Source organism: Microcebus murinus, chromosome 11 (assembly GCF_040939455.1).
Source record: "Microcebus murinus isolate Inina chromosome 11, M.murinus_Inina_mat1.0, whole genome shotgun sequence".
In the NCBI taxonomy this organism is placed as follows: Eukaryota; Metazoa; Chordata; class Mammalia; order Primates; family Cheirogaleidae; genus Microcebus; species Microcebus murinus.
In genome coordinates, this window is record NC_134114.1 from 83,433,459 (window position 1) to 83,505,547 (window position 72,089).

Sequence of the window (72,089 nt, forward strand, 5' to 3'; positions counted from 1 at the left end):
TGGTTATGATGATGACCACGTGCCTAAGAAAAAGTGGCTTCTTTAATGAATTAGTATGTAGTAGAACTTGTTATAGTCTGTGCTGTGTCCTGGCTGTTTGGAAGCTCAGAACTTGCTTTTGAACTCAATTGTCTTAATTCTCCAATTCTTAATAATGCTCTTCTATGGGCTTCCCTATACCTGATCCTGACCTCCTTTATTCTTGGATTTCATTCTTTGGTCTTATCTTAAATGGTTTTTTATATTATTATAGTAAATGCTTTGGTGCCAAATGCTTTTGGAAAAAATAAATAGATATTAAACAAATTATTATAAAACATTACCTGCTTTTGAAGGACTCACAATCTAATAAAAAGATAAGGTTGAAAAACACTATTGAAATATTATGTAATCTATGGAAGCCATAAGAGGGAAGCCAAAAATAAATATGGCTTACAGAATAGTGAGGTCATATCCAGGTAGGAGACCACTTTTGGAGATATCAAATTAGATGAACATTGAATGACATGAGAATCCAACACCTGAGGGTGTGAGGTTGGGAGAAGTAAAGCTCAGAGCACGATTAGAGCATGTTACCCTCAGATACTGTTTGGCAGAAGCCTAAGGGAATGAAGGAAATAAGGCTGGAAAGACAGCTTGCAGTCAATAAAGGAGGGATAATTGTAAATCTCAGAGCAATATCAAGTCTACCAAAAGTTTGTGAGCAGAAAAGTAATATAATCAAGGTGGCCTAAGAGGTCACATATTTACAGATAAAGAAACTGGGGGCCATAGGGACAAGTGTCCAGCAATGTGTTGAACAGACAAAGAGATGCCTTTCGGGATGCCCGAGGAGCAGGCATCCTGCCTGTCGCATCTCTACCGTGACAGACACTGACTATAGACACAGTGTTTTAAAGGAAGACACCAAGAAATGGAGGCAGCCTTGGTTACATCTCCAGAAGAATGCAAGTGGCAGTGGCTGCCTTCTCCCATCCCTGTGCCCATCAGTAATTAAGAGATGTAGCTGGCATTACTAGTGGGGGGACTCACGCTTCGGGGCCCTATAGCAAGCAACGACAAAGGAAGGTATGTGAGGTGAGGAAGACAGATGCCGCCCCATGCCTTTGCCTTTGTCCCTTGGAGATATCCCAACCCAGTGAAGAAATCTGGATCTCTAGCTCCTGTCTGCCTATCCAATGTCCAGCTGCTAACCAGAATCATCTCTGATGTCACAGCAGATGAGTCAGGCTTTGGCACCATCCCACAGCACCCTGAGAAGTTGGTAATAGAATGGAGGGGACTTCTTTTTCAAAGGATGATGAAATGACTTAAGTCCCAGACTTGGAGGGTTCCAAAAAAGCCCATCTCCGAAGTCAGCAGTGAATCAGAGGCTTTCTAACACTCCTGTTATCACAACTTTTATCCTCAGACCTAACATCAGCAAACTGGGTCCAGCTGTACTGGCACAGCTGTTGAATGCCTTCTATGAGAGAGAGAGAGGAAAAAAAGGCCACCTCGTGCTGGAGTTTGCCCCTAATACTTTATTTGCCCCCCGCAATCCTAGCCATTCCCTGGTGTCCTTCCCAGGCACGACGGGACCTGTGACATTTGCTGGGACTCACGTGGAGCGCCCAACCTCGCCATTTCTCCGAGGTGATTCCTAGGAACTTCCCCAAGGACAGGGCGATTCAGGCTCTGACACGCAAGGGGGGGAGTGGAGTTGGGGGGATGACAGAGAGGATCTGGGCGTCAAGAGGGCCCGGAGCTCCGTGGACCAAGCTCGGGGGGAGTAGAGTTCATCCCAGCAGCCGAGTCCATGCCAGCCTTCCCTCTTTTCCATCCTCCGTTGGCACTGCTCGAGCTGGGAAGGCTGCTAGACATGCTTTCGGGAGCTCTCCCTGACTCGCGTAGCTGCGCTTAATCTCCTTTTTCTGGATTAACAGGGGTTTGCGAGTGCAAATCCGAGCCCACCAGTTTGCCACTTCTGGGGTCCCTAAACCAGTGCCCAGGCTCAGAACCCAAACGACCGAAGTCGTCCAGGCTGAGCTGCACGGGGCTAAGCGCAAGGGAGGCAGGGCGCACGGAAGCGTGCGCTGCCTGGGCGACAGCTGCGCTCTGGCCAGCGTCTCCGTGCGCTCCCGGCTGCGCACCAGTTTGGCGCGATCTGGCCGGGATTCTCCGCTCGCGTCTTCAGTCTTACGCTGACCTTCAGAAGGGGGCGACAGGGCGCTGGCCTTTGTGGTTTTAAAAGGTCTTGACACCTATGAGGACGTGCTAGAGGAGATCTCTGCCCCTGAGGCGCCCCCACTAACCAAGAGTAGGCGCTTTTCCTGAAATTGATATGAGAGCATTGGAAAGTAGGGTTTTTGAGAACGAGGCCCATCAGAAGTTGTGCCTCCATTTATTTCAAGCCATTATCGTTCCTTCCCCTAAGGATCTGGTCATGATTGCAAATTTAATGCTCTCCCGTGAAAGCACTGTCCAGGCCTGAAGCTTCGCTCACCCTACAAAGCATCCCGTAAGGAAGCACATGCGTTTCTCAGTAGCCAAAGAGGAGGTAAGACACCAGTCCAAAGTGGCCAAAGGAAATGCCCAGAGGTGTTCAGGAGGCACAGGCAGAGGTACCAACTCCTTAGAGAGCTGCTGGTTTCTTAAGGTGTTTTTTTCTTAGGAGAAAAGGTTGGTTGTGGAAACCACCCTGTAGCAGAAAGATGCTGGTATCCATTTCTTAAAGCACATTCAAGCACATATTAAGGGTTTAGGGCAAAGAAAAAAAGGAGGAAGGTGAGGGAAATTCCTGATAATTTTACTAATGTTAAAATTCCATAGATTTGGCTAGTCCTAATTTTTTTCTTTTACATCATCAATTCAGAATTCTATAAAGGAAGAGAATGACATGGAAGAAAATCATTGGCCTAGGAGAAAAGAGCCCGTAGGCGTTTAGGTGTTATATATGTGGAGCCAGAGAGCTCTGGAGCATCAGGGAGACTCCAACTTAAGGCAACAGCATGGGTGAATACGGGCCTCCTGTGTGCTGGGCATGAGAGGCAAAGACTGGTGCCTGAGCGCTGGCCCCTAAGGCAGGCCGTGCAAATCCAGACACAATTCAGTGTTGGTGGGATGAGTTTAGTGTGAAACCGGGGTGGAATTCGCTTTCCAAATACATTCTCTGATGTTTTACTATTTGTTCTGTCAGATTTTTTCAGGAAGATCTTCATCTTGCAACTGGCAGGGCTGGTGCTAACTTACAACTTCACTGACTGTGACTTTGAGAAGATTAAACAGAAATATCAGAAAACTATTTATAATGACCTGAAGGAATACATGAATGGGGTAAGTGGAGAAACATTTTTTTCATACAAATGTATTCTCATCAGAAGGGTGGGCATCCATGCACTTAAACCACCATTTAACTTTCTAGAAAAGAAAAGTCACTCGGAAAAAAAAAATCATGGTCCAGCATTTTGTTAGGAATATTTACAAGTGATACTCAAATATACTGGTATTTAAAATGACTATCTGGAAATTGGCACCTTGTAAGTGTGCAGATGCTGATGAGGAGCGGGTACCAATAGGTAGCACGTCATGCAACGAGGGTGTCTACCTTCTGCTAAACTGCCGCTCTGACTATGCAGTAAGAAGACAGTGGGGATGAGGGCTTGAGAAAGAAAGGATAAGAAGGAGGAATTCTTGTGAGCTAAGCCCGTAAGGAGTGAGGACAGCTAAGGAGTGAAGCTGTGCTTCAGGTCTCCCTAGTGTTCTAGATGTTTCAGGTTGCTATTACAGGACATGGTGTACGTCGGACTTCTTAATATACAGTAGAAATCATTTTCCTGATCATCCTAATTTCCAGATAGAGTCTGTATGCATAAGTGGCTACAGGGCACATGTTGGCACTCAGAGAGTGGCCTTATTGCTCGCATGCCTAGTGCTGTGTATGCAGGTGTCCCTGCTTGAGGGAGGGAAGAAGGAAGAGCTCCCTCTGAGACCTTTGGAGGTCCAGTTTCAAACACCAGCCAGCACCACATAAAGACTAACTATTTCACTGCCTTGTCCATGACATAGGAAACAGGTACCTAACTAGAAACTGCTAACTGAGCACCTTTAAACCCTCTGAGCAAGGGCGGAGGAGTAATCTTACACGTGGACTTAAGAGGTTTTCATCCTTGCTGCATTTCTTTTCTCTCTCTCTCTCTCTTTCTTTCTTTTAGGCCAAAAGTACCCAGTTCAACAGCACTGTCTCCTGCAACAACAAGGTGAGTAGAGTGGTCAGTGCCGCTGGCCTTCTGCAGAAAGCAGGGCAGAGGGGATGCCCCGGTGTGCAGAACCCGGGGCAAGTGGCCAGGCTCTGGGACGACGCCGGCAGGGGGAAGGGGACATCTGGGCTGCCGGCGCGAGGCTGCACCCAGCTTGGGACGCCACCGTTGTTCCAATTTAGGGGGCAGAAAGTCTGTCTCCGCAGCGAACAGGGTTCCGGGAGAGGCTTCCTCCCTTTCCCCCCAGAAGGAAAGGCAAATCGAGAACCCGGGATCAGGGAAGGACGTCAGGGGCACCACCTGCCTGCCGGGGTCCCGAGCCTCAGCGCAGGGCGCAGGCTTTTAGCAGCCTGCGGGGCGGGGAGCCTGGGCGGGGCGAGCGCGGTGACGATCCCGCCGCGTCCAGCGCTCCCGGCTGCTCCCTCCTCCCCCTCCTCCACCCCCTCCTCCTCCTCCTCCACCTCCTCCTCCTCCTCCTCCTCCTCCTCCTCCGCGCTCACCGCAGCCGTGACCTCCGCTCCAGACGTCCTCGCGGTGCCTCCCCATCTCCCTCGCTGCGCTCCTCACTCAAACCCCTCTCTCTCTCTCTTATTTTTCTTTCCGGTGTTTTCTCCTTTCCTCGTGAACTCTGCGGCCTGCGAGCAGTCCGATTGCCTCGCAGAAATCGAGCGCTTGACCTTCAGTGCCCCCCGGGGCTGCGCGCCCCTCGCCAGGGAAGCCTTTGCCCTGCGGACTCGCGCTACCTTCGCCCTGCAGTGCCCGGGCTACTCCAGGACGCAGGTGAGCCCGGCGCCCCCGGCGCTCGCTTCGTGATGCCTTGAAGCTAATTCTTGAATTAAACCGGGGCTTTGGTGCAGAAGTCGTTCTCTGATTTTTTTTTTTTAATTCAGGTTTTATCTTTTGAAGAGCCGTTGAGCCAGATAAAAGCTGTAGGTTGTCAACTAGTCCCGTGTTGACATCTGGGCCCCAACTCACCTTTTCCTAGGGGTCTGCTTCTGTTTGGGCTGAATTCTGGTTCTAAAGCTTAGGTCAGTGGAGCAGGGTATGAGCAGGGAGCCTTCTGCATCGGAATGTCCTCACTGCTGGAGTATGGGAGGGTGACCGTCCAAAAATGCCACATCGGAGGGTTCCAACCCAGACCTTCAAAAGCGAAATCTCAGAGGATAAGCCTCCTTAAGAGGTTCTTGTCCATTCCGAAGTCTGAACGACACTGCTTGGGCTTATCACTTAATGATCGTATGCTTCTTTCCTAAAACGTTGAATTATGTGTAAAGTCTCCACCTTATGTTTGCTTAATGGCCTGTATGGGAGCTATTGCTGTCTCTTTATATAATATATTTTTTGCACATGAAATTATATTTGAATGAATGTGTAACTTTACATATGGAGATACGTAGTGTAGTAGAGAGGAGAAACTCTGGAGACAGCCCGCCTGACTTTGCATGCTAGCCTATAACTTCTAACTGTAAAGACTCGGATAAATGACTTACATTTGTGTGTCTTGGCTTCATGGGAAAAAGAAGTATCATATTAGTAAGTCTTATAGCGGTTGTTTATGAGGATTAAATGAGTCAATACATGTAAAAGCAGCTGTAACAGTAAGTAGCTGGCACATATCCAGTGCTTCATAAATATTTGTTTTATTGGCAAGTGAAGCAGAGAATTTATCTTCATGATGACAAGTTTAAGAAAGATAAATAGAAACAAGTGTGGATATGTATAATCGCTGCTTATTAACCAGGTGGACTTTTTATTAGTATGCAACTGAGCGTCTAGGCGGCCAAGATTGTCACTTTTTAGGAGTCAGAAACTGAAGCCATAGGGCTGATCTGGGTTGAGCTTGAGTTAGAAACTCAATACCAGGTAGCCAAGGAGAAACCTGTTTGGCTCTATGCCTTCTTGTCAAGGAGACCCTGCCAAATCTACAGATGGTCAGGATAAAAGTCATTCACATGATAAAAGCACAGAGGATAGGCTAAATCAAGTTCTTGGACAGCATGTGAGAAAAGGGGAATCTGGAGAAATTTATTTCAGTCCTCTCTCAAGCCCAAAAGAGGAGGCTAAGCCCTATAATAATTATGAGTTAGCAGATTTTAGAATGTATTTTTGCTAAGTAACCTAGTGACTTTGTCAACCTGAATACTGTTTGTCTAGGAGGCCTAGTCTGTCACTACTCAAAGATAATTCAAGTTAAAGAATATACCAGAACCCTCTGTAGAATATGTCTGTGGGTGTCTGTGGGACATCTTCATGGTGAGCATCTAGATCAGGGGTCCTCAAACTTTTTAAACAGGGGGCCAGTTCACTGTCCCTCAGACTGTTGGAGGGCCAGACTATAGTTTAAAAAAAAAACTATGAACAAATTCCTATGCACACTGCATAAATCTTATTTCGAAGTAAAAAAACAACACGGGAACAAATTGTCCTCAGTGGGCCACAGTTTGAGGACCCCTGATCTAGATGGTGAGCATAGGGACAGGAGCACTTTGGGTCCAAATAATAGACTAGGTTTACTGAGCTTTGTCTATAAAGAGGTCTAAGATAGGTCCTGCCCATGAGGAACTGATGATCTTGTCAGAGAGATCATGAAATCAGCAAGTTTGTTCATTTATTTCATCACTCAATAAATAACCAGTGCTTCCTATATACAAGACACTGTGCTCAGCACTGTGGGGAATACCCATGATGCAATATTAAGAACAACATGTGAGAGCCAAGTTAAATGACACACACACTCCGAAGAGTCACTGAAAGAAAAGGTCTGAGCAATTAGCAGAGGCTTTGGGAAGGAGGTGGTGTTTGACCTTCGGGCAAGAGTAGGTGGGTAGAAAGAAGAAGAGCACTCCTCTGGAAAAAGCACATAGTAGCATATAGTAAGCAGGTGCTTTGGGACAGACTGAGAGATGGATTTGCATAGAGCAGGCAACGTAACCTGTGCTCAACTGTTGTTAAAGATAGCGAAAATTAATTTTGGCTATTGATTCTCCTCTTCCACAGACAAATAACACCCAGGCAGCGAAGAAAACAAAGGAAAGAGAAATCACAACAAAGAAATGCCTGGAACAAGTCTCGCAATTACTAGGATTGTGGGGTCGTTTTTGTCGAACTCTTTGGAAACGAAGTAAACGATCTTTATTACAGTCATATCTCTCAGCATGAAAATAAATCATCTTTGTTAAGCAGATGGAACATTAACTCTAACTGTGACATTTAAAACACCACCAATGGTTGTGTCTTTAACTACAGAAGCGTTTCTTAACTTATTTTTGTAAGCTTTTATTTTTTAATGTAAGTTTATAATGCAGGAGAAGTACTACCCCTCAAATATTGGGGAAACTTCTATAACATTGATGAATGTTACATTGTATGATGAATGAATGTAACATTGATGGCTACCAGTGGTAATTCTCAGCTGGAATTGTATAAACATTACTCCAGGGAAAAATCTAAAAGTGTAGTAGAAGGAGAGCTTTCTCCCTTGAAGAAGAAAAAAATGCTGAACTCAATGATAGCATCTAAAACTCTGTTTAAAAGGCAGGCATTTCTTCTACATGTAGTGACATTTGTTCTGTCATACTAAAAAGCTACAAAAAAAGAAAATAAAAGCAAAGGAGGGTACAGAAATGTTATAAATATAATGAAGCAATTTGAAATAATTTTCAAGCAAGACATTGTGAAAGTATTTTAAGGCAAGTATTTTAAGACAAGTGGTATATGCAAGTAGATCCTGAAGAAGTACCTTTGTTATAGCTACAATATATATTTTTTTACATTTATAAAATGTATTTTTAATTTATTTTGTGAGCACTTTTGAAAATGTACATGTTCCTTTGTCATTGACACTATATATTTCTTAATAAAATAATTCTCAAATTATTAATAGTTTCTTTTGAATGGTGTTTTAAACTTAGTTGACAATATTCACACATTATTTTCTAAGGGACACCACATTTCTTCAGGTTTTTAACTCTGTTCATTCTTGGAGCCTGTTGACCACTCCCTCCTTGCATTGTACTTGTTGGCCTTGCCAGTCGGAGAGAATACTTGGAGATAGGTAGCTTTGGGATGCATTCCAATCATCCTTTTCTGAAATGATGACACTAGTTCTTCCCTCTTTTCCCTGTTGAACTGTTATCACGCTCAGAAGAAACAAAGGTTACAAAAGTGAACAGGGGATATCAAATCCATTCTTTATTTATTTATTTATTTTTTTGAGACAGAGTCTCACTCTGTTGCCTGGGCTAGAGTGCCATGGCATCAGCCTAGCTCACAGCAACCTCAAACTCCTGGGCTCAAGCAATCCTTTTGCCACAGCCTCCCACGTAGCTGAAACTACAGGCATGTGCCACCATGCCTGGATAATTTTTTCTATATGTTTTTAGTAGGCCAATTAACTCCTTTTTTATTTTTTTTTTAGTAGAGACGGGGGTCTCACACTTGCTCAGGCTGGTTTCGAACCCCTGACCTTAAGCGATCCACCCACCTCAGCCTCCTAGAGTGCTAGGATTACAGGCGTGATCCACCACGCCTGGCCTGTCAAATCCATTCTTGAATTCTTGCTGCAAGCTAAAGCCACAGGCACCCTCCCACTTATCTTCCACTCAGAATCCTCTGGACACCAGTGAGAAGGGCAACCCTAGCTATACAGCATAAGCCAAAATACAGCACATGAGAATACATTGATTTTTTTTTCCTTAGGAGTGAAAAAGTTCCCCTAACTAGTGCCCTGAAGGTTGGTTGTGGCTGAGCCACGATAGAACAGGAAAAGTGCAATGTCCTTAAATCCATGTTACTTGCCAACAGGTAAGAGGATTTTATTCTATGTATCCAATAAGCATTTAAAGAGCACCTACTATGGGCCAAGCCTTCAGCCAAACACTAGGGATATAAAAGCATGTAAAACATAGTCTTTACCCAGAGAAGCTCAGAGTGTAGCTGACTGGGCAGTTTCTTTTGCCCGGAGGAAAATCAGGACATATATGCTTTCTAAAAATCTTCCTCTAAAAACCTGGCCCAGGGCTTTATATGCTATTATAAGAGAAATTCCTTTGGTTCTAGAATAGGCCAGTATTCATTAATTTCCTTTGTGAAAGTTGGAGAGGGGAAAACACTTTAAGTCTATTAACTCCACCTTAGTAGAGATACACTGACTAAATTTCACTCAACCGTGAAAAGAAATACTCTCAAATTTTCCCAAAGTTTTGGGCCTAATACCCCTAAAAGCAGAGAGAAATAAAGGATTAGATAGAAAGGAGATAGCTCCATGTCATCACATCAAAATTTTCTTTATCTTTAAAAAGTTGTAACTTATATGTTTTATTCTATGTATCCATACACATTTTAATATAAAAATAATCATTTAAATTACTTATACTATCAAGTGTCGCGCCCGCCTTGCCAGCAAGGAAGACTCGGCAACCGGAGTTCTTCTGACAGCGCTTTAATGGGGATTGCTTAACTGGTTACATGCGGAAGACGCCGAGGAGCTCTCGGAGCGGGCTTATATAGGCACTAAGTTCATTAGGCAGAATCTGATTGGCTCACGCAAGAGCCCTCATTAGCATACTTGATGAGAGACAGGAAAAAGCCCCTACACCTGCGCGGTTCACCCTGTTTATCAGTCTTGTAGTATGGGTGTGACCAGGAAGCCGGCGCCATCTTGCAATGGCGTTAACACCGCGCCCCACAATCAAGTAATATGCAAAATGATACATCATATTAATCTAGTAAGAACTTTCCCAAATGTTGTAAAAGTATGTATTATACATTTCTAATTTTTGAAATGTATTGAAGTTTTCTTGGTAAACTGGTGTCAATTTTATCAGTACTTCATGGTCAATGAAAACAAAGTTGCAAATTTTGATTTAAGCATATAAGTTGGATATATACCAGAGGGTCAGAAGGTCATAGATGAAGATGAAGAGAACTAGGTGTAAGTCTACTGCTATTATAGTTTATTTCTCCCTGCATCCCAAAAGTTTTAGTCTTGCTTTCTTATTGATTTTTTTAAATCTATTTTAATCTAATCTCTAAAAAACTATGAGAGTTTTTTTTGTTGTGTGTGTGTGTGTGTGTGTGTGTGTGTGTGTGTGTGTGTGTTTGGGGGGGTCGACAGAGTCTCACTCTGTTGCCTGGGCTAAAGTGCTATGGCATCAGCCTAGCTCACAGCAACCTCAAACTCCTGGGCTCAAGTGATCCTCCTGCCTCAGCCTCCTGAATAGCTGGGACTACAGGCATGCACCACCATGCCTGGCTAAATTTTTTTGTTGTTAGTAGAGAAAGGGATTTTACTCTTGTTCAGGCCGGTCTTTAACACCTGAGCTCAAGCAATCATCCTGCCTCAGCCTCCCAGAGTGCTAGGATTACAGGTGTGAGCCACCGCACCTGGCCCATGAAAGCTCTTTGTTGAAAATAGTACCCATTGCTATTATAAACTTGCAATGTAATAATATGTGCTCACTATTTCATTCATTCTGAATCCCTTTTTTTTAGATGTCTCTTGTACACAGGACATTACTTTACTGTGTGCAGAGTTGAGGGAGAAATTTGGAGGGGGAATTCCAAATTGAAATATGTTTGCTTTTAGTGCATCACTGCATTGTTATATTTTCTGTTTTCTACATTTTTTGTATAATTTTAACCTAAAAACAGGTCTTTACATTTATTACTGTTAATCATTTCTTACTGATTTTTGTCCTATCATTCCAGCCTATAGAGATCTTGAAACTTTGAATCTTGATTATGTTATTTATTATGTAATTCTCCCTTATAGACTTCCTATGGCTTAATTCAAATTATTGGAAAAATGTTGATCAAGGCAGGACCAAGCTTTGTTCACCTTCAAAGGAGGCAACTCTATGGGCTAAAAAAGTCATTTGTCCTGATCTTTCTTAAAAAGAAAAAAAAAGGGGGGGTTTCTTTAACTTTACAGAATCTCATCGTTATTTCCTCATTCTATCCATATCAAAATAAAGGTCAGGGGGAAAATTTATCAACTGCTTTACAGAAGTCAAAAATATTGAACCTATATCATCCCCCAAGCCTACAAAACAAATAAGTTTATCCAAAAATATAAGTGGAATTTTTAAATAACTCCATTGCATTCCTTTCTTAATTGTAAAAACCAATCCTCTGTGAATTATACCAGGGAATAACATTAAACTAATCTGGATTTTTTAGTGTTTCCTCCTTTTCATTATTCAAAAGTATTAATTTTTTCAAATGTTTTTGTTCTAGCTATAACTTTGAGAATATCTTTTGGAATTCTTTTGATGCACATATTGTTTGGGATAAGCATATGGCCACATTTGGTGATGAACAATAAGTTTCTTTTTTATAAACTCAAAAAAAATGTTTCTTCACTTTTAAAAAAGGCAATAGGATGATACATTTGCCCTCTTATGGCCTGTGAACAAAGAAGCATGCAGTGACAATTGCAATTGGCAATTATCCAAAGACAAGCATTGAGGTGAAGCTATGAATGGCAGAGAAATTAGATGCAAAGAACCTGTGGTTTTAATTATATAATCAGACAAGTGACTCAATCAACCTTGAACTCACCCTACCTCTTGATTTCCCATTCTGTGAGCTAGTTAAGTAAAGATTTTGTTTTGGCTTTGCTTTTGTTTTTCCTGTGTGTGGCTATTGTTTCTTACTGTTGACTGCTGCAATTTATGTGAATGCCAAGAAAAGATAAATTCAGCTCAATTCAAGGAATAGTTTGAAGTGGAGATGGGAATGAGCACGACAAAGGCAGGTGCTAATATCATGAGGAGCAATCCTGAAACTGTGACCTGGCGTGGCAGAGGTACAGGGAATGTAAGCATGTAGAACATGCCATCCTTTGGCATATTTCACTTTGTTTCCTGTATGGCTTGGATGTTTGTCCCCTCCAAAATTCATGTTAAACCTTAAATTCCCATTGAGATGGACATTTGGGGAAGTGATTAAGTCCTAGGACTCCACCCTCATGAATGGATTAGTGCCCTAAAAAAAGGGCTAGAGGGAACTAGCCTGAGCCCTTTTGCTCTTCTCTTCTGCCTTGTAAGGATACTTAGTGCCATATATGAGGAACAGGTCTTCACCAGACACCAAGCCTGCTGGCATGTTGGTCTTGGACTTCACAGCCTTCAGAACCATGAGAAATAAGTTTCTGTTGTTTATAAATTTCCCAGTCTCAGGTATTTTGTTATAGCAGCACAAACATATGAAGACACCTCCTATAAACAACTCTAATGTCAATAGATTGTGGCCTTGACAATTACAGTTGGGGATGCCACTTTTCAAGACTGTGTTCATGGATGCACTATTTTATACCCCTTGCACCCTCCCCATCTCCTCTCCCTTCTGCTAGCTATTCTTCTTATGGGGAAGAGGGTGGCAGGGGATTTCAAATTGTATCAAGGATTAATTTAGATTGTGTTTGAAGCAGATGTCTTGGATATAAGAATTTGTGGAATAATTTGGAGTAAATCAAAGGGATGTGGAATTTGAGGACGAGTTGGTGATATCTTATGAGTGCAGCCAATTTCTTATCCTGGTACAATGTCTAACACATAGTGAATTCTTAATAAATATGCTGAGCAAATGAATTAATTAATTCAAATGAAACTGAAGGTCAAATATCTGTTTTCCAAGAATAAACTCTTCCTTAAATGGCATAATGAGTCAGAAACTGAATTGGCAGCAGCAACTATCAGATAAACTGTCTGATGTCTGCCACCTGCTTTCTCCCCTTGTTACTTCTGGAGGTATGCAAAAGAAAAATTATCATATGCCAAAATTAATCAGTGTTGTTGCAGTCTGTCACTATTCCCCACAGTCTTTTTTTCTCACACCATTCTTCCTCCTCCCCTCCCCCCCAAAAATGCAAAATAAAAATTAAACTTGCATTTATTCAAGCATCAAACATCCAGTGAGCCTTTATTCTGTATCATTCCTGGGCACACAGCTGAGCACATGAATAATTTGGAAATCTTCAATTCATACCAGAGGACATTTACCACTTGTGAGCCTTGTCGTCCAGTACTCACTTTCTGTAATCCAGTCAGTTTTAATACTTCCATGAAAAAAAAAAAACTAGGTTTTTAAAATGCATTTTTATACACCAACTTTCACACCTTTCTCCAGAATTCACATAGACTTTTGCTAGATTATGATGAGATGAAAAACAAGTACCAGGTCCCATTGGCTTGCAACAACAGTTAATTCTCACTCACATTACAAATCGGCATCTCTAGGTCAGTTCTAGGGCTTGTCTACAGACCTCATTCCAGGACCCAGGTTGAAAAAGTGGCCCCTATCTGATATATGCCTTTCTCTTGTGGCAGAAGAAAAGAGCAAGAGAGTTGGCAGAAACATGCAATAACTGCTCAAGCTTTTCCGGGGACATTGTGAACTGATGTTTTCTCACATGCACTAACCAAAGCAAGTCAGATGCTTCCTACTCCTGCCTCATCATGAAGGACTTACTACAAGTCTTGGGCAAAGGACAGAGATATAAATCTTCTTATAGGAGGGAGCATAAATATCATGAATGCTACAGTAAACAACGGATTACTCTGGGAGGGAACATTACTGATATTAAAAAGAGAGCATTTCCCATTTGTAGTGTTTTATTACTTAAATGTAGCTTTTTTGTTAAACATCTATTGAGCACTTCTTTTCTTCTAGGTACTGTTCTGGGTACTCATTATGTATTAATGAACAAAACACAAAATAATCTCTATCTTCATGGGGCTTACCCACTAAAATATTGAAATAAAATAAACCTAATAAATTAACTTAATAGTATGATGAGATTTTTTTCTTCTCTCTTTTTGAACTTGAACAAATATTTACAAATAATTAGAATCTTGTTTATTTTCAAGTCATACCTCAAATAGGGTTAGAAATGTGCACTGCTATTAGAAACCTGGGATGAAAATGAAAGTACAAGTACAATATGTAAAACACCAAATAAGCTATCACTCTGTTAGCATCTGCTCCTTAATTATCTGAGCATCCCAAGTGTTCAGGACTCTTTTTTGTGCCAAGTATCACAAAATAAATCATTGGGATGCCAAAAAAGTTTTCATAAATGAAAACCATATGGAAATAAAACACTAAGAGCTTATTCTGTATGTTGAACTTCAGTTCTGGTGAGGTCACCATTGTTTTAGTTCACATTCACACACTCAGAGATTGTTCCCAAACCTTCATCATGGTAGGGCAGCTGGCGGCTACCCTAGGGGGTGGAGCTTCCAACTCCCACTGTACCAGAATCAGTCTTCTTCAGCATTCCAAAGCACTTAGCTCTAATCAACTGTCCAGATTCCCCTTTCTACTTGTATGAGCTTCTCTTTTGAGCTCTTAACTATCTGCTTTTGACAGCACATCTCAAGAAGTATTTACGTAATCCAAGGGTCCAAATAACATTTAATATGTATCTCTTTTTTCCCCAGGAGGCATCTGCATCCATCCAAGTTGCCAAAGTAACCTCTTCCCTCCCCCAAGTAATCAGTTCTACTCCACAGGGAGTCTATGTGTGTTCCCCTCTGTCACTTTTAAAATGTCCCATTGTAGTGACAAGAACAGTTGTCCAAAGCAGTCAAGATCACACTGGCCTTTCCACTGCATTACTGAACTAGTCCAATCAGCTTTTTTTTAAAATCATAATAATAAAATCCTGCTCCAAAGGATACCAGTTGTCTTCTGTACAGATCCACACCATAATCACCAGTTACAGAGAAAACACTGGCCTAGACAAATTAAGTGATACGTCCTAGGTCAAATGGTAGATAAAGGACAATATCTAGTTTGGTACGATTTTCTTTCTATTACACTACACTGTCTTTTTCATTTGATTCAAATGCCTATTTCTTATAACTACATCTGTGTTTCTGAGGATCTCCCATTTGGCAGGATATGAGGCAAAGCCAGTCCCTAAAGTTCTCCCTGGCTGATCTCATAATCACCACCATATATATCCTCTGGCACCCACTTGGGCCATGCTGATGTGCTGGTGTGGCACACCACAGAAGTGCAGTCTGCTACCCAGTCATCTATCAATTTATTTACTTTGTTCTGAGACTGGCAATCGCCTACAAGGAAGATCATTCCTCTACCCTATCCTCTGCCCTCTGAGAAGTCTATTTGCTAATGTAAGGATCTTTACTTACCAGGATATTCCCTGCATATATCCTACATTCATAAGACGGTCAGTAAGAATCACAACATGACACAGTTGTCTACATTTCTGTTAATGGGAGTGTCTGCAAATGCAAACATAATGCAGATTTTTGCATCTTATGTACTCTCTTTCCTACTAAAAATGACTCAGAATTTTTTAATATATTTCAAAGAATATATGGAAATATATTAATCATTCTTTGAGATGAGTGTTCTGAAGTAGCCAAGTATTCCCTAACTCAGAACAGTGGCTTTGATAAATATAAAATATCTTCTTATTTGTTTTGCTATTTATTTCCTTAAATTTCAATTTGGGTTTTCCTATGGTCTTGGTATACAGTCTGTCTATAGTAAATTGTAAATAGTTGGAATTTGGCTCTTGATCCAAAGTAAGTCTATCATTATTGTTCTATTGTTTTTAACTGCAGAGTTTGAAATAGTTGCAATAACTGTCATAAAACCATCTTTGGTCTGTTAATATCTTCCTATATGTTTATTCATGCTCAATCCTGTTCCAAAGAAGAAGGTAACTAGAATAATAATATATCTCATTTCTTTATATTTTGCTGAGAAACTCTCCTAAAATATCTTTGAACTGAGAACCAAAGCATTTTGTTGAACCTACTTATTAGGTCAAAGGTTAGAACGGGTGTGCCATTCTAATTATTCAAAATAGCAAGTGCCAAATTTGACTGATTAATTATCATTTGACACAATCAATTTTCCTCAATTCTTTGCAAGGTGCAATATCCACTTACAGCTTTTCAAGTATGGTAATAATGAAAAGACTGTCACCATAAATACAATAATGTAAATCGACATTAAGTATTTCAATTTCATGATACATCACAAGCTCCAATAAATTAAAACACAGAAAAATGAGCAATTTAGAATTGAAATATTATGATAATCCAAATTCTAATTTAATTACTTTAAGTGATAATTATAATTACCACCCTGATTGGGACTATACCTTACCCCCAATTTTAGACATTATATTATTATTATTCAATATGTCTTTCTCTCAAAACTGGCAGAAAGAAAAACAAGCAGAAGGTTGTTTAGGTGGTCATTGTGGAAGAACCTTAAAAATGCAATATTCTATTCCAATAGAGATGCATTTTTATTTAGATTAAAATATATAGCTAACAATGCTTGATATTTTCCCTGTAGTTTCTCTAAGCCTACAGTTTAAATTTATTTAATAACCAATTAATTGCCAGCAAATGAAGGCTAACATTGCAAGTAAAATTTGGGAGATATGCATATTTTTGCAATAATAGGTAGTGATGTTTGCTGGTACTATGAGTCAGAATTCAACATCACATATGCAAAATAAAATAATGTCCCATTCTCAACTATGTGTTTGGTGTGACAAAGAATCCCAACTGCAGAGTTCCTTGCTATGTGAACCACACCATAAGACTGCTTGAGTATCCTCACAACACGGCAGTTGACCTTCCTGAAAACAAGTAACCCAACAGGGAGCAAGTCAGAATCTTCAGTGTCTTTTCTAATCTAGCCTGCTTACATAGGTCAACTCTATTCAGTGTGAAAGAAGACTACACAAAGGCATGAGTACCAGGAGGCAAGAATCACTAAGGGCTATCACAGTACACAAAGTCAGTAACAAAAAAGAAATTGTATTACATAAAGTACTCAGAAACAGTCATATTTAACCCTTTTTTAAAAAAAAAGTTCAAAATCACAACATGATATAACTATATATTTTATTTATCTAAATATTGTGAAGTCCTAATTTATTGAACTGAATTGAAAATGATCATTTGTCAATAATGTACTATATCTACCACAGCATCCTAGACCCTAGTCCTCCACTTTTAAAATTCTAACTTGATACTAATGTCGTTGGGGGTATCTCTAATTAAAAGGGTAATAGCTATTTCCCTTCCTCCTATCACGTATTTACACACTTTGCTGGCAGCTGAATAGTCAGTAACTCAGGTAAGCAAATGGTGGGGAGAAATGAACTCTGGCCAACTGGTGAAAATGGAAAACTGAAAAGCAGGCCACAACATTCTCTCTTCAAAAGATCACAACACAACAGTAATATGCATATCTATTGCTACCATACTATTAGATTTTCCATGACTGTTCTAATTTTTAAACTTTTATCACATTGTCCAGTTGTAGGTCAAAGAACATAGATCTAATTGTCAGACAGGCTTAAATTTAAACTGCTATACTACCATTATTTAAGTGACAGTAAGATAACCTCTGGGAACCTCAGGTTTCTCATCTAAATGTGAAACCACACCCATCATGTGGCCCAATGTTTGGTCTTAAAATCATAAATGCTGAATGCATATTTCTCCCATCTTCCAGTTGCCTTTCAGTGACCCGCCTTTCTTCTTTTCTAAACCTTGTGCTGGTCTGCATTTTGGCACTAAATAAGTTGGGAACTTTTGGGTAATCACAGCCCCAATGAACCAGTTTTTTCATTTATAAAACAGCAATATAGTCTTTACTCTAAATACCTCACAAGATTATTTTGAGGATTACATTAAGATAATGGGTGCCATTGGCTTTGTACACTGTAAACTCTTGGTTAGGAAACTTTTTTTATTTTTTCCCCAAACTGCCAATATGCCCAAAAGTATTTATTTCTGATTACAAAAGTAACATCTGCATTATATGCAATTTAGAAAGCTCTAAAAAATACATCTAATATTAAAATCGTTAGTTTATATTTCTATAACTCAGAGGTAAAAAATTACTAGTCTGTTAATATTCTAGTCTATTTTACTATAAACGAACTCAGTAAAAAAACAAAAAAAATATTTTTTGTTAAAAAAAATTTCAGTCTTCTGCCAAAGCATAAGTATAGTATTATGAGTATAGTATTCTGAATTCTAACATATCCATTCCTCAGCTTCAACAATTATCAAGCTCGGTTCATGTAAACCCCATCCTCCACCCCCAATTATCTTGACGGCAATTCCCAGACAGCACAATATTTCATCTGTAAATTTGTCAGTATGTATCTCCAAAAGATAAGGATCTTTAAAAAACAATAATACTATCACATATAAAAAGTTAACCATAATTCCTCAATATTATCAGATAATCCAGTGTTCAAATTTTCTCAATATCTCATGTTCTTATACACTTTTAACTAATCCCACGTTTAACCCATTTCCATCTATGTTAAGACGTTGGTCTCCCCTCCACTTTCCTAAATATGGCTCTTCCTCGTTGCTCCAATACAGTCCTGCCTAAGAGGGACTAGTTTCCTCCAGCACCAAGAGGGGGAAAACACCGCAAGACAATGAGACTGTGGCCTACGGAACTGAAGTTTCGTCTCCTCTGCGAGCTCCAGAGGGAGCCCTTTATCTATTGCACGAAGGTCAGTCTCCGTAGATGCGATTGGCAGCGGGCGCCGGAAGCGCTCTTGAGTCTCCGGCTCCGACAAGGATTGTTACACGAGACGTGCGGAAGGGGTTGGGTACGTGGTTTTCTTTAGGACCCAAACGGAGAGGAACTACGACCGCTGCGGAGATGGAACCCAGCTCCGAAAGCCGCACGTCCAGCACGCTGTTTGCGGGGTTCCGGGCCCTGGGGCTTTTTAGCAACGACATTCCACACGTGGTGCGGTACAACACGCTTAAGCGCCGGTTCTATGTGACGACCTGCGTGGGCAAGAGTTTCCATACCTATGACGTGAGTGACTTCTTCCTTTGCCCGCTTCCCGGGAATCACCCCTCCCAGCCCCGCAACTCTGTCCCGGGGATTCTCCCTTTATGTGCCCACCTACGAAGTGCTTCCCTTTTTGCCCTTCTCTTCCTTAGCTCTTCCCTTCTTATTTCGCCATTTCCATCACATACACGTGTTGATTTACTTAGCCCTTGCAGTCTACCTGCGGCGAGTTTCAGAGACAGCCTGGCTAAGGGAAAGCTACTAGAGAACATCTCAGTTCTATAGCAATGGATTTGTTCAGTAGATGTTTATTAACCTTCTCTTGAAGGTGTAAACATGATTAAGACAAGCTTCTATTCCCTTGCATTCTTAATGAGAGAGACTTGCAAGCCATTTTATTGTTTAATTTGCAGCACAAGTTGAGTTAGAAATTCACACTAAAATACATTAGGAGAACTGGACAGGGTGAAATTAATTATGATTTAGGAGAGTCTTCACATCTGATAGCAATCCAATTTCCCTAAACTTTCCCTTAGCATCTATTTTCAACCAACATTGAGTGTCACTTGCTTTAAGCCTTGCAGCAGTTTCTTTGCGAGGTAGTTGTCATTATCATGTAGCACCTTTATATAAACTAGAAAAGTCTCAGAAAAATTAAGGTACTTGTCAAGGCCCTTCTGCTTATTGGTGATTATTTTTCTCCTTTAAGAACTCATCAGTCACTGAAGTAGTCTTTTGGTGTTTACTGGTTTATTTTGTCTTCTCTACAAGAATGTAAGCTTTATGAGAGCAGAAACTTTGAGGATGATAATACCCAGTGTTAAGTACTTTTTTTTTTCCTGGAAAACATGCTATAGAGTTGTCTTCCTTGTAGGACTGTGATTATTAAATGGGTTATTAGCAAGAAGAGCTGGGAATTGGGAGGCAGTTGAGTTAGTGGAAGAGCAAAGTGAGGGCAGGTTGAAGGTGAAGAGCAATTGGATTTCTGGAAGCCATGGTTGGTAATGGAGAAAGGGTGGGTTAGAATGACACCATCAGTCATGTGGGAGTATTTATTGTTACCTTTCTCTGCTGACTTTTGCTGGTTAACATTTCCTCTTTGAAATCGAACTTTTTAAAGTGTCTCTCTTAAAGAGCTCTTGAAATCTGTGATACAATGTCTTTCCTGACACTGTTATACACACATGTTTTTCTCTATGTTCTCCTTTCAAAGAAACCCTTTGATTAGAGTAACACATTTGTACATTTTATAAAAATGTAACACTTTATTGATCTGTGCATTGAAATTTTCATATTAAAGATGGTTTATAAGGTCCCCTCCAGTTCTAACAGTGGTGATGTTTTTTAAAAAAATTTAATCATAATATTATGGCATGTAAATGTTTATTGCCCCAGGACTGTACACTGCTCAGACCAACCAATGCATTGGGTGTGACCTCTGAAACTTAAAATAACTTGGGAATAAAGAGCCCAAGTCACTAATTTGGTCTACAAGTGCTGTATCCCTTGGCTGTGGTTATATTTACTGTCCTCAGTCAGACATCTACAGATTACCTTTTTCTACAGGGGAAACTAGACAATTTGTGAATAGGAGGTGGCGGTAGTGGTGGTAGCATCCAATGCTTATTGTTGACTGGCACCATTCTAACTGTTTTACACAAATTAACTCATTGAATCCTCATAAACAATCCAATAAAGTAGGTAAAGTACTAGGCTATTTTAGTCCCTATTTTACATATGAAGAATTTCAGTCACAGGGAGGTTAAGTAACTTTCCCAGGGTCACACAGCTGGATCAATAACCATAGATTGGGGCCAACAAATTACAGTCTGCTATCCACCGTAGCCCACTGTTTGTTTTTGTATAATCCATGAGTTAGGGACGGTTTTGATGTTTTTTGTTATAAATGGTTGGGAAAAAAAATCACATACTATTTCATGACATATGGAAATTATGTGAAAATCAAATTTCAGTTTCCATAGATAAAAGTTTATTGGAATACAGCCATACATTTGTTTATGTATTATATGTAGCTACTTTCATGCTATAGTGGCAGAGTTAAGTAGTTGTAACAGAGACCACATGGCCTGCAAAGCCTAAAATATCTATTGTTTGGCCCATTACAGAAAATGTTTGCCTACCCCTTCTGTCACCACTCTTGGTGAGACAGTCAAAAATTGAAGCTTTCCTAATAATGGAAATTAGGATCAGTAAAAGGACAGCATAGCAAATTTATGCATTAGGTTATATCTTAAAATCTTGAGGTATTATTATAATTGTTTTTATTAGTGAAAATATGTTTACCCATTTTTTTTTTTTAAACAGGTTCAGAAACTTAGACTGGTTGCAGTAAGTAAGTGTGGACTTTATTCTTAATTTATGCATGTTTAGTATTTTTGAAAAAATTTTTTTATTTTGACATAAATTTGAGACTTACAGAACATATAAGGAATCTGGTATATATGTCTGATTAACTTATATAGCTAAAAAACACACACAAAAAAGTCCAGGACAGGATCATGTTTTGCTTTCAGTTGTCATGTTTCTTTTATTTTCTTTAATCTGAAATAGTTCTTACTTTCTTGAGTTTCATGACATTGACATTTTTGAAGAGGACAGACTAGTTTAGAATGTCTTCCAGTTTGAATCAGTTATTGATATGATGGTTGCCAAATCCAGGTTGACTGTCCCTAATATGGAAATTTGAAATCCAAAATGCTTCAAAATCTGAAACTGTTTGAGAGTCAACTTGATAATCAAAGGAAATGCTCATTGGGACGTTTCAAATTTCAGATTTTTGGAATAGGGATATTCAGCTGGTTATATGATTATTCCAAAATCTGAAACACTTCTGGTCTCAAGCATTTTGTGTAAGGGATGCTCAGCCTGTAGTGATATTCTTTCCTTCTAATGTAAGGAAAAGTTTTCCCTTTTCTCACATTTTGGGTTTTTCCCCCAATTGGAAGGCTTATTTATTTTTTTGAAAACTGTTTTAATGGAATAAAGTGCATCTCAGGGTTGAGAAGTACTAGTTTCACCATCAAATATCCTTGTGAGAGAAACAGGAGATCTATAAGGAATCTAGTGCGTATGTCTGATAAACTTTTTAAAAAAGATTAGAAGGCAGAAGAAAGATACTGTAACCTAAGTTGAATACAGAAGTCAATGATAAACCTATAAAATAGTATTATGAAAACAATCCCATTATGGAATATGCAGCAGGAAAAATACTTAAGACACTCCTATTAATCCTCCTGCTCCCAAAAGAAGAAATAAAAAGAAAGGGGCAGTGTGACTATGATACTGACAGAAGAATCAAGAAATCATGTCATATGAGACATGGCTAGAAGGGATAAGCATATTTGCCTTGAAGAAGACTGAGTGGAAACCATATTTTCTTTAAATGTTTTAAGGGTAGGTATATAGAATATTATATGTAGTTTTCTGGGTTGGTCCAAAGAATAGAATTAGAGATTTAGGTTTTGATTTACTTTTGAAATTTTTCTGGAGTTAGTGAACTTGGTATTCTTGAAAGTGTTCACATAAAGGCTGGAGACTATCTGCCAGAGTTTTGTGTATTAAGTGACAAGTTTTTTTTTTTTTTTTCAAATAACCTCAGAAAGCTTCAGTTCTTTATGTTTTTATGTCTTCAAATCCACACATGTATTTTCTTAGGACAGGTCAAGGTAATTTCATATTCTTAGTTTGATCTTATTAGATATCTAAATAATATCAAAATTTTATACTCTGATTCTCAACTTTTATTTTTATTTAAATGTATATGTATATTAAAATTGTAGCTGTGAAAAGTGTTTTATATATGTATGTATTTCAGATTTCTCTTTGTTCTAAGATCTAAAAAAATTCTTCTTTTATATTTTCTCCTAGGTAATTCTGTTCCACAGGATATCTGCTGTATGGCTGCTGATAGCAGGCTAGTCTTTGCTGCTTATGGGAATGTTTTCTCTGCATTTGCCCGTAATAAAGAGGTTTGTATCACTGAACTATTTTAACTTGTTTTCTGCAGTCAGTAGTTGTTTGTCATGATAGTGGAAGGAACTTTAATGTTGCCGTTCTTTATCTGGGACAGTCTGGAAATTTACAGTATTTTTTTTCTAATGTATATTCAGTTTTCTGGAAGAGGAAGAATTCTAGAGGAAGAGAAATTTTCAGAATTCATCAAATTCTGAAAAAGTTAAAACTGGTGCTTTACTTCAGTTTTCTTGACCATAGACGAATGCTAGGATTACTTGGGCAGCTTCTTCAAAATTTTTATGCCCAGTCAGGTCCCATATTGGGAGTTTGCTCTTTTGTATATTTGGTGAGATAAGGCTTAGTTATGTGTATTTTGAAAATGCTTTCCTAGGAAGTTCATATTTATATCACTGCTTTATGTGGATTGGCTTCTTCATTATGTACAACTCAGCCTATAACTCTTTTTCTAAAAACCAGCTGCTTTTCCCTATGCAGAGAAAGCTAGAGTCTGTCTTTTCTCCACTGCTGAGGGAGGAGCTTTTTTGCTGTAAATCTACCAGTTCTTTTCTAAGTTTGTCCTGGGACAACTAACTTGAGAGATGACCTGCTCTAGTGGTCTAGAGTGAAAGGGAAAGTGGAAATGGGTATGCCTAGATAACCAAATGATAGTATCACTGCACTTGTTGGGGACTTCGCCTGAGGTTTCTTTCCACAGTCCTTCATCACTGGCTGTGGCAGAGGAAGATAACTTACCTGTGGAGTTCTTTAATGGAAGTTGTTTGGATTTTTAGAGAGTCAGGGAAAATGTTGTCTGTTTTTTGTATCATTCTTTGTAGTTTTCCCTGGGAAACATATGTGGTTCAGATAAAAAGAGTTTATAAGGAAACTATGCACAGGTGTAGTCAGGGTTAAGGGGATGAAGTAGAGGTGGGGAGGCATCAGAGACTATCAGCTGTGGGAAGTTGTTACTACCATAGGGCCAAAAGGTCAAGGAAAAGTAATAGTATTACCCTGATGAGAACTGAAACCATGGAGAAGGAAGCATAGTTAGGGAGGGGATCAGCTACTGTAAGGGCACAGGTCTCTCTGTCAAAGCAGAAAGGTATGGAGAAAAAGTACCCTATATCCCCCTTTCCCATCTCATCTGAAAGCCAGCTAGATCTGTAGAGATCAGCCTTTTTGAACATATCATCTCTCTAGGATGCATGTAGTTGTGTTAGTTGAACTGGATGAGGGACTTAGGTGTATGTGCATGCTCACTCTCTCTAACCTTAGCTGGAAGGTTGAGCCTCAGAAATCTCATTTGTGTTTTATTAGTCCATGGTTTATTTACTTGTTGAACTGATTGAGGGAGCAGATAAGCATGCCTGGTTCCCTTGCTATTTATGTGTTCATCTAACCTTAGATAATCAAAAGTTGGGCTGCATTCCTTAACATAAGCATCTTCAGGATTAGCATTTTTTTTTTTGATAATATGAATACTGTTAACATGATGACTTAGTAATATGAACTTCTTTTAAACTTTGTTGTAGATAGTACGTACCTTTAAGGGTCATAAGGCAGAAATCCATCTTTTACAACCATTTGGGGATCATGTTATCTCTGTTGATGCTGACAGCATTCTCATTATTTGGCACATATATTCAGAAGGTAAGAATTAACTAATTTATTTGCTTTATCCTGGGATAATTTGTTGTAGTTAAAATCAAAAGTCTGTGTAAACATAACTCCTATACCAGAGGTTTTACATGTAAACAGTAAAAAAATATGTATAGGAAAAAGATTCTATGTAAGAAAGATATAAGCAATTTTAGCTAGTTAACTATAGTAGAGTGGGTTTATTGTGAATTAAATCTTTTTAAGTTCTTTAATCTTTCTATATTATTAGCTTATATTACCTCTTGATTATCTCATTGTTCAATGCAATATGTTTATTTTTAGTAAATATCCTAAAGATTACCTTTCTGGGAGTTATTCCAAGTTCTTATTTAAATTAGTAACCCTTTGTTTTGTCTTTGCTCAAGGAGAGAGAACAGAATTCCAAAGTATTCCTCGTACAGATGGATGTTAAAAGACCTTTTAGAAGGTTACAGGATTTGGTTCTTTTAGTCACCAGGCTCTTTCTTAATGGTGATGGCTCAGCTTTTTTACTGTTGTTAGAGCAACACATTGAACAGTGTCTTCAGGGAGCTGTTTATAATGACTTTAAGTAAAACTTCTGGTTACAGATAGAAGCAAGGATCTTTTAAAATAGCATTCAAAGTAAAGTTTTTGTAATTTTCACTTATGTCTATGCTTCCTAAACTGAGGTACACCCACCCCTGTAAGTATGTACCAATGAACCAGATAGTATGTGAACCTAAAAATTAAATGAAGTGTGTCTTCTTTGATATCAAATTTATTAGAAAATTTAATGAAAAATTGTTTTAATCATGGGTGAACTGTGAAGTAAAGAACAAAATTCAAACACAGGAATTTTAATCATAACCTAAGATTTCAAAGAATCTTTTACAGCAAGTGACTACTGGCTATGCCACCCCCTACTCCACAGGGTTGTAAGTTCCTTTTCTCTCCTCTATTAGAGGTGTTTCTATGGAAATAGGAGAGAAGCACTGTTAAAATTATTTCACCAAGGTTTGTCTCATTTTTTCCATTTTTTGAGTGGCCTCTTGAGCTTTCTACATATTTGAAATCTTTGATATGATAGACTTACTTTAAGTGATAAATATATGGATATATGAAACATTTTTAACTATTTTATAAAAAATAATTATAACCTTTATTTTTGTAGAAGAATACCTGCAATTGACTTTTGATAAATCAGTATTTAAAATTTCTGCAATTTTGCATCCAAGTACCTACTTGAATAAAATACTTCTGGGCAGTGAACAAGGAAGCCTGCAGTTGTGGAATGTAAAATCCAAGTAAGCACTTTATTTAGAAAATAACATAGTTCTTACCTTATTCTCATGTGCTGCTTCCTAATGTGTACTTACATCTCTCAATTCTCCCTGCTCTTATATATTTGGAAGGTTGTCTATAAATAGAATTGTCCCTCAATATCTGTGGATTCCACATCCAAGGATTCAACCAACCTCAGATCAAAAATATTTGAGTAAAAATAAATAAATACATAAAACTCATAGAACAGTAAAAAAAATACAAATTTTAAAAGACTACAACTATTTCTATAATAGTTTGCATTGTATTAGGTATTTATAAGTAATCTGGAGATGATTTAAAGTATTATTATATGGGAGGACATGCCTAGCTTATATGCAAATATTATACATCTTATGGAAGAGATTTGAGCATCTGCAGATTTTGGTTTCTGTGTGGGTGTGGGGAGCAGTGGGGATGTCCTGGAACCAACCCCTCACAGATCCCAAGGGATGTCTTTGTGCTTGTTTTTGGAGTTGTTGCTGATAGCAGGCATCACATATGTGAAAGCAAGTCTGTGGTCCTGACACAATTAGGCTGCTTCATAAGTGCTCACTGAAAATTATGTGCTAATGGCCAAGTAATTGTAAAGAAGCCATACACCTGTAGGGAAGGCTCTAATAAAATAGTATAAATTCCATTAAAAAATAATTATTACTTGATTGTTACTGGGCAGCTTCTAGTTTTCAATAAAGGAGGTGAGAAAAGCCAAAGCAAATCAGTTTTATTTTAGTGCTAGCATTTAGAAATTATTTTCAGGGTAAAAGTACTTCCATCATCAACCACAGATATGATGATTATTTACTATGATATTGGTATAGTTGGAGGACTATATAAATGGTTTTGCATACTTCTACCTATTATTTGAACATTCATTGAGAGAAAATGGTGACAGCTCAGGTTTCCTTGTGTAGCATTAAAAAAAGCAAACAAAAATATTTGACCATTCAAATAGTCCTTTCTAAAACCTTTATAAATTTGAGAGGAAAAATGAGATTATTAAAGGTTTAATCATTCATGACTCGATTCTGAAATTGAGAGCAGCATCATTGTCATGTAACAGTCATATAATATGCAAGTAATACTGTAGTTCAAATGCATTCCCTTTAGTGATGATGTTTCTAGAAACACATTGCAGTGAAAAATGAGATCTACCTGTATCTTAAGATTTTTTTTAATATAGTCTATAATATAAAGTGGTTTTTACTCATATATTTTTTTCTACTTGAACATTTAATTTCTTTTTTTTTTTTTTTTGAGACAGAGTCTCGCTTTGTTGCCCAGGCTAGAGTGAGTGCCGTGGCGTCAGCCTCGCTCACAGCAACCTCAAACTCCTGGGCTCAAGCGATCCTTCTGTCTCAGCCTCCCGAGTAGCTGGGACTACAGGCATGCGCCACCATGCCCGGCTAATTTTTTCTATATATATTAGTTGGCCAATTAGTTTCTTTCTATTTATAGTAGAGACGGGGTCTCGCTCTTGCTCAGGCTGGTTTCGAACTCCTGACCTCGAGCAATCCGCCCGCCTCGGCCTCCCAGAGAGCTAGGATTACAGGCGTGAGCCACCGCGCCCGGCCTGAACATTTAATTTCTGAACGAGGTGATATAGCATAGTAGTTAGCTTGAGATCTAGAATATGTATGGACAGTATTATTAATACTAGCCATGTGACCTGAGCTTAATTACAACAGTGCATGGCAGAGTAAGAACTTAATGAATACCACCTATTATTATTTCAGTTGTTAATATGTAGTTGATTTTGTTTCCTCCCCCCAAAAAGCACTTTCAATTATTTTTTTCTTCTTGTAGTAAACTTCTATATACATTTCCAGGATGGAAAGTTGGAGTAACAGCTCTTCAGCAGGTTAGTACTTTTTCTGATAAGCTAGAGAAGAAACAAAGGTAGTAGTAAGATCTTTTAGTTTCAGGAATCAATCATATTTTTAGACCTAAAGATGATACATAGCTTTATTTATGATATAATTCTTACTTTGAGGAAATAGTGTTTTGGAAATATAATTGAAAATAGGCAATAATGCCTTTGCTTATAAATGTTTGTGGAATCCTTTGTGCTTGGAATAAGGCTCTAAACCTGTGGTTGTTTTGGATCCTTGTTTACTGATCATTTTGGAAGCATATGTAGTCCAGTGCCCTGTGTAGTATGGAAATGAGCAAATCACCAATGCCAAGAGAGATTGTAGGTCATACAGAGAAATTTATCAGGACATTGAGATTTATGGTTTGAAATAATTGAGACAGAAATCCTAATGTTCTGTTCAATAGTGGTCTCTTCAAGAAATAATTACTTTTTGTTTTTGAGTCTGCAGGATAAGTATATATGAATGAATATCTGTCTGCAGATATTCGTTCATCTGTCTGCAGATATAATAGAATCTTGTATTTCTGTTAGCCACATACATAGCCAGTATACCTTTTTAAAATATCCATTGTCTATACTTGCCCAATTTATATACATTCCTCATCCTCTTTCACTGCCATCAGTCTTGCTCCTCTTTCACCTACCCTGCAGACTCCAAAGGTATCAGATGATTAGGTCCCTGGAGGACAAAGGATCATATTTGTTTTAGTATCTCCAGCTTCTACACAGGGTTTCATGCAGAAACCCTGCATGAAGGCACTTGATGGCAAATAAATAAAATGTTCAGCCTGATTCCATTCTATGATATCTACCATTGATTTGTGCTCAAATAGAGAAACTCAGAGCCTGTTGTAAGACCATAGTATTATAGATCATTATAAGACCATTGTAATCATAGAATATTAGAGCTGGAACAGGCTAATTATAAAAGTTTTTTTGCCTTTTAGCATGTTTTATAAGTTTTTCCTGTTTTCTTTGGGCAAACAGTTCTCCCTTTGTAGTTGGCTACATACATGTTGCCATGCATATGACAAGTCTTTATGTGTTTTCTAGGAGTTGTTTCTTTTTCTTTTTCTATCCAGTCACTGTTCTGTAGTGATTTCACACATCAGCTTCCTTTTCTGTTATGGCTGTTTTCTTACCAAGTCAGCTATATTTTGAGGGTGGGGAGGCAATGTTGATTGGCAGAATTGAAGCTGGGAAGTAATTTGGAAAAATCATTACTTGATACTTCCATGCTGAATAACAATTGAGGTATGCCAAAATGGTAATACTTGTTGAGTTTTTTGCCACCTTTACAAAGACGTTTCATTATTTCTTTTAATAACACATAAGTAATGGTGCATATCATCAGAAGTATTAAAGCTATTTCATTGAAGAAAATAAAAGGTTGAGTAATTTAATTTTCAGGCACCAGCTGTGGATGTTGTTGCTGTTGGTCTTATGTCAGGCCAGGTTATCATTCACAACATTAAATTTGATGAGACATTAATGAAGTTCCGTCAAGACTGGGGACCTATTACTTCAATCTCATTCCGCACAGGTAACTTTTATGTATTGATAAGAGCTAAGAATATTTAAAATGCATTACTTTAAAGATCATGGAAATTTTCTTTATTGTCTTATAGTTTAATAGAAATGAATGAAATGCTAGAGTAAAAGGCAAAAAAGTATGAATAGATTATTGATATCTAGTCTTTTCTAACTATGGATTTAAAGGGTAGAAAGAATTACTTAGTTTTTGGTGGGTGGTCTGTGTTTTTCTTAATGTATTTTATTTTAATAACAGATGGTCATCCAGTAATGGCAGCCGGAAGCCCATGTGGCCATATTGGACTCTGGGATCTAGAAGACAAAAAATTAATTAATCAAATTAGAAATGCACACTCTACAGCAATTGCCGGACTGACATTTCTCCATAGAGAACCACTTCTTGTCACAAATGGTGCTGACAACGCTCTCAGGGTATTATGATTATTGCTGTTATCCTCTTCCTGGCTCATCTGATCTACCCTTTAGGTTATTACAAACCTACTTTAACAAATTAGCCTTGAACCTAGAAGATGAAAGGAATTTGGGGTGAGATAGTGGTATAGATAAAACAAAAAGCATAGCAGGTGACATAATTTCTATGAGGTGTGAGTTACAGTTTATTTCTTCCCCTGCCCTCACCCCTGTCCTGTAGCTCCAGGGTCAGTAGCCTAGCAAGCACTATACAATGCCAGTTGATTTATGTAGGAGGTGATTTGACTACCTGCAGATCAGATAGCACATTGTGGAAGAACCTGACCTTTTTATTTTTTGGCAGATATGGATATTTGATGGTCCTACAGGCGAAGGCCGACTTTTGAGATTCAGAATGGGACATAGTGCTCCTCTTACCAGTATCAGATATTATGGACAAAATGGGCAACAGATTCTAAGCGCAAGTGAGTTTCTGCTTCATACTATTAGTTTATATCAGCAAGTATTGGGAGCTGAATGCTCAGTATTAGATTTGGCATTTACACATTATTTTAGATTCAAATATTCCGTTGGGTGACTTAGAAGTTTGGGTAAAACTACTGTGTACTTCAGGAAATACTAAATATGATATAATCTACACTTGATGTGTCTCTATTTACTAATCCTCTGAGGCACAATAGTCAGATTCTGAAAATGTGGCCATTGCCTATTCTAATAACCTGCTGAAAATTATTAGTGCCGTATTTTCATTTTATCCTTTGTTCACACTAAATGATGTTCCATACACACTTGAATATTGTAATGAGGTAGTTGCAATCTGGCTCTCCTTTTAAAGTGCCCCAAACTGCAACTTCAAGCTTTTTATAGAATCTAATTTTGTAAGATCTGTGATCCACAGAGTCTTTAGCTTTGATGAATCTTGATTAAGAATTTTCTGTATATATCAACAGGTCAAGATGGAACTCTTCAGTCATTTTCCACAATACATGAAAAATTCAACAAGAGCTTGGGACATGGTAGGCCATTTGCAAGATAGAAATATTTCTTTTGTGACCAGCAGCTTGTTTTCTAAGATTCTGTGAGACAAGTGGAGGAGGTTTCATCAGTAAATTTTCCCTTTGATGAAATTGAAAAACAAGTGTGAAAGAAGTTTTAAGATTCGTAAAATCAGAGTTGTCATAGAAGTGGTTAAAGTGCTGCTAGAAGGTTATTTTAAAAAGTTAGACATCTTGGGTGGGGTGGTTAAAAACATGTTGCTATCACCCAGAGGCATTGATGACCTCACTTTAGCCATCTGTAGAGTGCAAAATTTTTACTAATAGAATGGAAGGGAGCTTAGAGAAAGTATCAAAGTAAGCAGCATGTAATCTTTGTGGTTTAAAGGGCTCATTTTATTCTTTCTCTTTTCATGGTTTCCTGCCTTTGAAAAATTTTGTTTATTAAAAATGTTTTCAGTTTTATTAATAATTATTCATCTTTTTAAGTGAATATCCTTAGTATTCATGCATGTATATGCTTCCATATGCATTTTAGGATCTTTTTTTTTTTTTTTGAGACAGAGTCTCGCTTTGTTGTCCAGGCTAGAGTGAGTGCCGTGGCGTCAGCCTAGCTCACAGCAACCTCAAACTCCTGGGCTCGAGCGATCCTTCTGCCTCAGCCTCCCGAGTAGCTGGGACTACAGGCATGTGCCACCATGCCCGGCTAATTTTTTATATATATATCAGTTGGCCAATTAATTTCTTTCTATTTATAGTAGAACGGGGTCTCGCTCTTGCTCAGGTTGGTTTTGAACTCCTGACCTTGAGCAATCCGCCCGCCTCGGCCTCCCAGAGAGCTAGGATTACAGGCGTGAGCCACCGCGCCCGGCCAAGGATCATTTTTTGATCAATTTCTAAAATAAGTCCTTGGAATTAAATTAGAGAGATTTGATACCTTTAAGAATCTTCTCATCTAGGAATATAATATATCCTCATTCAAGTTGTTTTTATGTTCTTCAGTGAAGGTTTTTTCAATTTTCCTTAAGTTGGTCCTACATATAAAAGATTATTCAGTGGCATTTTGTATTTTTTTGCTAATAGAATGAATGCAGTCTTTGTTCATTATATTTCAGATTATTGCTACAATGTAGGGAACTTCTTGGGCTTTTTTGTATTGGTTCTTTGACCCCAGTGAAACTATTATTACTTCTAATAATTATTTGATTATTTCATTTGACTTATGTGACTTTGTGACCATCGTATCACCTGCAAATAATATTTCTATCTCCTTTTTTTGATTATTCATACACTGTAATTTATTTTCTTACATAATTACTTACATAAGCTAGCCTTCAGAAACAAATAACAGTGATAACATCTTTGTTTTGCTTCTGTTTACATGGGAGTGTCTTGAACTTTATAGTTACATGACAATAAATACCTTTTCTTTTATATACACTTTCCATTAAGAAGGATTCATAGCTATATTCACCTCTTCCCTTCCCCCAGGATTAATAAATAAAAAGAGAGTCAAGCGGAAAGGACTTCAGAATACCATGTCAGTGAGACTTCCACCCATCACAAAGTTTGCAGCAGGTAACTTCATACTGTGTTTTGAGAAGTTCTGCTTTGTCATTTATTTCCTACTTTTTCTTTATTTTCTCCATTTTAATGTTTTAAATATTAACATTAATCATTCAGAAAGTAAATGCACGTGTATGCTGATTTTGTGTGAAGACTATGAGTTATTTTTTATGTGAACTTAATATCTATTTAATCTCAGACTTTGCTCTTCTCTATAACATATAATAATAAATAAGTTGTTATTAATATAAATTAATAAATAATAATAAGACCCTTTGTAATGTGGCCCCAGTTGCCTTGCACTCCTCCCACCCCTTTCGAAAAAACAATTCGCTTTCTGTCCTCAGTTCAGTTTCTCTTGGGCATGTTGTCTCCCCTCTGAGTCATTTCTGCTTGGTTTACCACTCCTTCCTGGGAGCTGTTTATTACTTTCCCAGCATCTGAGTGGTTTTATAAAACATACTTTATTACTAAATTTCTCCTAATCAAAGTCTCTTGTTAGATATGTTAGCTTAGCTTGATTTAGCCATTCCACAATATATACATAAATCAAAACATGTTTTACACCATAAATACATACAGTTTTTATCAATTTCAAAAAAATAATTTCTTATTAGATTGGAAGCTCTTTGCTATCAGAGATTACCTGTTTGTTTCACCATTGTATTCCTAGTGTCTGATAAGAACGGGGGATATTAGATGCTTACAAATAATAGATGAATAAATGGGAGAATGAATAGCAATTTGATTTATGATTTGAATTGTTTTAGAGGAAGCTCGTGAGAGTGACTGGGATGGTATCATTGCTTGCCATCAAGGTAAGCTATCTTGCTCAACCTGGAATTATCAAAGATCTACAATAGGTGCTTACTTTCTCAAGCCAAAAGAGTTGAAGAAAGATGACATAACTGCAACAGTAAGTGAGCTTGTTTATGAGGATATTTTCTGCTTTAAAACTGTCTGTGGTAATCTTGTTACACGCAAGGTTGCTCATGATAATATTGATTAAAAGAACATAATTTAACATTTTGAAGTTATTCCCTAGTAATAGTAAATTTTCCAGCTTGCAGAGATTTATTTAATTATTTGAGATTGGGTGTGAAGTAATATCTCATTGTGGTTTTGATTTGCATTTCCCCAATGACTTACCACGTCGAGCATCTTTTTATAACTATATATCTTCTGTGGAGAAATGTCTGTTCAAATCCTTGTTCACTTTTTTAATGGGGTAATTTATCTTTTTATTATTGAATAGTTGTGGTAGCAGTTTACATATTCTGAATACAAGTCCCTTATTGGACATAGGATTTGCAGATATTTTCTTGCATTTTGTGAGAATGTCATTTCATTTTCTTGTTGGTATTATTTGGTATTATTGCTTTTGGTATTGTTTTCAACATAAGAGTTTTTAATATTGATGATACCCAATTTATCTAGTTTTGTCTTATATTGCTTCTGTGCTTTGAAAAATCATTACTTAACCCAAGTCCACAACAATTTACTCCTGTGACTTCTTCTAAGAGTTTTATAGTTTTAGCTCTTATACTTAGGTCTGTTATCCTTTCTGAATTAATTTTTGTGTGTAGTGTGACATAGGGGGTCCAACTTCATTCTTTTGCATATGGATATCCAGTTGTTTCAGCACCATTTGTTCTCTTTCTCCATTGAATGGTCTTGGCACCTTTGCAGAAAATTATTTGACTCTGTATATAGGGGTTTATTTCTGGACTCATTCTCTTCTGTCGTTCTGTGTGTCCGTCCTTATACTAGTTCCACACTGTCTTGATTATAGTAGCTTTGTATAAACTTTTGAAATCAGGAAGTATGACTTCAAGTTCATTCTCTTTTCAAGAATGTTTAGATATTCTGATCCTTTGAATTTCCATATGAATTTTAGGATCAACTTGTCAATTACTGCAAAAAAAAAAAGCAGCTAGAATTTTGATAGGGACTGTTTTGATTCTGTAAATCAATTTGAGTATTGCCATCTCTGATCCATGAACATAGGATTTCTTTGCATGTATTTAGATCTTCTTTAATTTATATCAGCAGTGTTTACTGGTTGTCAGTGTATGTCTCATACTTCTTCAGTTAAATTTTTCTTAGTATTTTATTCTTTTCAGTGCTATTTTAAATGGAATTTTTTCTTAATTGTATTTTGGATTGTTCGTTGCTAGTATGTCAAAATATAATTGATTTTTGATGTTGAAGCTTATAACCTTGCTGAACTTCTTAGTTCTAATAGTTTTATAGTGAATGCCTCTGCTTTTGAAAGTGCTTTTTAAAAGTATAAGTCAACATTTGACCCTATTTTACACAAATTATTTTGTAAGTATGTATGCTCCATTCTCCATAGTATGAAAATCTAGTCTTAAGCTTTTATATAATTTTCTAGACCATAAAGATTCTATCTTAAGCTTCTTTAGGGAAGCTTACCTGCACAGTTTTGAGTAATGGTTGTAGTAACAGTGGTAATTTATAAGTGCCCATCAATTCATGAGTGGATTAATAAAATGTGATATATATATATATATATACACACACATACATACATACATATACCATGGAGTACTACTCAGCTTTAAGAAACAGTGGTAATATAGCAGCTCTTGTATATTCCTGGATAGAGCTGGAACCCATTCTACTAAGTGAAGTATCTCAAGAATGGGAAAACAAGCACCACATGTACTTACCAGCAAATTGGTATTAATAGATCAACACCTAAGTGGACATATAGGAATAACATTTATCGGGTGTTGGGTGGGGGGGGGCTGGGTATATACAAACACAGCGAGTAAGATGTGCAAAGTTTGGGAGATGGACATGCTTGAAGGTCTGACTCGAGGGGGGAGGGGAGGAATGGGCAATATATGTAACCTTAACACTTGTACCCCTCTAATACGCTAAAATAAAAAAAATTTTTTTAAAAAATTTACAACTAACATTTTGTGTGTACTCACTTTTTTCAGGCTCTCTGCCTAGCATGTATTATTTCATATTATCTTCACAGTAATCCTATGGACAATAAAACTGAGGCTTAATATAATGAGCAACATGCCTAAGATCAGTAAAGCTAGTAAGTGGCAGAGCTGGGTTTTGAACCTAAGAGAATTCATTCTAGAATCTCCATTCTTAACTCGTATCCTATAGAGATCACTCAGAGCTCACTCATAGAACATTTAGTATATGTATATGCAATGATACTTAACGAGTGCTGAATCATTTGTCTGACAACCTCAGCTATTTGGAATAAAGCCAGTAACCAATAAATAAAAATAATTATTAGAAAGCCTATGCACTAAAGTACAGTTTTGTTACTCAAAAGGTAACACTCGCAGTTTATTTTTGCTTTGCTTGTGCTATCTTAGATAATACATTAAAATGAATAAATTAGAAGAAGAGATTGACAGAAGCAAGCCCTCTAACAACAATAAATCCTGTTAAAAAACATATTGCAGGACCATGAGTTTCCTATATTACTTGTGGGTTATAGTGTAGTAACTCCATTAGTTCTTGAGAGCATAACTATACAACATAGCAGAAACATTGGAGTTATTCAAAATAAATAAGATGTTTGTGTTCCATTTAGAAAGATAGAATGCTCTTTAAGCATAATGCCTAATTTGCTGTCTAAAATACCGTATTTAAAAAAAATAAGCTTTAATTATCTAGAAAAATGTATATACATGATACATACTTTTGTAATGCTATGCAAATATGTCTTAACTGTAATAGTGATATATCAGTTTTACATTGCTTTGCACGGTTAAATAAACCTCAATTAAGTATTTATATTTAGTTCTTATAAGTTACTATTTAGACAAAAATTTGACAGTCTTTGGAACTATCTCTTGAGTGGATGACATCAGCTTTACACACATTGACAATCAGTGATTTCTCTGGCCATGATCCAATATGTTTTCAACATAGAAAAAAGATATATTGTTGATGCCTAAGTAGTAAAATGAGTTTATTTTGCAGAAACTGCTTTAGTATAGAAAACTAAATGTTTTCTATACATTGTCTTATGTATCTCTTCCTCACTATGTCATAATTAAAATAAAATGTTTGGGGCTTTTGCTTAGACATTCAAACTAATGGTATGTTTTCAGTTTGATGTCAGCTATGGATTCAATTTTTAAAAGGGAAGGTAAAGATAAATTAGGCAAGGGAATGCTTTGACTTTTAGCACTGCTATTAATAAATTAAAATTTGTAGGCCAGCCCCATATACAATTCTCCTGGCTTTGTAAATTTTAATTGAGTTAACCTTAGTTATGTTTCCTTGTCTTAGATAATAAATCTTAAAGAATGGAGAGAGAATTAAGTACATATTTCTTATACACTCAAATATAATTCTATTTAATGAAGAAATTCATTTATTATGCTTTTTTTTAAGTAATAATTGGTAGGTAAAAACATACTTCGGACACCATAAAATGCTAGAAATATTAGTTATTTTCCGTTATTCGTGTTTGTTTTTTCTTTCCTAAAGGCAGTGGATATAACTTCTTGTGGAAACTTTGCTGTAATTGGCCTCTCATCAGGAACTGTAGATGTATATAACATGCAATCAGGTATACATCGAGGAAGTTTTGGCAAGGATCAAGGTATTGAATTTTTTTTCTTTTTTTTTTAAATAGCATGACATAAGGGTAATAATGATAGCTAGCATTTATTAAATCTTCAAGTGGTGGGCATTTTGTTAAAGTTTTAGATGGGTTATAATCAACTCTATATGGTGGATACTAACCATAGTATCTATTATAGGCGCTATGTTGAAATATTCAAAGAAAATCAAGTCATGGATACCTAAGGGTTAAGTGGGTATTATACAAATTAGAATTGTTTTCTTCTCTCCTTTAAGCAGAAAATCTTAACTTGATGGCATTGATCTGATTTCTGCCTTTTGCTTTCACAACAATTAAGGGTCTTCTCCCAACCCCCAAAATTCAGATTAATTTCAACGTTTTAGGGGATTAAATAGTGGGAATTTAGATATTTGAATAAAAGAATTACTTTTCACATATTGTTTACAGAGGCAGCGCCCACTCTGATTTCTTTTCTTTTCTTTTGATGTGTTCTTTTAAGCTCATAAAGGATCTGTTAGAGGTGTTGCAGTGGATGGATTAAACCAGTTAACAATTACAACTGGTAGTGAAGGATTACTCAAATTTTGGAACTTCAAGAACAAAATTTTAATCCATTCTATGAACCTCAGTTCATCTCCAAATATGATGTTGCTACACAGAGACAGGTAAGCTTTTTCTTTGAATGATAATGGATTTTCTTTTTGATGTTTTTGGTAGAAGTTCTTATGTAAAGTACATAATTTACCAAGTCAGAAAAATCAGACTGTTTGGAAGAACAGCATTTGGCTTAATTTCCCCAAAGGTGTATTTGATTAACAAAGTGAAAGTGAGACATTAGTTCAAGGGTTTTGTTTGTTTGTTTGTTTATTAAAACTGGTACTTTTATCTTGCTAGTGGCATTCTAGGACTTGCCTTGGATGACTTCTCCATTAGTGTTCTGGACATAGAAACTAAGAAGATTGTCAGAGAGTTTTCTGGACACCAAGGCCAAATAAATGACATGGTAAAACAAACTCTAGCTGTTTAAACAAAACTTGATTCATTTCTACTTCTATTTGTGTTAAAAATGTTCAAATAATTGAATTTGTTATCCTTTAATATTCTTAAACTTGTAGGAGATTTTCAAAATAGATAATAACCTGGAGGCTTATTTTCAAAGAGATTTTTAAAGAAAATTTTGAATTAAAAGTTTACTATTTCTCTGGAAATTGATGTCATCAGATTGAAGTATAAATCCTAGAGTTCATCATTTTCTCTTTAAATAAAGCCAAAATGTACTTTGGAGAATAAATGATCCATTGGTATATAAGTATTTCATTTTTGACTTAATATTAAAGTAGGCTGAAAGAACTCATTTCTGTTTTTCTGTATATGTAACAGACAAATTAGTAGGAGATCATTTGCCTATAATATCTGGTATCTGTTTTTTTTCCAGTTTAGTGTTATGTCTAGAGTTTTACATATATGTTAACTTTGAAAGGGTTTAACAAAAATCTGCTTGAGTTTACTTATGTTCTTATAGTGGGATACATGCTATGGTAAGAAGTAAACTAGTTTAAAAAGTATGTTTTATAAAAGAGAACTTACAAATTTTGTTGATCGAGGACCATATTAAGCATATATTGTATTTTTGCATCAGTTGCAGATACCTTGATTTACTTGAAAACAGCAACAACAAAAGAAACCTAAATACTTAGTGACAAACTTAGTAGCTACATTTACTTAACCAAATTCTCCTACCAAAAACCAAAATTTGCAATGCTTGCCCTTTTCCTAAAAAATAGAAGAAAAAAATTGGTGAGTAAATTGTGTTTTGCAATTAGAAGGTTAGCAAAATTACACATCGACAGATTTTGTTTTGACAGCATCTGCAGAAATGATGGTAGGAGTCGGGTAATTGTGGTGAAATGGCATTTTTTGAAACATCTGCAGTGTCATCTTGCTCTTCCTATTTCTTTCCTTTTCAAACTTTACTTTCAACTTTGTCTGGAATTTCTCTGGCTCAGTAATAAGTTACTCTTAGTTAATTAAATCTATGAGCATATATAACATGACTTTCTCATTCTTTCCCATCCTTTACTGTGTTCCACTGTTCTATAAATTGAGCCATCTGTACCTTGAGATTTGAGTTTCCAGTATATCACTGCAGCCTGATGAATAAGTTAGCATTCACTATATTCCAGTATCATTTGCTAATATGGATGGTCATAATCCAAAGGGAACTATTATTTATACATTTTTATAGCTAGCAAGAATAACTTCTTTAAGGTGGCATAAGTAGTTTATTTAAATTTATTGTGAAAATCTTTCTGATTATCATACCTTTATATTTTGGAAGTAAAGCATCATTAAAAGAGATTTTTTTAAATTAAGCTGCAAGAAAAGTAGGACTTTGTTGCACACTTTTATCTATCTATCTCTCTCTCTCTCTCTCTCTCTCTATATATATATATATATATATTTTTTTTTTTTTAGGCTTTTAGTCCTGATGGTCGTTGGTTAATAAGTGCTGCCATGGATTGCTCTATTAGGACTTGGGACCTTCCATCTGGGTGGTGAGTTTATTTTTAATTTCCTAACCTCTATCAAAAGATTTCTCAGTCATTATGTTATCATGTGATTAATTTACCAGTGGTTAATGGATTATGTGCTTTTTCCATGTGACTGTATTAGACATTTTTCTGACTTGACTATGTTTTTTTCTTGGAGTGTTTTTGATCTATAAATAGCAAAGAATAGTATCATGAAAAATAATAGTGAGAAAAGCACTATATCTGTCTTAGGTTTTCTGTTCCTGAAAGATTGAGATATAGAAGTGAGTTGCATAAATCTTAGGAAAGCTCATTTGGCCTTTTTAATACTCCAAAATAAAGCCCAGACTTAAGGACTATAAACTTTTAAGAGTTTTTTTTAAGTTCATATTGAATTTGGTTAAAAGGTCCAAAACCCTAACTCTGTCTCTGACATAATTCTTTAAAGAAGGCAGTTTAGATATTGTCTTAGTCTGTTTTCTATTTCTTATAATAGAAAACTGAAACTGGGTAATTTGTAAAGAAAATAAATTTATTTCTTACAGTTTTGGAGGTTAAGAGGTCCCAGGTCAAGGGGCTACATCTGGTGAGAGCCTTCTTGCTGGTGAGGACTCTCTGAAGAGTCCTGCTCAGGGAATCACTTGGTGAGGGGTCTGAATGTGCTAGTTCAGGTTTCTCTTCCTTGTCTTATAAAGCCACCACGATAACCCATTAATTCATCCATTAACCCATTATTACACTAATGGATTAATCCATTCATGAGGGCAGAGCTCTTATGATCCAATTACTTCTTAAAGGCCCTATCTCTCAATACTGCCACATTGGGGATTAAGTTTCTATGTGAGTTTTGGAGGGGACATTCAAACCATAGCAGATACCTTAAAATAGTGAAAATATGTGTTTCATTGGATTTGGGCAAAACCCAGCAGTGTTCAGAAATCTGTTTCATGAATTGTAATTTGCTACTAATCCAGTACTTAAAGAGAAAATATCCAATTTTGTTAAATAATATGAGCAGTAGAGACTAACTCAATGTGTGTGTGTGTGTGTGTGTGTATGCGTTTATGCTTTGTTAGAAATTATGTAAGTGTAGATACCATTTAAAATCATTATTTGACAAAGAATTGCTTGGATTGGATATGAAACAAGGAAGAATGATGGGAATAGCAAAGCATCTAAGTAGGAACATATCATAAGGAAAGGAATAGGTGAGAAAAATAAGAAGGAAGATGGTACTTTTTAATCCTGAAGTATTCCTAAATTAAGTTCTAATTCTTCTTCCTCTTCCTACTCAGGAATTGGGTAAGTTCACATATGTGAATACAGTTTGACCTTTAGGAAGGAAAAACCCTGATGCCCTCATTTCCTTTCTAGTTTGATATAGGCCCGAGGCACACCTGCCTATCCAACATGTACACTGCATTTGAATAAGCAAAGCGAAAGAATGTTACTAGTAGATTTAGCTCTAATAACTAGGGACTTTTGTATGTCTAGGTGTGTCTCTTTTTCACTTAAAATAGAATAAAGCAAAATCTAATCAGTTGGCTGTGTCCTCCTTTGGCTTTAAAAAGTTCACCTAAAGTTGGTATTTCATAATTAAAACCTTTTTGTTAAAGACACTATTAGAAATATTGGTAGCCTGTTGCTTCTTGGGCTTTTACTACTTTTGAAAAATGAACATTATATAATTTGAATTGCTTTAAAGCAAGAAATTTGTACAAGTAATAGAGCTGACATAATGCCCTTTTCATTTTCCTTTTTAATAGTTTCATTATAGTTCACATTCAGTGTCAGAGAGGTTAATGTTAAGTAGTACTAAATTGGCAAAATGTTTTTTTAAAGTGACAAGTTTATTTTTGGAATGGGAAAAATGAGGATTTGAGAGTAGCTTTCAAAGCCACCAACCTTTAACTCAGCATTACCCTTTTTGCTGAATTTCTTATTTTGTTAAAAAGTTGAACAGATTTAAATCTGATAGGTTTTCAACTATATAGTATCTTATTTTTAGGTGAATAAAGGAAATTTAAAGTGAACAGAGAACCATGAAGCTGGGTACAAAACAAGAGCAAGATATGAAACATGTAGGATTGTTAAAAGAAAATGTAATTTAAAAAAAGAAAATGCAATAAAATCTACACTGGTCAAAAGTATATTTTTACTAAAGAAAAAAATAAGTTCTTTGGTTAAAGTTTGAAGTAGAGCAAATGAGAGAGCTTGAAAAGCAATTTCAAACAACTGCTGCTTAATTACAACTAAGCTAACATTTACTATCTGCTGCTAGGCACTTTATATGCTTTTATTTTTCATATCCTTACACGTGTAGGTACTGTTATGGTTATTAGTCCCATTTCACAAATGGGGAAATGGAGGTTCTGAGAAAAGTTAAGTGGTTTGCCCAAGGTGGCTTACTTTGTAAATGGTAGAGCATAAAATAAGCATAGGAAAAAGAAATAGGTTTCCCAACAGTGTGATATCACCCTTGCTCAGGTTGTGTCATGTTTTAAGGATTGACTAATTGTTTGATGTGGAAGATAATAAGGAAGTGAGGATTGGAATTTTACATATGGCTGTAGGTTAACTGTTGGGTTTTTTTGACTCTCATCTTTTTATAAAATATAATTAGCATGGTAACCTATGGGGATTCCTAGTTCTTCCTTCAAGTAAATATTTAAAGAATGAATATACTCACTACACAGCCTATAAAGAGAAGGTATTTATGAGTAAGCCTTTGAGTGTAGTAACATACATGTGTATCCATCTAGAATTGTGTCTATATGAAACAAATGGTGTAGGTACTGAACTGTTTGTTACTTGTGAAGTTTTTTAAAAGTGCTGAAAAGTGTTTCATTTGTAGAATTCTCAGAGAGCAGAGTTGAAATTTTTTTTTATTTCTAACATGATGTCATTCCTCTACCATTACCACCACCCTTTATTTCTGATTGATTTTTTGATCTAGTGGAAGTTCAGGTTGAACTCTTTGGGGACTGAGAAATATGTAAAATAGTATTAATATATTTTGCGTTTTGTTCTGTCTCACCCCACCCCCACTTTCTGGAGAGCATTACATGAGAAGAATTGGAATAGAACACTGTTTTGCATTTCTTATGAGGCAAAACCAACCCTTTGCTTTACTTTTGATTTCTGTGGAAGGTGATTTTATCACTTTAGAGATAGAATGTCTAATAAAAACTATCTCTATTTGTTCAGAATAATAATTAGAAACAACTTACTGAATATTACCTGTGTATGTAAGGCTCTGATCTTGCAAATCTCATCCCTTAGAATGGGAATTCTATTAATATTCTTTCAGAAAAAAAATTGTAAATACTTGGGACTTTTCATTTTGTAGTATTAGCAGGTGTACAGTAGTTTTAAGTCTGGGGTTTAGCCTACGCACTATACTTTATGAATTTACGTGGCAGTTTAAAATATGCTGTGTATGTGGAAACCACCTTCCTCAATTTGGTGGTTTTATGTAGTAGAAGGCCAGTCTACCCACACACCACAGCTGTGCATATGAAGTTACATAATGAAATTGATGAAATAATTTCAGTATTAAGTACAGTAACTTTGCCCAAGCAGTAAGTTCTTTCCTTAACAGATTCTAAACACGTTAGGAAGTTTCACCCCTCACATACGTAAACTTTTAATGAACAATACTGTTCAAAACAAAGGAAAAGGCCGGGCGCTGTGGCTCACGCCTGTAATCCTAGCTCTTGGGAGGCCGAGGCGGGCGGATTGCTCAAGGTCAGGAGTTCAAAACCAGCCTGAGCAAGAGCGAGACCCCGTCTCTACTATAAATAGAAAGAAATTAATTGGCCAACTGATATATATATAAAAAATTAGCCGGGCATGGTGGCGCATGCCTGTAGTCCCAGCTACTCGGGAGGCTGAGGCAGAAGGATCACTCAAGCCCAGGAGTCTGAGGTTGCTGTGAGCTAGGCTGACGCCACGGCACTCACTCTAGCCTGGACAACAAAGCGAGACTCTGTCTCAAAAAAAAAAAAAAAAAAACAAAGGAAAAAGGACAAAGATTTGAAATTGCTGTGTTTTAAGTTTAATCTTCCTCTGTATACATTGGGATAATATCTTCTGCTCTGGCTTGTTTGGATTAAATGAATTAACATAAATAATTTAATAGTCTGGCAAATAGTAAATGTTTAGCAAATGTTTCCTTTCCTTCAATTCCCTTGATTCCTAAGAAGAGCCATTCATGTGAGCATCCAAAGCAGACTTGAGCAGAAATCAGACAGGTTATTATTGCTCTCCTTGTTTTCACATAACAGAATTAAACAGCAGCCATTTTCCTGAACACATTTTATGTGTTTGTTTCCCGTGCTTCTAATTGCAGTTTTTTTCTTCCCATCTTTGCATTCATTATTTAAGGTTTATATTTTTAATTGCTCTTTCAGCAAATTGGAAAGATTTTATCATGGGCAAGTCACTTAATGTCACCACTGAAGAGCCTTCATTTATACTTGAACTGCTCAAAGTGTGTTCCATGAATCCCTGGTATAGGCATATGCTGGGTGTGTGTGCTAGCACACTGTTTGTTGTGATAGTGTATACAAATCACAATCTTTGTGATGTTTTTCTTAAAAAAAACACAAAAGTTTTCTACCTCTCTTATCCCTTGCTCTTTTGACAAAAATATTTTTTGTGAGTTATATTCTTTTTGGTTGACTTCAAATACTTAGCATCTTAATTCTTTTTATAGCCTTATAGACTGCTTTTTGTTGGACTCAGCTCCTCTCAATGTTACTATGTCTCCTACTGGAGATTTTCTGGCAACTTCCCATGTGGACCACCTTGGAATTTATCTATGGTAAGTTCTTTTATACAGTTCTGTTGGGATGAGGAGGAGGAAGATGATACTGTCAGAGAATCATAGTTGCTAAAATTGTCATTTAGGTTTTTTTTTAATTGATAAAATAGAAATGTCACACAGTTAACACAGTGACTCATCATAAGTCTATGACTTATTCAGCATCTGTTTGATATTTAGACAGCTTTGCTCAAGTGCTTATTCTAAATTATGTAATTGATTTTTATCTCTTAGATGATTGCTTTTGTTATGTGATTCATTTTTATCTATCATACTTGGCTTTAATTTGAGGAAAGAGTAAGTGAATTTAAAAAGGCCAGCAAAAGGGGGTCCCCAGCCAGGCTGTGGCTTTCTGGCCACTACTGCTTTATGAACCTGACCAGTCACTTCTGAAATTCAGCCTACTTTATTTATAAAATAAGGCACAAGTGTGCCTTAATGCTTTCTAAGATTTATTCCATAATAGTTGCATGATTATTCATAATCATGTAAAGGTATTTTTATGATCTTCAAATTCCACTGTAACCAACCTGCAAAGAGACTGTGATTGCTCAAAATAAATGATACGTCACCTGAGTCTAGAAAAATTTTTGTCTCTGTCTTGAATTCATATATCTAATTCTTTTAACTATTACTGGGTAAGAGAAAAAATTGATTCCTTTTCTAGATGTAATTCTAAAGTATTTAAATTACATTTTAAGAGACAAAAATAAATTTAATATATAATAGGAATAGACCCCGGCCACCTTAATATGCAAAATGGAGTATGTGCTAGAATCCCTGAGGCTTCAACAATTAAGGCAAGAAAAGATTAGTAGCTATGGGACCCCAGCAGCAGAGGTATAGAGACCTTCTCTGTGTTCTACTGCTATTAATGTAACTCAGAACCTGAGATTCCCAATTTTTATTTTCTATTCTGTGGGGAAAATGAAATTGTCTTCTAATTTGGGACAGTTATCTACATCTCAATTAGTCATTCATGACTAGGGCGCAGGCTCAAGTAGCAGAAACATGGCCACTTAGCGGGCCATTCTATAGAAGGGAATCCATGACTTTCAGCAGCCCCACGAGTATGATCAGCATATTCACTCTGACCTACTCTCTGAGTCCATCTTTCCTTTTGTTATAATTTCTTTAAATAAAGGTTGTTATTTGTTGAAACAATGTATGGGGGTTATTTCACCTTATAAAAGCATTATCCATTACTGGTCTGTCTTAAATAAACCTGTTTTGTATTACATCAAAATAGAGACTCCGTTAATATTGTTACACAGCTTTCTTGTGATGGCATCTGATACAAATCAAGGCATTTTCAAATTAATACAATCTATCTTTGAGGTCTTTTCTTAACTAATAGAAGTCTGCAGTCAAATTCAAAATTGTAGAGATTATTGCCAGTAATTAAAGCTTCTTTGAAGAAACTGTTTTTATAACTTTTAAAATATTATGTTTTGATATCTTAGGTCCAATATTTCCCTGTATTCAGTTGTTTCATTACGGCCACTTCCTACAGACTATGTCCCTTCAGTAGTGACACTTCCTGGTACTTGTCAGACTCAAGGTAATCACAAAATTGCAAAATGATTTTTGAGGTGTAGTATTACAAACCTTATATGGGGATATTACTGCTGAAGGCAAAGGTTAGTGCATTCAATCAAAGTGTTTTTTAACTGATGTAAAATATGAATGTCTTCATTAGTTTATGCAAATTGTAATTGATTTGGTATTGGTAAGATATCAAATAGTATGCCAGTGAAGGGTCTAGTGATAGGAGTTATATAGTTAATGTGAGAAAATAAGGAAAAGAGGGGGATAAGAGTTTACAAGGTTATATTGAATGAATATTTTATGAAATACAAATAGATTTGAAATGAATTAAGTTGCTTTTATATGATAAAAATCTCATTTTACATTAATTTGTTTTATCTTCCATTTTTTTTTTAAGATGTAGAATTATCAGAAGAAACCATAGAACCAAGTGATGAAATGATAGAGTATGATTCGCCAGAACAGTTAAATGAACAATTGGTGACTCTTTCACTTCTCCCTGAATCGCGGTGGAAAAATCTTCTTAATCTTGATGTCATTAAGGTAATGCTGTAGTAATTACACTTAATATTGGCCATAAGCATACATTCCAGAAGTTTTTTTAAGCAGAGATAGTTTTCCCTTCTTTGAGGGCAGAAGTAGGAGCAGTTAATGGCTAAGACAACAATGGTAATGCTGCTGTTTAACCTGGTATGATTATCACCTGAAATTCATATACACACGCACTTTGAGAGTACACAGCTGATATTTGGATGTGGCAGAAGTTCAACCTGCAACTACAGAGCTACCAGAAACTGATGTTTAAAATCCAGCCTTGTTTTAGAAGCTAAAAGAAATGTCACACAGTTAACACAGTGACTCATCATAAGTCTATGACTTATTCAGCATCTGTTTGATATTTAGATAGCTTTGCTCAAGTGCTTATTCTAAATTATGTAATTGATTTTTATCTCTTAGATGATTGGTTTTTGTTATGTGGTTCATTTTTTTAGCCTCTAAAATGAGAGGGAAAAAATCGCTCCCACCTTAGGAGGCTGAGATGGGAGGACTGTTTGGGGCCAGGAGTTCAAGACCACCCTGAGCAAAATAGTGAGACCCTGTCTCCATAAAAAATAAGAAAAATTAGCTAGGCCTGGTGTCACACGCCTGTAATCCCAGAATAAAGCTGTAGTGAACTATGGTCATACCGTACCACTGCATCAGCCTGGTTGACAGAGCAAGAGCAAGACCCTGTCTTGGGGAGGGGGGGAGCTATCATAATGTGTGTATTTCTACTGCTAGATGTTTGAGAACCAGGAAAATTTCACCAGGCTTTCATTAAGCTGCAGATAATCCTTTATCATCCCACACCCTAGTCTGTCAACTACAAAAAGATTTTTAGAACTGCTGTGTCAGGGCCAGGCACATAAATTAGTAGGAAGTAGGTACTAGGTAATGTACCTAGAGAATATTGTGGTGAAGAAAAACCTAGCCCCTTTGTGCTTGAAGAATTTACAATTTTATATGAAAAAATGGACAACTGTGGTATAGATTAGTGTTTTTCAAAGTGTATTTCTTGATCCCCATTTGTAAGTAGCAAAAGCAACTGAAAGGAATAGAATGGAGTAGAAAATGTCAGGTTATCTTCTGATAATAAGAGTATTTTGTAAAACTTGAGTTGGTTAAATATACACACATATATATATTCACTATGTCTGATGTGTATACTAAGGTACAATGTGGGATGTGGTAAAAAGTTTAAACACATAAATAACTAATAAAATGTAGTAATTATTCTCGTAGTTAATAACTTAGCACCAGAAGGTAAATGTGTAACTTGAGTAAGGAAAAGAGAAGTTTTCACATTAAATTTCCTCATAAAAGTTAAAAGTGCTTCTTTTCACTTCCCAACTTTTTGAAACATTGGGCATCAGCATAAACGTATGCTGTCTCAGAGCAAAGTTGTGGAATCTCTCCATCATGTTGTCCAGATTGTCTGCTCTAAAGGGGAGTACTTTATGAAATAGCTTTAAATGCAAGGCATTGAAACAGCACACGTAGATTCGTGTGGTAGGAACAATCAAAGTAATGCCCAACTGATTGAGCAAAAATTATCAAATTACTTATAATGACAGAGTCTGCTTCTGGCTCCAGAGTTCTTTTAAAAACTATTTTATATTAAGCATTTATGTAAATTTTGCTTCCTAGCCCATTTTGTGAAAGAGGCCATAGTCAGTACAAAAGAAGTTCAAAATTAATTATGTCTTCACCTAAATATTCATATTTCAGGAAGATGAGCTGTGTTTGTCGTAGAGCTTCCCCTGCATTCCAACATTTTCTTTCTGATTTATCAGCAAGGATGTGCTGGAGGTCTGCATTGGAAAGCCCAGGTTAAGGATAGCTGTGGTATTGGTCAGATGGGGTTTTATTTTAACATTCTAATATGAAAAAGTTTCATTCCTTTTTTTATTTTTTAGTATTTGCTTTAAAATTGATTTGGAATTAAATATTAGAAACTGTTGGCAGAATGATTACTTTAGTTTTTTTTTTTTTCTTTTTCATTTTCTCTTAATCAGAAAAAGAATAAACCAAAGGAACCACCAAAAGTACCCAAATCAGCACCATTTTTTATTCCAACAATTCCTGGCCTTGTACCCAGATATGCTGCACCTGAACAAAATAATGATTCCCAGCAGGTAAAATCTAAATTGAAGCATTCTAAGTATATGAGTGTATGTTTTGTATAGCTTTTTACCAGGACCTAGTTTTACAGAGGTAGAAAGTAAATTAATGATAGCTTTTAATTGTAAACTATACATTTTTGGATAATACTAGTGCTTCTCTGAATAACATATTTGTTTTTGTTTAAGTCTAAAGTGGTAAATCTTGGAATTTTGGCTCAAAAATCAGATTTCTGCTTGAAACTTGAAGAAGGACTGATTAATAATAAATGTAAGTTGAATTATAAAATATTTTAACAAATGTCTTCAGCTTGTTTTACTTTATATGAGGAAAACTTGAAGGAAATACCAGATTTTTCAGTAGCTAAAAGAGGAGAGTAAAAATTGAAAGGATTGAAATTTTGGTTCTAATCCAAAATAATTTATTTTTATATTAAATGAATTTGTGCACTAAACTCATAATGTTGATATTATAAAAATCTGTTAAATTTTTCACACTTTCTTTATATAAAATTAGATTTTTTTGCTGTTTGGAATGGACACTTTTATTGACAAATTTATAATAAGGAGATCCTCCTTGCTGTGAATTAAATGTAAAAGTTATGTCATCTTTATAGCAGATAATTTGCAAGCCTTTTGTTTTTATTTACCAATACTATTTGCAATACAGTAGACATCCAGCCATAAAAATGAATAAATTTAAAAATAAATTTTTAAATTTATTTTTTGAGTGTGTTAATATATTTTAATTTTGAAGGCTATAGTCTGTAGCTAATGATGAATTATAAGAACTGTAAGCATTTAAAAAATCAAACTTTCCCGAGAAATTTAACTTACCCTCTTGTTTTATCATCCAAACAATTTTGTTTTCATGCCAATATCACTTGAGTCCACATTGATAAAAGTCAAAGAATGGTACTGTTAGGACCTTTTAAATGACTTATTATGTTTATTGGGGGACAAAGAAGAGAAAACACTATCACTTAATATACACTGAAGGGTATAAAATTGATTAGACTTTTGTCATTGATAGTGTTCTTTTTCAGAAAGCTGTAAGCATAGTCATTACAATTATAATCGCATATTATAACAATGGTTATAAGTGTATTAAGTATATTTTCATAGTATGCATGTGAAACACTAGTGCTTTTAGGGAGTAGAAGATTTGGGCTAGGTAAGAATAAAGGATAGATTCTTTTTCCTCTTATTTCATATATTTCTGTCTTGTTAGTATTTCTCAATGATTATGTACTTCTATAATTTTATAATAATAAAAAAAACAAGAAAGAAAAATAAATTCCCCTACCTCATCCTATTCCCAGTGCTAACCACTATTGATAGTCTGGTATGTTCCTTGATAGCCTTCCTATGTGAGGATTTATTCTGAGTGATTTATAAGCATCTTAAAGTATCTGTTGTAAGGCATTAGATTAACAGCAGGAAAAAAGCTTGAATTACTGAAAAATGCACAAAACAAAAATAGGGCTTTTATTGGGTTATTAAGTATGGAATGTTCGATTTCCTTAAGTAGCACTACGTTTGACAGTTCATAGTTCTGACGATTCACTTTCACGCTTTTTTTTTTTTGTGAGTAGGGTACGTTCTCATTCTTTCAAATGTACAGCTTGGCTTGTGATTAACTTTCAAATATTTTTCTAAGAGCAATTTTTGTGACACCATGGATAAGTCAAAAATTCGTGTTATTTTTGAGTATATGAGTTCCTTTGTGGAACCAGTGCAGCTCAGACAGCTTGAAATATCAACAAAGCGTTTGGGAAGGATGTGGCTAATGAACACATAGTATGTCGATGATTTAAGAAGTTCCATTCTGGTGATTTTAATCTTGAAAATGAGCCATGTGGGTGACCTGAAATTAAAGTGGATAATGACAAACTGAAAGCTGCAGTGGAAGCAAATGCATCGCAACCTACTTGTGAATTATCAGCAAGGTTTGACGCTACTATTCCAAGAAGATGGGACCATTTGAAGAAAATAGGCAGGGTAAAGAAGCTGGTTAGATGGGTGCTGAATGAATTAGATGATCTTCAGAAGAGACATGGTATCAAAGCTTGTCTTTCTTTGTTGTCATGACTTACAGACAAGCCATTTCCACACCATTTTGTTACATGTGCTGAAAAATGGATTCTTTTCAATAATTGCAAGTGTTTGGAATAATGATTGGATAAAGATGAAGTGCCTAAACACAGTACAAAACCAAATACTCATCAAAAAAAGCTAATCATGTCTGTATGGTGTTCTAGTGCTGGTGTTCTGTACTATAGCTTCATATCTGGTCAGTTAATTATAGCAGATATCTACCGCAACCAACTGGATGAAGTGATGAAGATTCTTGCAATTAAGCAGCCAAAATTGGTCATTAGAAACAGGCCAATCCTCTTGAAAAACCACATGTTGCAACAAACAAAGCTGCTCAAACTACAGAAGTTGGACTTGGAAGCTCTCTGTCATCCACCATATTCACCAGACCTTTCACCAACTGACTACCACTTCTCCCAGGCTTTGGACTACTTGTTACAAGGAAAAATATTCAATTTTCAACAAGCTGTAGAAAATGCCTTTCATAATGTCATCACCACTCACTTTCCAGGCTTCTTGGCTGCTGGTATAAGTAAGCTACTGTTAAGGTGGCAAAACTGTGTGGATAGTTTAGACACATAGTTTGATTAACTGTACTGCGTCATGTTTGAGATATAATAAACCTTTGATTCAGAATTGGACATTTCATATTTAATGACCTAATAGTACTTTTTATTTATTCTTCATTTATACTGATTTTCAATTATTGTGGGTTTAATTCTACCATGTAACATGAAAAAACCCACAGAAAGAATTTCCTGCGCCATTTAACACATTGACTGCCACACTAGAAGAAAAAGTCTTTCTTTGGGGCCATGGTGTTTTACTATGAAAATAGAATACAAACTTCAAAAACAAAACGATCCTTCCTAATTTAATAAAAAAATTTATTTTTTATTTTCTGTACATGAGTTTATAAGCAACTTGAAAAATAGTTCTCATGTCTCCCAAGATGAAAAGACATGTTAGTTACATACATGAGGCTTTGGGCTCAAAACTAGTGTAAGTTAAATACAACTCACATAGCAGTTAATGTGTTAAATATATCTTGTTTAGGAGATGAAAGGAAAACAGTAGTTTCCAAAGTGATGTTATTGTAATGACTTCATAACTGTTTTTTTTAAAAAACTTAATGCAGATGATGCTGCTCTCAACCTTCTGAAAGAATTAGGCCCATCAGGAATTGAAACAGAACTGCGAAGCTTGTCTCCTGACTGTGGTGGGTCTATAGAAGTTATGCAGAGCTTCCTGAAAATGATTGGGATGATGTTGGATAGAAAGCGTGATTTCGAGTTAGCCCAGGCATACCTCGCGTTGTTTCTAAAGGTGAGTCTAATGTGAGACAATACTTTCAGTTTGCCGTTGTCTATAGCAGTGTTATCTGATAGAACTTTCTGTAAACATGGGAATGCTCTATATCCACACTGTTCAATATAGTAGCCACTTGCCACATGTGGCCATTGAATACTTGATATGTGGCTTATGTGATTGAGAAACTGAATTTTTAATTTTTTAGAATTTAAATAGCCACATGTGGCTAGTAACTTACCATAATGAACAGCTGGATAGAAGTTTGTTGGTAGTTTTTTTGTTTTGACTTTTTTGGTTTTTTTACTCAACTGCACAATTTTGACTCTACCCCCTGACCTTTTTGTGTCATCCACTTGACCCAATATACTGAACCATTGACTTTTTTTCTTTAAGTAGTTACATTTTAGAAGTTTTTCTGTGATCATGAAGAAAAAGTCAGGTTTTACATTTGTTTTTTCTACTGTTGAAATCAAAATATTTACCAATATCATGAATAAAGGAGTTTTAAGTGATTTGACAACAACAAAGTTGCTTTATGATCAGTATAATGGAGAACTCATGTTTTGAGGGTCTGCTTTAGTGGTACAGTGTGTTGAGGTGGGTAGATAATGCAGATTTTCAGTGATAATGGATATGATTCTTTATCCCATTTATATATAAAATGAGTTTTTCACTTGATCTAATTATTAAAAAGTTATTTAGAAGTTAGATATTTAGATAGTAGCGTGTAGGATTAAATAATAGAAATGCCACAAATTATCTTTTCTCAAATTTAGTTCCTGGATATGAATTTACTCAAATTTTGGAAAATAAAGCAAAGGAGCCATCTGCCATTCATTAGCAATGGGTTATGTTGAAAGGAGAAGCTTATAGAAGCACAGAAATGTAGATTTAGTGTTCAGTCAAGGACTTTGTTTCTGGATCTGTATCAGGACTGTCCTTAGGTGGAAGAAAGTGTTAACTGCAACTACTTCAGTTCCACTAAGGGAATGATAGTACCAAAATGGGGCTCATGATAAAAAAAGGTTTGATTTAAGAGAGAGAAATGGAAATAGTAATAAACCAGCACTTAAAAAAAGAAAAAAAGTAGTATCTTCTTAGTATACTAAGTAGAAAAATTGAATCCAGAGTAGATAAAATTTTAATTTTCTTAAGTATTCAACCATCATCTTTTTCTTTTCAGTTACACCTTAAAATGCTTCCTTCAGAGCCAATACTCTTAGAAGAAATGACAAAGCTGTCATCACAGGTGGAAGAAAACTGGATTCATTTACAATCACTCTTCAATCAAAGCATGTGTGTTTTAAATTATATCAAAAGTGCTTTATTATAAAAATAAATTTCTGTCTAAAAGACATATATTAAATGGGTTCAATTTAACTCATTTCTTATTTTCCAGATTTCAGTGTGTAAAGAAAATAAATGCTAGCGCTACTGACTAGTCAGTAATTCTCCACTTTAAATGCTAAATACTTTTTTGAAATAAAATTGCACCTGTCTTTTGTTTTGAAGACCTAAAGAGTCTACTCAAATGATTTATTTTCTGAGTCTCTTCACATTAGCTACTTTTCTATGACTCTTTTGAATTATGACCTGCTCATGTTTTTTGAGGTATCTGTTACATATAAGAGGTGCTACATGTTCCATGTGAATTATTGCTGATTTGAATTGAAGATGTCAGATAAAACTGATACTTGATGTAGTTATAAAAATGCTGTTAGGATACAAAAAAAAGGAGACTGTTTCCTCCCTTGGTGTCCTTTGATGAAGATATTAATCATTGGCTTTTAGACCTGGAAAGTATACCAGACATCTGATTAAGGTCTACTGGGAGCTCGGTGACAGAGTCAGATTTTTAAATGTTGGCCTGGTACTTTCTCCATTGTTGTCTTCCTAAAGGAAGTTGTTACCGGATCAGAAATGTGGCAATCGCTTGCCCAAGACAAACTGCTATAGGAGAAGGTTAAACTGATACCTAAGATAGGTAAGGGAAATTCCAACTTCCTTGGAAGTTGTCCTTCAAAGGTTTTTTCCTTCCTCACTGATGACCTTTTTATTTGGGAAGAAACTGTTGACTATTCTTTTCTTTCACAACCATTGCAAAACCAAGTAGCGCTGGCAGTTTTCTCTTTGCTCATCACCAGTGTTTTCTTTTTATGATTCAAGGCTTTAGCAGTATATTAATTAAAAATAAGCAGTTCTTAAAAAGTGCTCTAAAAACTATTCTTAGTTTATACATGAAAAAATAGTGTCATTCATGAAATGTGTCTTGTTAGATTTGAACACCAATAACATTATTGTTCATTGTTAGGATAAGAGGGTTTAACAAGGTACTCTCCAGAAGGAGCAGTCTTTAAAAGGAGTTATCCAATGATACCTTTAATATTAACGTGTTTTCATTTAATGATGTAAGGTAGAATTAGTATACTATTAAGGAAATAAACCAATCTGGTTTTGTACTCAATTTTATTTTTCTTTTAGAAATGTATATTGACTTATTAAAGCCACTGACTGAAATGTTAATGTTGACTTAAGTTCTAATTTTAAAAACTGTATTTCTCTCCCAAATACTATATACTAAAGATATGGCAAAATTCTAATAGACAATCCACTAGCGAGTAAAGACTGTCAAATAAGTAAAGCAACATGATAAGATCTGTGAACTGAAATTGTATTGCTTATACAAATCATGAACTAAATTTTCTTCTTTTTTAAATGAGCATATAGGAGTTGAGTGTACTGTTTTTATTGGCTATATCTTTAGATGATATTACAGCATCATTTTGATGGGTAATTTTTCACAACCTTTCCTGTGCATTTGCCATCAAAACAGGGAGAAAGAAATACAAATTAAATGTTGTTTTTATGTGTTTTCCTTAAAATATCAGTCTGTGCATATTGCTTTACCTTTAAATTTTAAATTATACATGTAATATATGACGACATTTTACTTGGAAAAAACATCAGTGTTTTTTGACAACCATCTTCAATCCCAGTACCCTCCCTAAAAGTAATAGTTGTTAATTCTCCTTCTAGGTCTTTTTTATGAGTATTTATATGTGTTATATATAGCCACAGGAAATAAAATGTATAGTTTTATTTTTACACATATACGTATGTATCATTCTGCAACTTGCTTATTTTACTCAGGGTTTTTTATTTGGGTACATTCACATTTACCAAATCTCTTTACTTTTGCATAATATCTCCAAACTATTTGACCTATAATGGACACTTAAGGAAGTTTTCCTCCTTTTTTTCTTTCTCATTTCAAACAATGCTGAAATGAACATCATTCTGTATAAGTCTTTAACGTGCATATAAGGATTTCTCTGTAGCATATGCTTAGGATTTGAATTTTGGGCCAGAATGTGAGCATTTTAAATTTGAAGAGATACTTCCAGGTGGCTTCTAAAATGGCTGTATCAATTATATCTCCCCTCAGCAACAAGTGAGTACCTGCTTCCCCATATGATTAAGGACACTTGATGTTAGGTTTTCATAATTTTTATTAATCTAATGAGTAAAATTATATTCAGAAATTTCTGAATTTCAGGATGGACATCTTTTTATAGATTTGTTTTATACCATATTTCTTTGTGAATTGTCTTTTCCCTCCACTGCTCATTTTTCTGTTGAATGATTTGTCTTTTTATCTCATGGATTTGTTTTCTTATGAATAGATATTAATCCTTTATGTCTATTGCCAGTGTTTTCTCCCAATCAGCCACTTTAGTTATACTTAAGATGTCTTTTGTATAGATGTTTTATATTTTTATATTGTCAAATTGATAATTTTTCATGACTTATATTTCAAATATAAAGCAACTTGTCTATTTTCTAAGACATTTATCATGTGTTCATTTCACATTTATCATATTTTTTTAGACATGTCTGTGAGTGGTTATTATCTAGATTTCTAGAATTGATTTTTGTGAAGAGTGAATGGTATAGAGTTGCCTTTATTTAAATGTCTGCTTAAAAATCATTGAAAAGTTCATTCTTTATGTCTCTGTTTGAAATGCTTCATTATGTGATAAATTTTCATTGAGCTTTTTGATATTCATAATAAATAATACACTGCTTTGATTATTGTTTGGTATGTTTTCAAATTTGAGATAAAGCCTTCCTAATGTTTTATAGAAATTTCTGGCTACTGATAAGTGTATCTTTTGAAGTTTTGATTTGGGTTGCACTAAATTTATAGGATTGATTTGGGGAAAAGTACAATACTGAGTACACTTGTCCCTTGATACCCAATTCCAGGACCTCCTTAGATAACAAAATTCAAGTATCCTCAAGTCCTGCAGGGTGGAACCTGCCTGTACAAACAGTCACCCCCTACACCCCCACCTTTGGTATTTGAGGGTTTCACATCTTCGGAAAACTGTAGTGTGTGTGTGTGTCTTGTTGGCAAAATCTGCATATAAGTGGACCTGCACCATTCAAAGCCATATTCTTCAAGGGTCAACTGTATTTCTCTTCAAGAACAATGTATGTCTTGACTAAATCAGATCTTTTTGGGGCAAGCTTCTCTTGGTTGCATAGATTTTTGTTGCATAGATTTTTGTAATATAATCATACACTTTTAGACAAATTTGTTTCTGGGGACCTTTGTTGCTATAGCGAAATCTCTAATACATTTAAAAATTGGTAATTGCTGCTTGTGGTAAAAACAATTTGCTTTTTATATTCTGATCTATCATGACACTGCAAAACTCTGATTTTTAAGTTTGTCAGCATACTCTTCCTAGAAAATCCAGGAGAATTCCATCCTCTGCAAATGATGACACTTTATTTTCTATACAATATTCATACTTCATTTAATTTTAGTTGGAATTGCTTTACCTATGATCCAACCCAAAATGTTGGACATGAACAGTGCTTAGCAGAAATTTTTGTCTTGTTCCCTCAGTGGAAATGCTCTTAGTCTATCATTAAGCATGTATGCTGAGTTTCTGATATATACCTTTTGTTAAATTCTATTACCAACTTGCTACTAACTTTTAAATTTTAAAAATTTAAGATATAGGTAAGTATAGAATATTGAATAAGTTTTCAGCTTATATTGAAGGATCAAGCTCTTTATATGAGGTAATTTAATGATTTTAATTTAATGAAAGATTTCCAATATTGTATTTCATTCTTGGGATAGGACTATTTGTAAGTTACATGAAACTGGTCCATTGTTTCATGCAATGATCCTTGATTTTTTTTTAAACTTGCCTAATCAAAGGGGAAAAAACTGTCTTGCCCACAGTCTATTATGTGATATTTTTTCCATTTAATTTCTGCTATAACCACCAATTAGACTTAATTAATTGGATTTTCTGTCTCTTCTCAAACCAAATTATATTTTCCTTACTAATCATGAGTTTACTGGATTTTCATGTGTTATAGTATAAGTTATATGAAGGTGTATGCCTTTTTATTAATTGCTTGGATGCAAGAGACAGAAGCCTAACTCAGACAGGAGTGTCTGCAAAGTCCAGGAATAAAATTGGCTTTACCTACTGCTAGATCCACAGGTTCCTTGGTCAATTTCTCCATTTTTCTCCTTTGTCTCCATTTTTCCATTTCTCTGTTTTCTCCACTTTTCCCTTTTTGCTCTTATTATTGGCTAGCTGCTCAACCAAGGTCTCTCATTTACTGATCCAGCAGTTATTTATTAATGACCTACTGTGTTTGAGAATCTCTTATTAATAGTTCTGGGGTCAATATTAGGGGTCAAAACCTGAGGCAGTACAGCTGCCAATAGTTTACATATTCCTCTCAAACAAATTTGAAAGTGATCCTCTTTTAGCAAGTTCTGAAATATAATCTCAATGAGCCCACTTAAACTCTGAGCCTATTACTATGGCCAGAGGGATTGAGTATTCTGGTCAGCCAGGCTTGGTCACATGATGATCCCTGCAAAGGGAATGGCAACAGTGCTACAGAGAACCACATGGATTGACAAAGGATGATAGTTAACCAACAAAACAGCTGATTAGATGGTGGGGGAAGGCAGGCAAAATGACCAAATATCTACTATGTCTAAAATTATGATACTTCTCCCTGGAGAATCAATTTTATATCTTATATGTTCTTTTTAAAACTAAAAGCACTGAAGGTAGAAAAAAATGTAGAGTGATTGAAATACATACTTCTGTGTAGTAAGGAGATTGTTAAAAATTTGGGGAAGACAACCCAGTCTACCTGGGTCAGCCCAGTCTACCTGAGCCAATGTAATGAGGAAGTCTCCTCTCCTTTAACTCTTACAAAAAAGTAATTTGATATTAACCAGTTGGTTTTTTTTTCTATTTTGTTTTCTTGCTTTCACCTTACAAAATCTATTGTTCTGCTATTGCCCAGTGGAAGCTAAACATTCTATTTTGTAGAATGGAGGTGGCCTTGATGAATGGCAAAAGCTAATTAGATCTATAACTAAATTTTTAAATTTTTTCTTGTGACAAGCTAAATTGGCATTGTTGTTAAGTCAAAGTGCAAAGGGAGAGTCGGCACAGAATCAAGGTTTTACTAGTGTGACTGCAATGCCAATGTCAGTATTTTTTTTAAGTTTTCTATCATATGTTATTTGTGAGTCTTGATTACAAATTATAGAAACTGTTGGTGTTTAAGCAAGAAGGGGGATTTATTTTAGGAATTCAGGGATATTGGACTGCTTCCTAAGGGTTAGATCACTTTGTTTTCAGGAATTTTTTGTAACCAGGGACTGACACTGGGAAATGCAAGAAGTGCTCTTTGAATTCTGTTTTTCTTTGCATACTGCTCATTCCTTTCATTGTGAGTAGATTTCCTTTGCAACCAGTACCTGCCGAAGGCAGTCAATAACCCACTTAATGTGCAGCCTCTTCCTAGAGTCCCAGATTTGGGCACTGAGTGCTAAAAGCTCTCCCTTCCAGGTCCTCAGTCTCCCCCTCACTTCCATTTCTCCTTTCAGAGGAAGGGAAAGCCCTCTGTCTTCTTTCTTTTTATGATCTTCCCACCATCCTCCAGAGACAAAAGAAGGAAGACTTTTCCTCTCCCTCTTCCTGTCTTCACCTTTCTTGTAACTCTGTTATCCTAGAGGAGAGATTACATATTTAGAGGATAGCAAGCTCTCTTCTCACTGAAACATCCCATTTTTGAATGGCAGAATGTGAATATTAGCGCCTTAACAGCCCTGCAAAAAAATGCTACTTGCCTTCCAAGAAGACAGTTGCCTTTAGGTAATCCAAGAAAAGGTGATGTGTTTGGAAAGACAAGAACCTATCAGTCTTTAAAGTATCATGCTTATACATTTTTGGTCATTATTAACTTTATGCTCTACAGATTCTTGTTTTCTACTATTAATAGTTTGAGACCTTGAAAATTGCAAGCATTGTTTTTGAAAGAATCTCATAGATTAAGATGATAGATTGGATACAACATAAGCCATAAAACTTGCAACCCTTCCCCCATTAAGGCTAAACTATGATGCTTATTGCAAAGGAAAGGGAGCAGTGATTACATGGGGCTGAAGGGAAACTTCCCCTTTGCCATGAAAGGTTCGCTGAAAGATCAACTCACAATAAGGCAGATTAATAAGGGAGAGGTTTATTTACTTGCACATGGGGAGAATCACAGAGTGATTACCCAATATCCTAATGGGGCCCAGAAATTTATATACCCTCATTTCAGCGTGGAGGGGGAGATGAGTATAGGTAACTGTTTAGAGGCAGTAAGTGGTTACTAGGGAGGATGAATAGACACCTGGGAGAATGAATAGATGGGGGAAACAGATTGACTTGTAAATGATTCTCTTTGCAAATTAAATAAATGTAAGAGATGGGGGTTACATTTTAAATGATCTGGGCCATGTGTGGTTGCATTCTTGATCTTCTTTCCTATAATATTTTGGGATAACTGGGAGGGGGAGGAGAGTCTTTTGTTCTTTTGATGGGTCTGGTTTTTCCTGAAGAATGAGGAAAACCCCCTTCTAACACCTGTTGATCTCTAAGAGCCTTGAATTCAAAGTACTCTTTAGACCAAGGAGTCATGTTTTGGGGTGAAATTTCCTGAGCTCCTTCAGATATCAGTGAAGGTCACAAGTAAGTTGCTCCCAAAGCGTGGTCCCCCAATCAGCAGCATTGGCATCATTTGGGAACTTTTTATAAATGCAAATTCTCAGGCCCCACTCCAGACCTACTGAATCAGAAACTCTGGAGGTGGGGCCCAGCAAATGTGTTTTAACAAGCCCTCCCCGCGGTGATGATTTGAATATACCTAAACTTTGAGAACTGGAGAAGAGAAGACGGTGAGGCATAAGATTTTCACCTCTGATCCCTCCTGGTTGTAGGAAGAAAGCTTAAGGAAGGAGAGCAAGGCAAATGGTTAAAGATAGGACTTGTAGGGCCTGTTCCCCCTCTAGTAGTAAATGGGGGAAAGGGAGTGGAGGATTCATTTGAGAAATCTCTGGATACATTAAGTGGAACCCTAGAGTTCTGGGGCTTGGTCCAGTCTCCTTTGGAGGAGACTGTCTCAGAGGGGCTCTGTCCTGATGTTACAGCCCAACCAGGTTCATTGCCTGCTGCTCAAGAGGAAGCCAATACACTGAGACAGCAGGGGTTACAGCAGAAAAAGAGTTTAATATCACAGGCACCAGGCGAAGAGTGGGAAGAAGTTCTCAAATCCATCTCCCTGAAAATTTGAGAGGAAGGGATTTTAAAGACAGTTTGGCAGGCAAAGGGCTAGGGTCTGCTGATTGGTGGGGGATGAACTCATAGGGTTGGGTAGCAGAGATTATCTGCTCAGTTGGGAGATTTCCTGGGTAGGGGAGTCTTGAGGCTGTTGGATCTGCTCCCATATCTATGGAGGGGTCCAGTTGCCATCAGTGAGTCCTCCCAGAATGCAGAGTCTGAAAATGCTTCCAAGACCTTACCTCGCTTTACAATAGCGACGTTGTCTATCTATAGAAGCACAAATCCTTGGGCTTTACAATGGCAATGCTATCTATAGAAGCAGTTGGGGAAGTCACAAATCCTGCACCTATCGGGGAGGATAGGGCCATTAAGCAGTGAGCAGTTACAGCAGTAAGGGAGTTAGGGACCAATGGCTGGTTAACTTCTGGCTGTATCTATACTCTTATAAAACTCAGACTTCGGTTACTATTTATACCTCGTGGCTCTACATTATTTTAACATCGACGGTTTCACTGACATGAGGTGGTCGCAGTTGAAAGGTGTGACTTATTTAGAAAGAGGGAGGCTTACGACAGCTCATAGTTTCCCATGACTGAGTGATATTTGGAGGGCTCTGGAAGTTTCCACCTGCTCCCTGAGGGCAAAGAGGGAGGCAGCCAGGAGTAGAATGCCAACAGGCCTGCTGTAGAGCCACGCTGGCAGGGCGGGCAGCAGCACCTGGCCCGGGCCCAGCTGGAAGGCTGGCGGAGACTCAGGTCACGGCCATGCGGAGGGAGGGTGAGAGGAGGGCCTGGCCACACAGAAGGCCCACACCTCTCGGAAAGGAGCAGGATCGAACCACTGTGAGGAAAGAAACAGACATAGGGAATCTGAACATCAAATTTCACGACATATTTGTCCAAAGAGCCCAAGCTAATGTGAAAGAGACTGAGATACTTTGTAATTGGTAATTTTGCCCGGCCCCCACCAATCTAGTGGTATAAAGGTTTATGGTGCAATTTAATCATTTATATAAAGTAAAGAATTCTGTATGGATGTTTTTTAGTGTCTGTGTACTACATGCTAAATTTCCAATTCCAATTATGTTAATTCCAATTCCAATGGAATCAACAATGTCTGTGAAGAGGTACAAAAAAAATTCAATATTTAGTTTTGTCTCTATTTTGTTAAAAAGTGATATGAAGACACTATAGGCATGTAGATAACAATGGTTTAATGCCCACTGAAAAAATAAGAATGGCATAAATTCTAGCAAACAACTTTTAGCAATATCATTTATTTGCTACGACAGCCAGGAATGCATATTTCAAAAACTGTGGGGTTTCTTTTTTTTTTTTTTTTTTTTTGGCTACCATTTTAGTTTCGTCCACTATCTCTGACTAAATTCAAGTCAGTATAGTTCACTTATTTTGGGGTTTTTTTTCCCCCTCTGAATGAGTCCGGGCTGTGTCCCGTAACTCTGACCCTGTTTCATCACTTGTGGCCACGAGAGTAAATATTATGCAAGCCCAGCGGGTGACTAAATGGTGAGTGAGTGAGTTATTGGAGCCTGCGCTCTCTTTACCCCGTGGACCGAGTTTCCAAGAAGTACAATACACCAGCAGGGAACTCACACTCGCAGCAGCCTCCCCAGGCCGCCAGGTGTCTCACCCCTCCTTCCTCTGCTCCTCTCTCCTCCTCCGTTCAGTCGTTGAAGTGTTCATCCTATCGCTCATCAAAACAGACCTACACGGTCTCAGACGCTGGCCTGTGTTCTTGGAACGCTTCAGAGAACAAAACCTACAAAGACGCCTGCCCTTGTGAGGCTTACATCTTAGCTCATGGTTCTTTTACATTCTTTTGTTTAGCCTTTTTCCTTGCTCACTTTTAGAACAAAGATGAAAGAGAAGCTGTTTCTAAGCCTTCACACTTTGTGAAGAGTGACTGCTAGGAGTTTCTCCCTTTGTTTCAAAGTATGGCAGGCGTGTGTGTGTGTGTGTGTGTGTGTGTGTGTGTGTGTGTGTGTGTGTGTGCACGCGCGCATGTGTGTGTGGATGGGCGTTCTCAGGGAGCCTAAAAATGTCCATGTATGCTTGCATTGAAAAAAATACAATAGAGCAAAATGCCTACATGCTGCTTCACTGCCATTCTTGTTTTAACAAAAGGATTTGATAATTTAGAAAAGCAATGCATATGAAGAGAAAATAATTAAGGAAAAAACAAAAAAGTATCTTCTTTCCTTGGGAGACACTCCTCCTACCCCCATTCTCTGGTTGGTAAGGATGGCCAGGTTTGGGGAAACAGGCTAGGAATCAGCCTTGCCCTTTGTCAGACCTGGCTCAGGGAGCTGAGGCCACTCCCCATGGGACTGGTTATGATTCTAGCACTTGACACACTGGATGAGAAGGTGGAGGCAGCGGGCAGAGGTGAGTTGATCATCTCTGTTGCTGTGGTGACAAGGAGATGAGGAAAAGGCACTTCAAAAATGTGGGGTACAACAAGTCAGGAAATAGATGCACTTGGGACCGTGCACTTCTCTTTGAGAGGAGTGGATGGCCTCCAGGTCAGCACTGAGCCTGTCTCCTTCTCTCTGTACCTGCCTGGCATTTGCTGCGGGGCAGGAGACCCACGGGAGTTGCCATGAGTCACCCGGTGCTTGGCTGAGCCACAAACGTTACGTCTCCAGGAAGTGGCGGGAAGGGTGGCTCTTGGCAGAAGAGATCCTCACCTGCATGGTGTAGTACTTGACAGGTTTCCCAGAAAGCATGAGGATCACTGGGGTGGAGAGTTTCACTCTCTTTCAACAATATACAGATATAATCCTCTTTGTTCCACAGGAATTAAATATTGAAGAAAGATATAATCTCACATTAGCTTATTTCTATCCTTTACCAGAGCCCAAATATAGAAATTACCATGCCTCTTCTTGCTGGGAAATGGCAATCCCTCAACAAATACATCACACCTTGTATCACTTGAAACCAGTTTTATCTATTAAAAAATACGAACACTTAAAAAAAAAGTATTCTTTGAGGAAACAAAAGGTCTTTTTTCCATAAAACATTTTATGTAGCAAAACTCCTAAACAAAGTGTCTCCTATTGTTTTCTGTGTCTCCAGTTTGCCTCCGGGCTGGTCTCCCTGTCCTGTCCCAGCATGGGGTTCTGTTCCCATTGTCTGCCTCTGCTTGTGCCATGTTGCCATCAGCCAGACTTTCAAATCTGGAATAGAGTCCACTTCAATGCTGTGCACACAAGTAGCTCCATAAATACCTAATTTAGTGGTTTACAAAGAGTGGTCCAATGTTCTCTGAGGGGTCCCTGAAAACTTTCCAGATGGTCTGCAAAATATTATGAAAAACTATTTTCATATTAAGACTACGTCGTTTGATTCTTTTTACTCTCAGTATTTCAAGCACAGGAAAAATCAATAGATATAATCCATGCAATGGTGGGGCCCTCAATAGTTTTTAAGAGTGCGAAGGGTTCTTGAGACCCAAAATGTTGAGAATCAATGCCCTAATTGATTGATTAAAGAAGCAAATGGCCTCACCAAGAGATGTTAGCATACATTATGCTGTAGCCAATGCTCATCTCTGAAGCTGCCTTAAACCTGATGTTCTAAGACATGGAGTATGAATTAGTGCTACTCTCAGGTTTTAAGATGCCAATTAGCTTCAGATTTAGCTAAGATCCGCTATCTAATGAGTTCAGTTAGGACTAGATGGCAAACTTTATAATGAAACAATTAAGTGATAAATCAAGAATGCTTAAATTGTTAATGAAATGAAAGGTATCAGTCTGAATGTTTAGAATCAGCTGCAGCTATTTTCAGCAGAAAATACATTATGAAAGTACATTAAGAATCTTTCCACATCCCTCATGGTTTATGCAGCTGAGAGCAATGTCCAGACCATCCCAAGGCATGCTCATGGCTGCCACTGGCCCGAGGTACTGGAACCTCTGTCCCTGATACCTCTGAAGGCTGGCATCTCGACCCCCACCTTCACTGGAGCAGATGCCACAAAGCACCTGCTTCTCCACAGCACTTACAACTCATACTGTCATGCTGGGGCATCCAGTTGGAAAGGTCTAGGGCTCATGCCTATACCCAAGGCTGAGAGAGGAATGTTCTGGGTTTTATGCAGAGACTCCAAGTAGGGAATTCCTGAAGCACAGAAAGGATGTTCACAAGGTAGTAGGGGAGATCAAAAGTAGGACAGTCCTCCCCTTTACTGACCCTGTCTCTCACACTTACATTTCCCGGCAACAGTAACAGCAGCAGCAATGATAAAATACTATCCTTCATGCAAAGAAAACCGTACTTGCCTTTTTCCTAAAAGGAGAAACAATTCTGTTTTAATTAAGAATATTTTCAAGACTAACAGCTAACCTTGGTTTTCACAAGTAGGAATTTATTTTTCTGGTATATCAAGAAGTCTGGAGGTAGACAGTTGCTCACATTGGCTCAGTTATGCAATGATGCTGAGAAAGACATAGACTTTTTTTTTCTTTCTTTCTACCTTCTCTGCTTAATTTTTATGACAAGGGCTTTTGTTCTACAAGTCTGTCATTTTGTGATCTCAAGCTGGCTGCTGCCACAGCTCTAGACATTAGACCTCATAAAACCTTCCCAAGCAGGAAATCAAAGTGGACTGAGAAAGAGATTTCTGGCCACTACCTAGGCATAAAATCAGGATTCTGTTAGAAAGAAGGCAAGGGACACTATCTTTTGGTTCATAATGCCCGACACTCTTACACCATTTCTTGGTCTATAGAGATTGTTTTTGTGTGTTCCATAACACACAAAAATTGAGTATGATTTAAACTAAAGAAATCTGGTGTGTACTTTCTCCATGATAAAACATTTTAATATGAAATGAAACTGCATGGATATTAAGGAATTAAAAATGGTCTAAATAGTCAAATTCTTTCTGGCTTGTGAACCTGGTTCAGCATCTCTGAGTAGCTATGAGCAACAAACAATACTTCTAGAATTGACAGTAATATGGCTCTTAGAAAAGAATCTAGAAGGTGACATTCATGACAAGGCATGACCCCATACTTCCTGCAATTTATGGGCCGGCCTCAGGTGGTCTCATTGCTTTCATCTGCTCCCCAAGCTCAGGTCCCAACTCCACTGAGAAAGTCAGTTTATGAGCATAGTAGTTACTGAATTGTGTTTTTTCTAATCTATTTTTTATTTTAATAGATTTAGGGGGATGGGTTGAATTCTGTTACGGGTATATATTGTACAGTGTACCCATTACCCGAGTAGTGCACATTGTACCCCATAGGTAAATTTTCATCCCCCACCCTCTCCCACCCTTCTGGATCACTTTGATGCTATGGCCATCTTGGGTTCAGAGTGCCCTCTATTGACCCCATACTCACTCAGCAAGAATAATTAAAGTCAATCTCCTTCTTAGTCTAGGGTGTCTGGGCAAAGCACTGATGAGCCAATCTTTTCCATACCTCATCTATCAGTAGCAACAGCCTGTGAAAATTATCATATATAGATAAATGATGTATATGGATATATATATATTTTTTAAATAGACTATATTTTACAGCATTTTTAGGTTCATAGCAAAATTGAGAGGAAGGTACAGTGGATTTCCCATGTACTCCCGTCCTCACACATGTGCAGCCTCCACCCTTATCAGCATCCCCCACCAGAGTGGTACATTTCTTATTAATACAACTGCTGAACCTACATTGACGCATCATTATCACCCGAAGACCATATGTTAAGGATTCTGATCTTTACCCTCAGAGTAAGGATTTTGAATACTGTTCAGCAAGAGGGTGTTATCTTCTGATCTGGATATTAAAGAATTCCATGATTGCAGAATGGAGAACAGCTTAGAGGGCAGTGGAGTGAGATGGAAGTTGGGAGGGCCAGGAGAAACTTGGCTGAGATGCTTGATGGCTTGGATCAGGTGATAGAATAGAGATGGAGAAAACTGGATGCATTCAAGGGATATTTAGGAATTAGGAAGTTCACAACCAACAGGCCATTGATCCTGTTATAACAACAGCAATTTTAAATTTTAGTTGTAACAACTAAAAATATATATATATATATATATATGTATATATATATATCATACATATTTTTTTTTTTTTTTTTTTTTTTTTTTTTTTTTTTTTTGAGACAGAGTCTCGCTTTGTTGCCCAGGCTAGAGTGAGTGCCGTGGCGTCAGCCTAGCTCACAGCAACCTCAAACTCCTGGGCTCGAGTGATCCTTCTGCCTCAGCCTCCCGAGTAGCTGGGACTACAGGCATGCGCCACCATGCCCGGCTAATTTTTTATATATATATCAGTTGGCCAATTAATTTCTTTCTATTTATAGTAGAGACGGGGTCTCGCTCAGGCTGGTTTTGAACTCCTGACCTTGAGCAATCCGCCCGCCTCGGCCTCCTAAGAGCTAGGATTACAGGCGTGAGCCACAGCGCCCGGCCAATCATACATATTTTTAAGCCATCAAAATGTTGTGGATAGAAAGCAATCTAAAGGAACTCTATTCAGAGCGAGACAAGTACTTCCTAGATAAGTGAGACCAGTAACCATTACCTTCCCTGGGGGCAGTTTCTGAGTCAGGTGTGGGCAGGTGAGGATTGGCCTGACTCAGGCAGAGAGACTCTTCTGGGCCAAGGCGCTGTCGGTGGAGCTTTCAGTGTTTGTGTGTGGGCTGAGACCAGTTGGAATCTGAAGGAGTTTCGAGGCAAAGTTCACTTTCCCTGCCCACCAGTTCTCCCTCAGGAGACCTGTGCTGAGAGTCTGTGGTGGCCCTGGAGGGTAGCTGGCAAATCGGAGAGGGAGTTCTTAGAAACTCATTATCTTGAGATCCCAAAGTCGTGTCAAAGGGAGGCACCTGCAATGCACACAGGACTGATCTTGCCCTGATGACATTGGAAACAAGAGATAAATTGAAACCATTAGGAAAATGTTGAAGACAATAAGAACAAACTGGATGAAAGATGTAAAATTTTAATAGAAAAAGTGAAATTCTTGACAATGACCAAAATGATATTCTAGAACTAAAAATGTGTGAACTAAAATATGTGAAGTTAAGAATTCTAGAACTAGAAATTCTAGAATTCTAGAAATCTAATAAATTTAATTTATTGTTTTTCTTCCAGGCAATGAAAATTCGATTTGAAAAGTATGAAAAGCACATAGCATGGGGCCCCATGCAAAGGTAAACACTTCAAATTCTAGAACTAGAAATTCTAGAATTCTAGAAATTCTAGAACTAGGAATTCTAGAACTAGAAAATGTAGAATTCTGGAAAATGATGTTCTAGAACTAAAATATGTGAAGTTAAGAATTCATTGATCAACCTCTGCTGGTCCTCACCTCCCCCTACCCATGTCAACTTCTAGTAATCACTATTCTATTCTTTACTTCCATGAAATGAACTTTAGATTCCACATATGAGTAACATCATGTTGACAGTTGGCTTTCTGTACCCGGCTTACTTCACTTAACATAATGTCCTCCAGGTTCATCCATGTTGCTACAAATGACAAGATTTAGTTTTATGGCTGAATAGTATTCCATTGTGTGTGTGTATTTCTTTCTTTATCCATTCATGTGTAGGTAGGCATTTAAGTTAACTTAGTATCTTGGCTATTGTGAATAGTGCTACAATAAACATGGGTGTGCAGATGTCTCTCCAATACACTGATTTTCATTTCCTTTGGACATATACCCAGTAGTGGGATTGCTGGTTCATATGGTAGTTCTATTTTTAATTTTTTTGAGAAATCATCATACTCTTGTCCATAATGGCTATACTAATTTACATTCCCACCAACAATGTATGAGTTCCCTTTTCTCTGCATCCTCACCAGCATTTGTGACTATAGCAAATAACAATGTAGTATATGTTACAAGATAGCTAGAAGAGAAGATTTTTTAATGTTGTCACCACAAAGAAATGATAAATAAAGTGATTGATATGGTAATTACTCCATTTGTTTATTATGTTACATATACAAGCATTGAAACATCACATGGTTCTCTATAAATATATGCAATTATTAGCTGTCAATTATAAATTTAAAAATTAAATTTAAAAGATTTAATAGGATATGTTTAACAGTTAGACACACTATAGAAAATCAGAAAATATTTTGAACTAAATAGTAACGAAAATGGTATATCAAAATGTGCAGGATGCAGCTAAGAAGATATTTAGAAGGGAGAAATAGCAGACTTGGTAACAGTTAAAGGGTAATTGTTGAGGTCAACTCTGGGGTTTCTATCTATAGTTCTGGGTGGATGATAGTGTCATTCATCCTAATCTGTAATTGAAAGAGAGAGAGAGAGAGAGAAAGAGAGACAGAGAGGTGCACACATACACATGCATGGAGATAGCTGAGTATGAAGTAGAGGGTAGCTGAGTTTGAAATGCCCGATGTTTCCACCTGCCAGATTGTACTTTCCCTACTTCTGCACTGGACTAAAATCTACTTATCATTAAGACTTTTATTTTCTCTGTTACATGGAGCCTTTCCTAATCACTACCCTCACTCGAGGTTGGGTAGGTATTTCTACTCTGTAAACTCAAAGCACCCTACACATAAGTCTAGGGGCAACATTATATTTTTTATTAAACCGTATTGTGATTAACCTGTGTCTGTGTATCTCTTTTACCCACTAGTCTGTCTGTCCTTAGAAAGTAGAAGCACATTTCTTGGCACAGAGTAGGTGCTCAGTTAGTTTGTTGAACAATACCGAACTGTGCAAGACAAATTGAGGTATTTCCTGACATATTCAGGACATTCAAAGTTCTTAAATTTCCTGTTCCTGGGTAGGCACTAAACATGAGAAATGTAAAGCAGAGCTGTTTAGGTTAAAAAAAATTGTTTTACTGAAACAATATCAAAAGCTCTTTTCTTCCAAAGTTTGCAATTAAAGGTCTTCAATTATAGTTAAAAGAGAGAGAGAGACATATTAGGATGGAATTTATGTTGTCTAAATTGTCTACACTTTGAACTTACAGCTGGGCACAGAGTATGACATCAGAAGAAGACTTTGAAGTCGGAGACACCTGCTTCTAAGCACAGCTCTGCCACCTGCTAGCTAGGAGGCATTAACTTCCCTGAGACTCAATTTCCTCATCTGTAAAGAGGGGATAAATATAATCCTGGCCTGTAGGGTTGCTATGAGTAAACTTCTTCTATTGTCACCTCTGAGAGGTCCAACTCTCCTGGACAGGGGAGCAATCTAAAAAATAGATTAATACAAAACTGATCCCTGGCCCAGTCACACTGGCACCTCTGAGTGAACCTCTGTCTTCTCCAGGGAGAGCAACATCAGGTCAGCAATGTCCCCAGAGTCCTCGAATATTCAGGACTGGGTAGACACATTTTCTCACAACTATATATTCCTCTTCCTTTGTTCTTCCAATTTTACCCAGGATCCTCTCTAATGCCTCCCCTGCAGTGATCCATACCACTGGATGTCCCAGTTGGCTCTGACATCCGCCTCTTGCTATGCCATTCATTATACTGTGTGAGGTGGTCTAGCATCTTGGTCTTCTTTGTTGATACCTTTACTGCTTCCTTGGTGATATCCCCACTTATTCATTGTATTCTTCCCATTGTAGGCTAACCATATTTACTTCCGTGACACACAAAGAACCAGAGATCGTCTTTCCATTGTGCCTTGTAGACATCAATTGCTGTCAACACGAGTTGATCCTTCTGTATTTTATCAGTCCTTGACCTTTTGGGGTTTTTCCCTCTGTTTACTTGTTTTGTGCAAGACTTTATCCTCAAATGGACTACTTATTTCTAAAAAATACTCTTTAAACCCAGTACCACTTATTTTGAGCTAATTTAATTTATTGTTTTTCTTCCAGGCAATGAAAATTCGATTTGAAAAGTGTGAAAAGCACATAGCATGGGGCCCGATGCAAGGTAAACACTTCAAATCTGAAAGGTTTTGATGAGAACAGACTTTAGTAAACACCGTTCATTATTCCAGGGTTCCTTAGGTATGTGCAGTATATACCAACGGAGCAACTACTAACAAGGGATTCAGTCAAGGTTCATTCAGAAACTACCCTCTTGTTGGATCAGAGAAACAAGAAAAAGAGGTTGGCATTACTAAAATTTAGAAGCTTAGAGAAGGGGCTGTAAGGATCAGGTATCTACCTCAGAAAGAGTAGATCTCTGAGAAAAGTGTCTTGCCCAAATGCTACTGGTGCCCCAGGGATCTGGAATTCAGAACTCTGATGACAGTGGTGCTGCCTGGCTTGGCACTTATGTCTGAATAACTAGAAGGAGGTGCCCCACAGCGATCTCTGAGGAGGTGGCTTTGGCCAACCGGTGCTGATGCCTCTGAGTGGATGCTATGAAGCTGTGAGGTTCCAAGAGTCTAGAAAAACTGAAAACTGGAATCAGCTGTTGCTTCTGGAATAAATTTCTGTTTCTGGATCAAAGAAGTGTTACTGGAGGCCTGCTGAAAGGAACTTGAAGCTGCAAGAAAGAGAATGTTTCTTCTTGCTCCAGCCTTGCAGTATATGCCTCCAGCAACCTTTGCTCAGCAGAGCCTGACAGGACATTCCAGAGGATCCCCTAATTTCTAGTCTTCCCTATCTCTTAGGAAATAACAGCCACACAGTTTCCCCTTGGTAATCAGGATAAGTCATTCAGAAAACAGAATAACTCCTTTGTCTCCTTTAACCTGTTGAATTAGTGGCACAAATAGTCTAAAAGATAAGTAGAGTCTCAACTTCCAAGACAATGGAATCTTTGACTTGTCCCCTGGTAGAAGCATTCCTCCCTTAGTGACCAAGTGACCAAGACTTCCAAACTAGAAGAGCTCAAAGTTAAGGGAAAGGGAAGCAAGAATTTTGAGAGAGGGTTATTAAATGTAATGGTAAGAGAAGTCACTCCCCCCTTCCACCACCTGATTCTCAGATTCACACATTCTGGTTGTGGGAGAAACAGTACCATGTATTTGGTGGCTGATTCAAAGTATATACTTCCTTTTGTAAGAGAATACTCATCCTTTCCAAGTATTGTGTCTCAACTAGCATCATAACTGAAGCTTCTGGAAGCTATTCCATCATTTTATCGGGCTACTTGTCTCCATGGTATCTAGTTCCTGGTAAGACCAGTGAATACCATAGGCATGAGCCCATTGACACACTTCTTTTGCCATCACATGAGTTTCTTGATCTGAAACAATATTGTAGGAACGCCATGGTGATGGATAAGGCATAAGTTCACACATGCTGGTGTTGGTGGAAGTATTGAAGGCAAGGAGCACAAATGCATATCCAGAATATAAATCTATTTTAGTAAGTACAAATTTCTGTCCCCTTCATAATGGAAGAGGTCCAGTGTAATCAACCAGCCACCACTGGTGGCTGGCTGGTTCTCCCAAGAAGTATCAGCATGTCAGAGGTTCAGGAAATGCACTCAGCAGTAGCAGTAGTCAGTTCAGCCTACGCATTTTTTTAAATTCTTATGCATTACCTCCATC

At 37.0% G+C, this 72,089-nt stretch overlaps 2 protein-coding genes across 2 annotated transcripts; both read left to right on the forward strand.

Moving 5' to 3' along the window:
• The first annotated feature begins 2,897 nt into the window (after positions 1 to 2,897).
• Positions 2,898 to 8,114, forward strand: TSLP (thymic stromal lymphopoietin). The gene is made up of 5 exons (XM_076007889.1): positions 2,898 to 2,994; positions 3,179 to 3,315; positions 4,194 to 4,238; positions 4,884 to 5,018; positions 7,236 to 8,114. The coding sequence occupies exons 1-5, from the start codon at positions 2,991 to 2,993 to the stop codon at positions 7,395 to 7,397; spliced, it is 483 nt and encodes a 160-aa protein (XP_075864004.1). The 5' UTR covers positions 2,898 to 2,990; the 3' UTR covers positions 7,398 to 8,114.
• Positions 8,115 to 18,827: 10,713 nt separating this feature from the next.
• WDR36 (WD repeat domain 36) lies at positions 18,828 to 56,042 on the forward strand. Its single transcript, XM_012754580.2, has 23 exons — positions 18,828 to 19,088; positions 21,390 to 21,417; positions 22,953 to 23,053; positions 24,572 to 24,689; positions 25,831 to 25,963; positions 27,786 to 27,840; positions 29,266 to 29,398; positions 29,645 to 29,820; positions 30,164 to 30,284; positions 30,771 to 30,836; positions 32,307 to 32,393; positions 33,152 to 33,297; positions 36,876 to 36,990; positions 37,472 to 37,637; positions 37,867 to 37,975; positions 39,448 to 39,527; positions 44,221 to 44,328; positions 45,792 to 45,889; positions 46,274 to 46,419; positions 48,432 to 48,551; positions 48,726 to 48,807; positions 51,772 to 51,959; positions 53,128 to 56,042. Exons 1-23 carry the CDS (start codon positions 18,927 to 18,929, stop codon positions 53,275 to 53,277), a joined length of 2,688 nt encoding a protein of 895 aa, XP_012610034.2. The 5' UTR covers positions 18,828 to 18,926; the 3' UTR covers positions 53,278 to 56,042.
• The last annotated feature ends 16,047 nt before the right edge of the window (positions 56,043 to 72,089 follow it).

Coding starts and splice junctions, on each gene's coding strand:
- TSLP (XM_076007889.1), top strand. Junction 3,316..4,193: donor TGAAGGAATACATGAATGGG/GTAAGTGGAGAA, acceptor TCTTTCTTTTAG/GCCAAAAGTACCCAGTTCAA. Junction 5,019..7,235: donor CGGGCTACTCCAGGACGCAG/GTGAGCCCGGCG, acceptor CCTCTTCCACAG/ACAAATAACACCCAGGCAGC.
- WDR36 (XM_012754580.2), top strand. CDS start 18,927: ATGGAACCCAGCTCCGAAAGCCGCACGTCCAGCACGCTGTTTGCGGGG. Junction 25,964..27,785: donor TTGTGGAATGTAAAATCCAA/GTAAGCACTTTA, acceptor TTCTTCTTGTAG/TAAACTTCTATATACATTTC. Junction 44,329..45,791: donor CACCTTGGAATTTATCTATG/GTAAGTTCTTTT, acceptor TTGATATCTTAG/GTCCAATATTTCCCTGTATT.